This window comes from Balaenoptera acutorostrata, chromosome 8, assembly GCF_949987535.1.
Source record: "Balaenoptera acutorostrata chromosome 8, mBalAcu1.1, whole genome shotgun sequence".
NCBI classification, from domain to species: domain Eukaryota; kingdom Metazoa; phylum Chordata; class Mammalia; order Artiodactyla; family Balaenopteridae; genus Balaenoptera; species Balaenoptera acutorostrata.
In genome coordinates, this window is record NC_080071.1 from 54,284,911 (window position 1) to 54,356,999 (window position 72,089).

Sequence of the window (72,089 nt, forward strand, 5' to 3'; positions counted from 1 at the left end):
GTAGCCCCCAGCGGGGGGGGGGGGGGGCCGGCCCCTGCCCATCACAGAGCCCAGAGCCAGTGTTGCTTTTCTCTGCGGGCGACTTTGAACTGCCTGGATTTTTAACCCGATAAACTGATAAAGGACTAACATGTCTGGAGTCTTCCAAAGACAGAAAGAAAATCACTTTCTTGTCGCAACAGTAAGATTTTGTTACGAAATGCAAAAGTAAAGGGTAAAGCCTGGGAGATAACCGGTCGCATATGGGGGGAGGGGGGAGGAGGTGGTAAAAACTGTGGCTGTCGCGTCCCAACTATCTCGGTTCGAATCCCGGGTTTGCCATTTGAGAGCCTACTCTGTGCTAGGCGGTCGGAATACCGCGCTGAACAAGATTATCTAGGTTGTGGCTTTCTTGGGGGAACTATCATTAGCTCGGTTCCCTTGGTATGCTTCTAAACTCTGTTTCTTCACCTATAAGAATTGTTGTAAGGATCTGAGACATCCTGTATTAAGATGAGAACGATTAACGCGCCGTCTGACACACAGTAGGGGCTCAGTAAGCATTTGTACTTCTCTCAATTTGAGCTCACCTGGTGAGGGCAGCGCAGAGAGGAGACAGGTGCCACGGTTAAGAATGATTCTTTGAGCAGTTCTTTTAAACAAGCGCTGGACTCTAAGGATGCTTAGCTGCAGATAGGAGACCTGGTAGGTGCCCTGGAAGCTAGGGTTCATAAGCTAGAACATTACGGGAAAGTGAGCCCCGCACCAGTGGACGCCAGCAGAGAACTCAGGAGGGACTTCTAGCTAGGGTTTCCCGCTCCGGGTCTCAAGAAGGCGTGATTAGCATTCGCCCCGCCCCCCATAGCTTCCCGGCCGGCGATTGGCCCACGCTCCTCGGCTGCCAGCTCCAGGCGGGGCCGGAGGGCGCCTGGGGAGAGGCTGAGCCCGCGGGGCAGTGGGCGGGGACGCGCGGAGAGCGTGGCGGGGCGGCCCACCAACCGAGCCCCAGCGCGAAGGGGCGGGGCCGGGGCGGAGCCTCCCGGCGGGCATTAGAAGCAGGTGACCCAGGCTGGGCGGGAGAGGCCAGTCAGTCCGAGGCCGTGACTCCACTGCGGCCAGCGCCGCCGCCGCCGCCGCCGCCGCGCACAGTTCAATACCCGCCGGAGGTGAGCCAAAGGGTGCTAGAGCGCGGGGGAGGAGCGGAGCCCGGCGCATCCCGGGAGAACCGCCACCGCCCCCAGGAGTCCGCTGGAGCGCGGATCCCCCTGCAGGGGAGGAGAAGAGCGGCGGGCGGGACGCGGCGGCGGGCGCGCACCATGCAGTCCTGTGAACAAACACTGGCAGCGATGGGGGAAAATAAGTGTCCCTGGACTTTGGACTAGATTACAGCCAGATATTCCAAAAGCATCGAGACACTGCTCTCTGCGGCCTCTGAAAACAAATGAGACCCATAACACCCTTGCATAAGCTTTTAAAACATGGATCAGTGTAGCAAAAGGAAAGCTGTTCCCCCCACCCCTCACCTCAATATATTTTTCTCTTCCTCCTCTTCTAAGAAAGCCTATATAGTGATGAGCACACACTTTACTGTTAGAGAATTCTGTTTGCTTTTCTAATCTGTTGAACCATTCCCTCATTTATATATGAAAGCCTATGTATTGATGAATACACACGTACACACACCACGCATACATACTTTACTGTTAAAAATTCTGTTTGCTTTCCTAATCTATTTAACCATTCATTCAAGAAGAGTGTGAGGCCATTACTGGGGAAGGGGGTGACAGTGCATTGGCCAGCAGAATACCAGTGACCAGGACTGAGTGGGGACTAAATTTAAGAAGCTAAAATGGCAAAAACAATTAAAATTTGAGGATGTCTCCCTAGGAAAACAGCAAGTGTAGGGATTTGCGCTTCATTTATACCAAAGTTGGAAAAGTCAGATTTAAGCCCAGGTCAGTTTTTACATTATGGATATTAAGTAAACAAGTGTATAGTTTCCATAGTGTATTTAAGCACTTTGCTGGTGGAAAGAAGCCTGGTGTTATAGTTTTCATGGACTTTCAGAAGCTATTCACGTTTATAAAAATGCACTGGTCTTACACACTCATCCTCTGAATCAAAATTTCAGTATATTCGACAAAACCTTGTACACAGAGCTACAGAACTTTTTGCACATCTAATTCCTCTACTTGTTCAGAAGCTTCTTAGAACCTTGAAATAGATCCCCTGCCTGAGGGCCAGTTCCTCTCTTGTTTTTCAAATGAGGAACTTTTCTGATCACCTTGACCTCTTCCCTCAGTTAACATGTCTTCCCAGAAAGTACATAGATTATTCTGCTGCCTTAGGTCATTGTGCCTAATTTGGGTTTTTCCTCTTCCTTTTTTTTTTTTTTTTTTTTTTGTGGAGGAGTGTAAAGATGATGCAGAATGTATCTAAACGTTGTGGGATGATGTGGTTGAAGTGATTTAATTCTTCCTGTTAAAACAACTATTTTTCATTTTGGCAACATACCAAGCCTAAAAAGAACAACCAATTTACTTTAAAAAAAAAAAAAAAGACAGTTAAGACAAAGGATACTAAGCCAAGGAGAGGCAATACAGGTAATGCATTTGGAGGTCTAGGTCCAGGCCAACTCTCAGAGCTGCCTCTGTTTTCAGCCTCTGTTCTCACCGCTGCTCTCCCCCTCCCTTCCCTCAAAGATGAAGCCCACCTGCTTCCCTCAAGTCTTACCTCAGCCACCCCTCCCGCTACCCAGGGCAGAGAAGCCCATCTATTTATGGTCGCCCCCTATTTCCATCTCATATGCTGTTTTCTTCTGATTTTTATTTTTATTAGGCAAACAATCCACACTCATGAAAACAATTATAAAATGGAAGGTTGTGGGGTGGTTTAGCAGCTTCTTCACAGCCAGCTCTGTGATTTTAGTGAGGATTTAAGGCCCAGTTTAGTTTCACATGTACAGCTTTTGGGCTGTCCCTTTCATGGTTCAATTGTAAGCAACGTCTCCCATCACAGATTAGGGGGTAAAGATTTAGAAGGAACTAATATGTGACCTCTCAGTAAATCAGTTGATAAGACTTAGGAAGTCATTTTAATTTCTATAATTAACCTCACACTTTGATGTTGTCTAAATTGGCTGAAAATAAGTATTCTTGGTGCCTTATTGGTTTATCCTTGCAAACCTTTGTCTTGTTTTCTCGTAGTCGTTTCCAGTGATAAGCCTGTGTGTGTGTTGTGTGTAATTGTGAGCAATGTACAAGCTTAAATAACGTGCTGACACCACTGTTTCCAAGTTGGTATTCATTAGGCCGTTTCCTCCTGGGCTAGGGCTGCACTAATCCTGACACCGGCTGCCAGGAGAAAACCTCATGGATCCCACACCGCACCTTAATAACAGCATCCATGACCTGCAGTCTCAAGTACAGAATGGGAACCCCAGAGCTAGGAAATGTAGTTGTATATTTTAATGAACTGCTACCCCTGCTAAGGAGGCTTTTTTCACTTTTGTGCTCTACAGAAAGACCAAGGGGGGTAGGAGGGACAAAGCTTTGAATAACTGCTTTCTAACACCGAATGTGGCCAACAGGACAGAGAACATCATAAATCTAGGCAGGTGTGAGGTACAGTGGCTGAGGATTTCCTGCTCCCCCTGCATGCCCTTTCTTGCCTCCAAAGTCCAATCAAGTGATCCTGGGAAAGAAATACGCCTGGGTTGAGGAGGGTGGTTTTGAAAGAAAAAGCTACCAAGACATTAAAGCAGGGTGAATGAAGGGTAGGCAGGATGAAAGTAACTAAGTAACCTGGCTCAGAACTCTCAAAAGCTTCTAGCAGCTTGATGACAATTACAGGATTTATTTCAGTCTGTGGTACATCATTTGAAGACAATATTACTTCATGTTGTTACAAACTGTATGTATAGTGTGTATGTGTTGTGGGTGTGTATATAAATAATATATATTATATATATGAGAGATTTAGTGACTTTTGATACGGGTTTGGTGCAGGTGAATTTATTACTGAGCCAAGTGAGGCACATACTGAGTCAGTAGTTCGAGTCCAGGGCATTCAGTACTTTTTCTGATTTCCATGTGTGTATAGTGCCTGTCCCATGCGGTATTGTCAGTGTCATGTCAAATCCAGAACTCACAAAGCAGAGCCAGCGATATTTTCTTTGTAGACAATCAACTAGAATCTATAAAATTATTACTGGCAGATGATTATAATTCCAGATCCCTAACACTAGCAAAAGGAAACCCAGAGCATCTTGATAAGAAGTTTTCTGTTTTTGTTTTGTTCCTGGAAGTCAGTAGAACAGCAGTTATATGTGGTTATATTAGTGTCAAGATACTTAATTTGCTGACCTTATTATTTCAGAAAAAAAAAATTGTATGTATTATATTTGTGGGAAGTTAAAATAATGCTTTGAGATTTTTATCAAATATGGAGAGTAGTTATTTATGAAAAACAAAGAAATGTCTATTTTTGTTTCTTTGTTCCCAATTACTGTAGATAAATTTTAAAGTGCATTAAAGCAATGGTAAAGCAAATAAGATGCTGTACAAGTATTTTTCTCATGCTTTCATGGAGAGACACTGTTTTCTAAGAGTATCTGAAGGAGGTATGTGCATTCTAACTTCATGATCAGATTTCTCGGATGTACTTTGAATATAAGTGGCAACGTTTTTATTGATAATAAAATCAAAGAAATTCCAATCACCAGAAGGAGAACTAATGAAAACATGTTTTACCTGAATATACTTCATAGGTTTCTCCTGCTGATCCAGTGATTGTTTCATGATTCACTTGAAGAAATGAAGGAAAATACACATAAGAACAGAGACATTACCTGAGATTGTGTTCTATTTTATCAACCCTCCATCTATACTCTGTACTGAAGCAATTTGGATAGAAGTGCTGCTGTTGTTGTGTGTGTCTGGTTTGCAGTCAGAAACTCCCAAAACTTCATCATTCAGCAGTTAGATCCACAACTTTGTATTAAGGTCTAAATACAAGTCAGGGAACCCAGATAAGATAAGAGGATATATGGTTCTCCCTCTGTATTTGTGGATAATTGGTTCCAGTCGTCTCCCTCCCCCCCCCCCCCACCGTGCCACCCCATACCAAAATCCATGGATGCTCAAGTCCCTTATATAAAACGGTGCAGTATTTACATATAACCTACGCACAATCCTCCCATCTTCCCTCGCACCCTCCTTTATACTTTAAGTCATGTCTAGATTACTTATAACACCAAGTACAAATCCTAAGTAAGTAGTTGTAAATATAATGCAAATGGTTGGTGGTGTGCAGCAAATTCAAGTTTTGCTTTCTGTAACTTTCTGAAATTTTTTTCCCTAAATATTTTCAGTCCATGGTTGGTTGAATCCACTGATGCAGAACCTGTGGATACGGAGGGCCAACTGTAAATTGATTTAGAGTTGGCACTTCCCTGACAATCTGGACAGATGCTTAGTAAACCTGAGATAATTAATTTAGCATCAAAGTGAGTACTATGAGCATTATTAGATTGGTACATGTTAGGGCATTTGGGAGAACAGAAAATACAGCGGTTGAGCTGGATCCTGGTGCAAGAGCCGCTGTGCCTGACCCGTACAGGCCTCTAGTGGGCACGTCTTCCCAGTGCTTTCTCATTGTTCATTCCCCCCAGTGGAAAAGGGGGGCACTGTTGGACTTAGGAAGTTGGAGAAATAGGTAATAATGCTTCTTTTAGTGATTTAGTTACAGAGCTCTTACGTGCAACAGAATGAGAGGAAGTAGAATGGTTCTGTGCATAGATTTGGGAGCTAGACTGATTAGGGATTCAACTCCCAGCTCCATCATTCATGGGCTGTTGATCCTGAACAAATTACTTAAGCTCTTAGTACTTCATTTGTGTACTGCATCTTGGTACTTTCTCATCTGTGAAAGGGGGATAATGATAGTACTTATATTTTAGGGTTGAGAGGATCTAGAAGATTCAATCAGGTTAAGGTAAGTAAAACAAGGAGGAAGCAGCCATTCAGGCATGGAATGGAAAGGGAATTGAAAGACTAGTTTTCAAATTTGTGTCTGCATAAGAATCATTTGGGGTTCCTATTAGAAATGTAGATTCCCAGGCTTCAGCTCCAGGAATTGAGATTAATTTGGGATCCAAGAATTAGGTCTTTTTGTTCTGTTTTAGTAAACTTTTAGAATTATTTTAGGTTTACAGAAAAGTTGCAAAGATATATCCATTTTGCCCTAATATTAACATATTATCATAGCACATTTGTTAAACTAAGAAGTCAACATTAACGCACTACTGTTAACTCCAGACTTCATTTGGATTTCACCAGATTCTCCACTGATGTTCTTTATCTGTTCTAGGATTCCACATTGCATTTAGAGAAGCTTCATTTCTTACAGGGACTTTCAGCCCATGAGAGGCAGGTGGTCTGGAGACCACATCTTGAGAAACACTAGGACATGTCAAGGGCTGAGGAAGGTCAAATTGCCCCATCCTCACCACCATCCTGGTGGTGGGGGTGTTGGATATAGAAATTTGATTTGAAGAGTTGGGATGGAATCCTCTCCCTTAGATGAGAGGGGTTACCTTAAGAAGTGAGGCATCTATTCCTAATGCCAGATGAAATGAGTTTTGGAGTTTGGAAGGTGGGGTTGCTGCCTAGCCTGAGGAGATACATCTAGGGTTGTGGGCAGATCAGGGGAGTGAGTGCAGCAAATTGAGAACAACTACTTTGTGGGAACACAGGAGGGCTCAAGTAGTTGATTAAAGGGGATTACAAGGGGCCAGTTAGCCCGTGAGCCATATAAATCCTGTATTTCCTGGAACCTGGTGATAGTGTTTTAGAAATGGGTCACAGTAGTAACCAACATCAAGCACTGCCACATTGGACACGAGCAGAGAGTCAAAGGGTGAAGCTGAGATGACCTTGTTGAGAGAGGGCAGTGGGAGGTGGACAAAACACTGATGCCCTGCGTTTGGAAGAGTCGGTTCCCACAGTGAGGAGATCAAGGGCCACCATCTGGGGAGCTAGAAGTAAAGGTCAGTAGAATTGAGAACGGTAAGATGAAGGAATAGATGTTGTAAGAAAAAGCTAGCAGAGTAATTTGAGGTCTTGAAGTAGAGATCGACATATTCTTGAGGACCTTAGGTCCTGAGGCTGTCACTGACTTTCTCTAATCACATTCAAATTATTTAGCTGCCCTCACAGCAGTTAAGTAATCACCTAACCTGTTCCTTTTTTTTTTTTTTTTTAAGAACATTAACCTCTTCATTTGACTCTGGATTTCTCTTAATTTCTATACTACTTCACTTTCCTGGTTCTTTCTGCATGTTAGAGATCCTAAACCATAAACTGGTATTCATAACATTTCTTTCACATGAAGTACATGTTATCTCATCTGCCAAACCCATTTAAAATGGACTAGTGGAAATTGCCTCAGAAGCCAAACAGATTGCAGCTGTGTACAAGGGACCAGGTGTCTCTGAAGGGCTCCTAGATCTTTTGTATTCTTGCTGGCACGGTGTCAGGCTGGCCAGGCTGGTGAGTGGCTAACAGTTAAGATTTTAGGTGATCTAATCCTTAACTTGATAGATGCTGGGTGTAATCTACAGATTCTGCATAGAAATTAGCACTTACCCCTGTGAGAGCCCCTACCAGCTGTCAAGTGCTTTACCAAATAGCTCTATGCTCAAGAATGCGGCTTCTGGGTGAGGGAACAGTCGTAGTCATCTTACATGTGGTTAGAGAGAAGTCTTGGGTGATGAAAGATTTTAGCTAACCTACACGCTATAGGTAAACATTTCCAAAAACATTGCATAACCTGAATACAGAGTGAATTGTTTTCCAGTAAATACTGGCTTCAGCATTTTTCAAAAATCAAGGAATGGTATATTTTATAGAATGGGAAAACTAAGAAATGAAATTTGACCTGTTGTATAACTAGGATTTAGTGCTGTTGAATTTCAATAATGGGCATACAGGGTACATTAGGAGTAAATGTGAAAGAATAGGGTCATGATGGAATCTGATACAGGGTGGAAAAAGTTTCTCTTAACCAGAAACACTGGGCCCTAAGAAGTTGTCTTAGGGTCAACCACATGAATTTAACATACAAAAATGGCAATTTAATTTGGTTCAAACATACATTTCAAACTTTTGTCTTTTCCTTGTAAAGAATAAAGTTCAGTTCACGGTATACCAGAGTTAAAATTGCACAGATGTCAGTATTCCAATAGAGAAAAATCATTTTTTTTTAAAAAGCGAAAAAGTAAAATTTGAGTTCAGGTAGTCAGATATTCTTTTATAGTCTTACTACTTTAGGGAACAAACCCTTCCTCGGTATAAAAATCTGGAAAAAAATGCCATAGTTGCCACCCTCTTAATAACTAGTTTCCATGCCCCATATTTGTTGGAGAACCTACTTTGTGATGTTTAAATTTTTACCTTAAGTTGCCTCAATTTCCCATTTATTAAAATGGCTGTATTGCCTCTAGAATTAAAGCTGAAGGGGAAAAGCAATTTTTAGCGATTCCCCTTATTCTACCAACTTGTTCTTGAAGCTACAGTCATGCCCAATGTTCCTACCCCCAATTTTTTTTTTTTAAACCTTCGACCACTCGAGGTATGTCAGCATTTCTGCTTAGTAACTGGCATATTACTACGCGGTGCAAACTATTGATATAAACAGTGACTTGTGATAGATTTTTTTTCCCTTCTGTACTAAATCAGATCATTTCTCCTCATCAGCAACTTAACAAGAACAAAGTTAAAGATGTGACCTCAGGAAGGGAACTAAGGTGGATGAAATACTACGGCAATACTATCAGGACTGATGGAATATTGCTCAAGTGTGGTGGCTAGGGTCTAAAAGAAACTTCAGCGATCTGGTGTATTTCCAACTGCATGCGAAGTGAAGTAGCAGGTTAACGTCAAATTCCGGGGCTTGTGTAAAAGTCACCCTCTTAACAGCAACCACAATGCTACTGCTTCCTGTTCTTCCATTTTCTTTCCTGTTCAATTGCTTGAAACCCTCAAACAACAAGTTCTGATTCTACAGTATTCCTGTAATTCCTTTCTCTGTGTATTTACCTACTTTTATCTTTCAATGTGCATTTCCATCTTGGCACCATAACAAACAAGTCAAAAATGCCATCTAATGCATTATGCCACTGAGCACTGTAGCCAGTGATTTTAAGTGTACTAGATTATCTTCAGGTTGAAAAGAGTGTAAGCTGAAGAAATAAATGTCTACATCTTAACTAAAGGCAGGGGTCAAAACAACTTATGAATGGTTAGTTTGAAAATGCTTTAAGGCCCGACTATCAGAGCTGACTGAAAACATTTGAGTTAGGCAGAGTTGTAATGTTATGTGAATAGTGAGAAGTGTTACAAACACAGTAGCCATATATTTTAATTAATAGAGTTTATTAGCTTTTCTTTTAATATAAACATGAGGAAGAAAAACCACATAAGTTGTAGCATTCTTTTCAAAATAAAACTGCAATCAGTACTTGAATTTCCAAGCTCCAAACTCCATAAACAATATTTTTTGAGGTGGTAGATTGTAGTATTTTATATACCATAATTTATCATTTATGTCTCTGTCCCTTAAAAATGATGGAACCTGCAGCACTCAGTATAATGTGAAGCCTTGCTATAAAGAGAGAAAGTACTTCTGGCCCAGAAATGCTTTGTTTACAGGCAAAATTCCTAGGATTACATTTGAGAAGGTAGGAGGAGAAAGATTTCACATAGTTGAGAACACTTTTTTTTTTAAATATTTCAAGTTTAGGTGACATCGTTACCAATCTCCAAAAAGACTGATTACTGGACCTCCCTGCCTTTTAAAGCCTGAGGTAAGGGTTCCTAAGGTTTATATGTTTCCTCTTAAATAGAACTTGAAGTGAGACACCTACAGCCAGGTTAACACACAGGATAGAAAAGCTGTTTCGTATCACTTACTCTCCTGTCCCTACTATTAGGGTCCAGTTCCTTTCAATTTATTACATGTGAATTAACACTGTTGTTCATAATTCCTTTACCAAATCTAGAAAAAAGAAACTTAGGTGATCAAGCAGGTAAGCAGCCCAGCCTTGCAAAGGACTATTTTAAAAAGAGGAGGGGAGGTATCCCCTCAAGTCTTAGTGCAATTTTAAGCTTTGATACTTGTAGAAGTATAAATGCCACAAACTTACAAAACATCATTTGAAAGTTTAATCGAATTTCTTCTAAACTCATTTAGTTTTGTAAATTTTAAACGTTAAGCGTTTATTGTTTTATTTTTTATTTTTTAAAATTTATGTATTTATTTATTTATGGCTGTGTTGGGTCTTCGTTTCTGTGCGAGGGCTTTCTCTAGTTGTGGCAAGTGGGGGCCACTCTTCATCGCGGTGCGCGGGCCTCTCATTATCGCGGCCTCTCTTGTTGCAGAGCACAGGCTCCAGACGCGCAGGCTCAGTAATTGTGGCTCACGGGCCTTCCCAAGCCAGGGCTCGAACCTGTGTCCCCAACAAGAGAGCCTGCGACAGTGAGAGGCCCGCGCACCGCGATGAAGAGTGGCCCCCGCTTGCCACAACTAGAGAAAGCCCTCACACAGAAACGACCCAACACGCCATTAAATAAATTAATTAAAAAATAAAAAATAAAAAAATAAAAGCTTAATGTTTAAAATGTACAAAAGTAAATGAGTTTAGAAGAAATTCGATTAAAGTTTCAAGTGATGTTTTGCCAGTCTAGCATTTATACTTCTGCGACAGTGTTCTGGAGTATCCAAGCACACTATATTAAAGCTTAAAATTGTTGTAAGACTTTTGGGACACCTTCTATTTCATCACCGGCTTGTTAATTACTGGACCACCATGTTGGCTGGAATTATGAAAATATCCTTTAATACAAGTATATAACAAAGAGGAAAATCATCACAAAATCAGAAGCACCATTATAGTTAACAAGAAATGCAGCACAGACCCAATAGAAGGAAATAACCTACTTTCTCTGTTTATGATCGCAAACATGCTAATATGCTAATAAGTACTGCCTGCAAAGAATTTGGATGACATGTGTTATTCAGCAGCTTTTTGGTTTAAATTGATTGCCAATAATGACTAGCAGCTTCAATGATATAGTAGGGAGGAAGAACCCTGCAAAACCTAACGATGCTACAACAGTCTGTTCCGAAGTTTGGCTTTATGAGTTGTTAGGAGTCCCATGTTTTTTTTTGTTTGTTTTTGTTTTTTTTGTTTGTTTGTTTGTTTTGTTTTTCTTTTTTTCTTTTTTTTGTTTTTTTGTTTTTTCTTTTTTTTGTTTTTTCTTTTTTCTTTATTTGTTTTTTGTTTTCTTTTTTTTCTTTTTTTGTTTTTTTGTTTTCTTTTTTTTCTTTTTCCTTGTTTTTTTGTTTTTTTTTTTCTTTTTTTTGGTTTTTTGTTTTTTTTTTCTTTACTTTTGTTTTTTTGTTTTCTTTTTTTTCTTTTTTTTGTTTTTGTTTTTTTTTGTTTTTTTGTTTTTTTTTCTTTTTTTTGTTTTTTTTGTTTTTTTTGTTTTTTTTGTTTTTTTTGTTTTTTTTTGTTTTTTTGGTTTTTTTCTTTTTGTTTTTTTTTGTTTTTTTTGTTTTTTTTGTTTTTTTTTGTTTTTTTTTGTTTTTTTGTTTTTTCTTTTTTTGTTTTTTTTGTTTTTTTTGTTTTTTTTGTTTTTTTTGTTTTTTTTTGTTTTTTTTGTTTTTTTTGGTTTTTTTTGTTTTTTGTGTTTTTTTCTTTTTTTTGTTTTTTTGTTTTTTTTTGTTTTTTTTGTTTTTTTTTGTTTTTTTTGTTTTTTTTTGTTTTTTTTGTTTTTTTTTGTTTTTTTGGTTTTTTTTCTTTTTTTTTGTTTTTTTTGTTTTTTTTTGTTTTTTGTGTTTTTTTCTTTTTTTTGTTTTTTTGTTTTTTTTGTTTTTTTTTGTTTTTTTTTCTTTTTTTGTTTTTTTTTCTTTTTTTTTTTTTTTTGGAGTCCCATTTTTTGATGGTAATACTGCACTGATTCTAAAGGAATATGCAGCAGTATGGGACAGTGAGGCAAGAAAAACAGAAGTTATATAGTTAGTGTCTTTAAAGTCTAAAAATTTAAGCTATTAATTAAAAAACCTTACATAGTTCTCAGCTATAAGATAACTGTGCGTAGATTGGGAGCAGATATCTGTGCATGGATTGGGAGCTTTTAGCTTTGGAGTGGTTTTTGTAACTCTGTTTACAATAAAAAGGACAGAAGAGCGTGTTACATTGACGAGGTCCCGTTCTTTCCTATGAGCATAATCTTCGCTTGTCCATGAGTCTCTTGAATTCAATGTCTTTCTTTAAGGTGAAAATACTAACTTTGCTGGTTTCTGAGCAGGAGAGGTGATATTTCTCCAGTCTTTGTTTCGAGAGGTTTATGATGTTACAACCCCTCACTTCTCCCTTAAGAGAGGATGGCATTGGAGCGCTGAATACCAATGAAACTATCAGCGCTGAAAGACCTTCTCATAGCAGCTCTACACACGTCTTTGTATTCGTCGTCACACAATCTGGAAATGGCCTAGGAAAGTCAATCAGGTAGAACATAGGTATAATTAGGGGGAAAAAAAAATGTTCGGACCTTAAAAAAACAAAAAAAGCATCATTGATAAGCCACACATCTACATTCGTTTAGATAGTTCATAGTTACTGCTACTTTGGATAGCTGATATCTACACTAACTGACAATTCCCTAAGGTAATAACCTTTAAGGGCTATGATTAGATTGCTGGGGCAAGGGGTAACTTGCCCTAATAACTTAGAGTTACTTAAAAATTGGGTTCCTAATGATAGGCTCCTAATAGCAATATCATCTGTTACCTACACACGTGATCCTTAAACGTAATGGACATACACTTGGGCAAAATCAGTGTTTACTCAGCTATTCAACTTCTATTCAGTTTTCATTAGTTATTACATACTCTAAGAAAATTTTAATCAGGTAGGTATGTGCTGAAGGTAGGAGAGGTCTAATGACAAGCGCTGAAAGGTGCTATTTCACTTGCACATAAATTATGGTAGAAAAACATATTATTCTAAAGTACCACCAAGGTACCACAGAAAGTATCAATTTTAAATGTGTTCATTTCAGTTGTGAATTTTGCTGTATACCCACCAAAAATCATAAGCCATAAGTATTACTTTGTTCCATGTACGTTACCATTTATATTAAAAACTCATGTACTTTCTACAGCCAGTATCTGAATCCACATTATACCTTCCAAGTATAGGTCTCTCAGGTTAGCCACAGATGCTTTGTCTAATAAACTCATGGGACTGAACTGTGATACACATACACACACACACACACACGAACTGCAAGCTGAGTAAAAAACAGTTAAGAGGGAATTCCCTGGTGGCGCAGTGGTTAAGAATCCGCCTGCCAATGCAGGGGACACGGGTTTGAGCCCTGGTCCGGGAAGATCCCACATGCCGAGGAGCAACTAAGCCCGTGCGCCACAACTACTGACCCTGCGCTCTAGAGCCCGTGCTCTGCAACAAGGGCAGCCACTGCAATGAGAAGCCTGCGCACCGCAATGAAGAGCAGCCCCCGCCCGCCGCAGCTAGAGAAAGCCCGCGTGCAGCAGCGAAGACCCAATGCAGCCATAAATAAATAAATACATTTATTTATTTATTAAAAATATCAAGACAGTAGAAATAGTCCAAAACATCAATTATTAAAAAAAAAAAAAAAGACAGTTAAGAGTGGTAAGTAGATTATGTAGGTACATATGATTAGGGATACAATTTTAAGAAATTATTCATGTATGGTTATATGTAAGTGTAGAGGTTCAAATGGAAAACCATTAAGAACAGATTAAATATGATTTAAAGTATTCTGAATTATGGTTACAGAAGAGACAATTTTTTTTTTTATAATGTGGGATCCCTGTATAAACCATAAAAGACACAGGAAATACGAGGCCAACGGGTCAATAAGCTCTTCAAACTGTTAACAGCTTTCCATTTTCCTAATCACTGCTTAATATAATTTAGCTACAGATGTGGCTTCAGTGGCTGACAGAAAACCCCAGTTAGTGATTTCACAGCCTTACCTCTAAGTTCTGTGCTCTTTCTTTGCTAAGAGGAGGGAATACAACATTCAGGTTGTTGTCATCTGCTAAGGAGTGAAGGTCAAAGTAGTATTTGGCATACACACTGAAAGGAATATTCATATTAAATTGAAGTAGCTCCAGGACGTGCCTTTCCATCTCATTCCTGGGGGAGGAGGAGAAGACAAAAGCAACACAGGACAATTTTAGTCAACTGGGCTATCTTCAAAAATACCATTCTGAGCTACTAGGATGGCTCTAAATACTGTTTTGAAACAAATAATGGCTACCCAGCTGGATTAATACCCTAATGTTCAAACAAGGTACAGCTATTTGTGGTCCTTTCTGCGTCCCAGCACTTTGAGTCTGGGACAAGGGGGAAGAGGTTATGGCCCTCTTATGCACTCATGCTGCTGACTCAGGGGCTCATTCTTCAGAGTTCCATTAGTGCAGCTGTACGATTCATGCTCCACACTCACTCACAAGGCCCCGCTATAGTGATCAGATGAAAGGAATGATGGATGCTGTTTATTAGCTCTGAAGAACCTGCAGACATTTTCACCGGGCTGAGGACAGGAAGGGGCTCAATGAGGTGAAGACGAGCCAACACAAGGCGTGGGCACATCACCATGGCAACAAATGGGTCCCTCGAGAGCCACTGCTATTATCTCTGAGGGGGGAAAACTCTTGAGGCAACAAGGATTCATCTCAAGTAAATAAATAAATAAGCTACATTCGATGGGAAAGGGAATCCCCCCACCCCCACCCCGTGCATGGGGCTGTGTCAAAGGGCATAATGCAAGTTTCTGTTCACCTTAAAACCTTACTAGGGTGAGTTGTCGTCACCATGACAGGACAGGATGCACTTTTTAAGCTGAGGAAGGCAGTAAGATTATGTCTCAGCTAGACTAAACCCACTTTACGATACGACCTCTGATAGAGCAGTTGTTTCCCCCGGTGTTAGGAGAGCAGCCCAGAATGTTCAGACCTACCGCCCCTTGCCAGGACAGACTGCACACGCCCACAGAGGGCGAATTCAATGAAGTGGGAAAGTAGAGTGCTGGGAGCAGGCTTCTGCTATATGACCATATCCAGCCATTTGCTTGCCAAATGTTTAAGTAAATAAATATAAAATTAGAGTAAATCTTACCACTTTCCACAGCAATCACTTTAGAGAGTTGATTATATAAAAATGATAAATACCCAAACAAACATGCAAGTCGCTTATTTTACAATACATTTGGTTTCTTGGTTTTAAAGTGTTAATATTTTATCCATTGGATAAATCAACAAATGCTCCATGTTCTCCTGTATGGAGAGCAGAGTATGAGCAGAAATGAGGTTTCTCATTTGTTGAACTTTAAACCTAACTGAACCTACTTCCAAAATTAATTTCCTGTTCATACGGCCAGAAGTCTATAGAAATGTAAATCAGATAATGTTTTGATAATCAGCTAATCAGGACTTAATTTACTACAAGAATAAATGCACTTCACTATCTCTTTTATATTTTCTCCACTAATACATTTTAATTGTGTGGAAATACAGTACTTCATAGGATTAACATGTCTATTAATAGAGCTTTAATCACTGAAGAAAAGCATTATGCCTACAGAATATGCATCTTCTGTGTTTTTTGCTGTTTTTAAATGGCTAGGTGGCTGAAGAGCCTACCACTTACAGGCGCAGCAAACTGTCTGAACAGCAGCTGCTCAGTTTAACTTACTCTTTTGAAGGGAAATATATATTTAACAAGACACAGAGATGTTAGAAAGTTTTAAGGAAAAGCTGATAGACAGCAATTTTTCAATTCAGACTCAAAATGAGACCATTACAAATAGTAGTCAACAGCAGAGGGATGAAACAAATGTGTATTAAACACTTTGTTGTAATGCTTTCCAACTCCCAAAGATCATAAACAAAAGCAGCCTATTATAAACATAACTCCTGGTGATTCTCCGTTCTACACAGAAAAGCGTTGTTTAGAATTAGTTTCTTCATAGCTGGACAGTGCCGCCAATGCTCCTGGGCTCAATGTCTATGAACACCCACACGTTTCCCTGCATGTTCTCGGATGTTGTACCTGGAACCAGAGCCCCAGTCAGCTCAGTTGCAGATTCTGAGAAAATTTCAGCTGCCATCATGGCAGGGATGGTGTTCACGATTACAAATTTTCCTTCCTTCAAGGGACCAGTTTAAAGACTGATGATAGTGTTGGTCAACGGCACTTTAGTTTCTGCAACTTCCCAAAGTACTTCTATTCATTTCAAATTCATTATCTGCTGTTACACTGTTTGCTAAGATTGCTACCAGCAATATCACCATGACCACCTGGTTTACATGATCACCAAAGTGGGCATTTTCACCAAAAGCCACTTTGACAGCTACTGACAGTCACTGGTCCCTTCTCTTAGTCACAACTTTCCTCGCTTCAGCTGTAAATATGCACTTTGGTAATTGTGAATTATCTAGAGTAAGGGGCAAAGGTAACAAAAACAAACTCTTGCCCCTGCCTGCCATCTTGATCGGCCTCTGCTGTCCAATATAATCAAGAGGTGTCCTTTCCCATTTTCCTGAATGCCACCCACAAAGACAGGTTCACTGTCAAGCGGGCACTTCGAGAGTCTGCTGGAATTACCTCTCTGGCTCATCCTGCTTCCCACCCTTGGGGCCCTTCACCAGAGCCAGATTGGAAGCCTGGCGTTTCATGCCCATGTGAGCGTGCCATCCGTGAGGAGAACCTGCCTAGTTAACTCAAGGCCCCACAAAGTGCCGCTGTGTTTGCTGAGTGCCCTGGGTGAGGCCCCAGGGATGCTTCCCGGACTACCTGAGAGGTAGGTGTTTCCTAACTCAGCAGACTTTAGGGGAGGAGACAGGAACACAGGGATCTGAAACCTTTATATGTGGCTACCTGTACATCATAGTTTCTGTAACAACAGAACCTCAGATCAAAAGGAGAAAAAGACCAGCAAAAGCAAATACACAATGTGTGACTCAGGTTGAAATTATAACCTGTCAGTAGTCTAGAGGCCCTAAGACCTTAACAGTGGCCACTTGCTTCAAAGACCAGGCATGTGCCCCTTAAAAATGGACTGGACCTGGTAGACAGCTTTAAGAAAACTGTCAAGTTACTGACTGTACCATGTTGTTCTGGTAGTGAGCTTGTAAAATGTTTGGCAAAAACCACCAGAAAAATAATTTCAATTTATCAAGCAGAATATTACAACAATAACACATCAAGACCTACCAATTAATGAGGGGAAATACAAATTGTTATACTACAGCTAGATAGAAAGAAGTCTGTAATTTTATGTCTATTTCAGCTCTCTGCACAAGGTAACCTTTCTTAAAATGTAACATTTCTTAAAAATGTAAACTTTATGAGAGCAAATGAGGTATTGGAAAATGGTTAGAAAGTTCACGGTAACCTTACAAACTCACATGTCCTCAACTGTAATGTCCTTGAGGATCTGGCAGTAGTCCACATTCCATACAGCCTGATCGTCCCAAAACTTGGAGGCAAGAAGAATGGCTCCCAAAACAATTCTTTTCCAGTTAGTGGGGCAAATGTCGATCTCAGCATAAGTTAAAAGCCTTTCTAAGTAAACCTGCAAAAGTAGAGCACTGATCTTTGATTTTAGTTCAGTTTAAGTGCTGTGATAAGAATTGTTAGGAATGACAGATTTCATCTCTTTTTGACACCCCTTTTATTCCTAGGTTCTACAAAGACTTTGCTCAGCCAAGCCAAGGCCAGAGGCCAGGTCACAGTTGTAAGTCAGATATTTCTGTTAGTCTGATATTTCTACTCTGCCCGTGTGAATTTCCAACCCAATTTTGGTCACAGGAATGAAAGGACATCTCAGCAAAGGGCATTCTAAAGACACGCATTGTGTTATTACCTTCCCACTTGTCAAGGGCAGCACATACAGCCCAGTGTCGACTTCAACTGGTCAGTAAATGCTTGAGTGCCTATCACGTGCAATGTTAACTACAAGACTGGTGGTGGTTGCATGGCGATTTTACATAACGCTTGAGTGTGTAAAATTCTGGTAAGACTGAGCACATCTTTACCTTCTCTTCAGAGTCACCAGTCCTTTTGTGGCATGAACTTGAAGATAAAAACGGGTGGTCAAGAGAGCCTCCCAGTGGCTGCTGCGTGGCACAGCAGGACAGGCAGTCCAAAGGGGCTTTACAACTGTCAAGTATTCCCATATTTTAGTGCCTTTTTAAGGAACACACATGCATACAAAGGGTAGTCCTTTTCATATCCCCAATTTTTCACATCTCCATTATCATTTCATTATTCATTTCTGTCTTACATAATCTGCAGCTTAGTCAATTCTTTTGGTTTTAAGGTGGGAAGACCTGCCTGTGTCTGTATCCCTGGGGCTCCTCTAAACCTGCCGGTTTGTGAGATGATTTCATGGTTTCTTTCACATGTATCAAATGTCTACCCTACAAAGAACTGGATGGAGTTAACAGCTGAGCAAAGATTAGAGAGGTAAGCTGTGATTTGTTGTTACCTCTGTAGAAGAGTGTATATGCCATTTGACAAAAAGAAAAATGTCCAGTTTTAAAGAGTCTGTTTACTCTCTGAAGGGTTATCAGATTGACAGCTCAGATTCGCCCATGCCCTCCAAACTCTACTGTGTTTTCAAACACGGGTATTGAGATTATATGTTCTTAGTGAAATTCGGCTCCCATTCCCCAAAGAACTCAGCACTCTCTAGTACCCTAAGAACGACTCTCCCCGCAAGGTTCAACTCTCTACTTTATGGGACTAATCAGAGGCACTGAAACGACACTGGCAATCTCTCAACTTCCTCTCACCTTTGTACTGGCAAACTTGGTACACGTGCCGATATTCATTTATCCCACTTGCCCTCCTGTCTCGGAGGAAGCGAGATTTCTTTCTTTTCACTGAAGCTAACTCTCCTATGAATGAAGTTGATCCCACCTCACTTCTGCAGAGCACTGTGCCCACAGTTAGTCTCTTTTTGAACAACTTCTCCCTCTCTGTCAGAGGCTTCCTCCAGTGTGAATGCTTCCATGTCCCCAGCCTGTCCCCCACTGCCCCTCGACGGCGTCCTCAGGGCTGAGGCCAGCTCCTCATCTCCCATCCTCTCCTTAACCCACTTCAGTCAGCCTCCTGCTGCTACCACTCTACAGAGACTACTCTTGCCGTGGTCACCGGTGCCTTCACACAAACCACCCAGAGCTCTTTGTCCCAGAGCTCCACTCCCCAGGCCTTCCCTCATAAATGAAAGAGCACTGCCACACGCCCAGTCGCTGAGACCAAACACCTGCACTTGAGTGTATCCTGCTCCAATCTGTTAGAACTTCTTGTTATCTCTACCTTCACTGGTACCCTGACCGCTTTTCTGTCTGTCACTTCTGACTTGTATCGCTGCCACTGCCTAACTTCTCTGCCTCCCAACAGACTACAGTCTGTTCTCCCCAAAGCAGCCAGGAGAGCCTCTTAAATTAAGAGTACTTTATGCGCCTGCTCCAGATCTGCCAGAGGTTTCCCATCAAACAAATACCTTCTTCCCGTGGCCTGCAAGTTACGAGGCCCTGTCCGGTACGGCCTTGTCCTTCCGTGACCTCATCACCTATGCTCTTTCCCTCATTCCCCGCTCGGATCACAATGGCCACCTTGCTTTTCCTTGAACACACAGAACAAGTTCCTGTCTCAGAGCCTTGCACTTGTCCCCTCTGCCCGTAATGCCAGCGTACCTGATCTTCCTCAGTTCAGCCAGGTCCTGGGTTCAAACATTACCTCTTTAAAGAGGCTCTTCCTGAGCTTTCTAGTAAGCCCCTCTAATCACTTTATCCCTTTACCTTGCTTTCTCTTCATGGTTTTTACCACTACTTGAAATAGTCATCTTTTAAAAAACACTCATTAAAAAAAAACACTTATACTTTGCTATACACCTGAAACTAGCACAACACTGTAAATCAACTGTACTCCGATTAAAAAAAAAAAAAAAAAAAAAATTTACGTCTTCCACACTTGCTCCATAAAGGCAAGAACTTTATTTATCCAACTTGTTCTCTCCTCCACCCCCCACATGTAGAAAAGTGACACAGAGTAGGTATTCAGTGACATGGTATTTATGACATGAGCAACTTCTTGGTAGCATTTAGCGTTTGGACCATACTCTCCTTCTTGAACCTCTCCTGGTGTCTCTTAGGGTTCTCTGCTGGGTTTCCTACCACTGTAGCCACTCCTCTGGGGATCTGTCCCTTAAGTGCTGACAGTCCCTACAGATCTATCTTCTACCCACTTTTTATTTTACATACTTTCTCTGCATTTGAACAGCTACACTTAATTCCCTCCCTCTAGCTCAGATTCATGCTCCAATCCCATATATTCAAATGATTACTAGACACTGCCATTCTGCTGTCTCGCAGGTACATCAAGCTTAACTTGTCTACAAAGAAATGCCCCTCTTCCAACCCAAATACTCTCCTTCCTGCATTTCCTAGCTCTCCATATGCAAGCACCATTCCTGCCTCTCTCAAGCATGTGCTAAGCACTCCAAGTGGCCTGTAGCTCCAAGAAAAGGCCTGTGTCTGATCCAGTACCCACTGAGGGGTCTCTTTTCAAAAGGACAAGCCTCCTGTCCTAAATTCTGCCTTGATAGGAGCAGGCAGTGAGTGGCCTAAGTATTCCTTCCCTGCAGACCACGCAGCTGACTTTCCCCCCTACAGGTTTGCTATAGGGAGGAGTAAAACAATCCCAACTACCTCTCACTTGAATATGATTTATTATTCAAATGATAAAATCTTACCATAGGAATTAGGAATGGATGACAAAAAGGTCCTTACACAGCTGTAGCTTAGCAGGCTAACTAGAGTAAAGCCTTCTGAAGTCCTACTGGCACCCTAGTCCTGGGCAACTTCACATGCAGGCAATAAGAGGACAGCAGGGATGGTTAACACCATTATCCATTATCCAAGGAACAGAGAACTGAGGGCAGTAGTTCTCAATCAGGACACACATCAGAACTGCCTAGGCAGTACAGTCTGGGACTCAGCTTCAAACTACCCGGAACCTGTTTCTGCCTGTGGACCAGAGCGTTCAGTTATTGCCCCGCCCTACCACCACAACATGCGTCGTCTGTGTGTGCGCGTGTGCACTGTGCGTGCATGTGTCCCCTCAGGTGTGGAAGGAGAAACCAGAAATCTCTCCTGCTGCCTTTAATAGCAATTGTTTTGTGATGAGAAAAGCAATGGCAACATTTTAAATCATAATGATTATTAAAGCTCAAATGTGTATACTTTACTTTCTTTTGATAGGTTTCTCTTAATAAAGTTCTAATGATCATTTCAGGAACCTACTTTCATTTGGGAAAAACAGGACCATACCATGTGTACAAGACAGAAATTTCTACAGATGCTTTATGAAAGAAAAAATATCTTACCAAAGTTACTACTGCACTTTCAGCAGTTAGCTGTGCGGCACTACAAAGAGTATGAACAAATCTGTAAATGACTTTGTGTTCAGGATCATGCTCGAAGTATTCCTCTGGAATCTTTTCTCGCTGAAAGGAGAAAAAATGCAATCTATGTATCCATGGAAGAAAAATACTTAAAAGTACCCTTAAGATAGCAGTCTTCACACTTGGGCCCACGTGCCCCTTAAAATAATTTTGGTTGGGTGACATGTCTTGTAGTCTTTTAAATATAAACAATGGGATCCTAAAATACCACAGTGATCCAGTACTCACCACCATTCATTAAAGAAAAATACAGGCACAACCGCAGAAAATTTATGTATTTCCACGTTCCTCCCCACAGAATTCTAACCAAATGTAAACTATTGGGTTGGCCAAAAAGTTCATTTGGTTTTAAGTAAAAATAAAAGACACAGTTTTCATTTTCACCAAGCATTTTATTGAACAATATATTCACTAACCAAACAAACTTTTTGGCCAACCCAATATTTTTAGGCTCAGAAGTCTTGCTGATCACCATATGTCATACTTTTCTGTCATCAACTTTGAAAACACATTTCCAGTGTCCTGTAACCATAAGGCTCGAAGGATGTGCTGTCCTGTACAGCAGTCGCCAGCCACGTGTGGCTACAGAGCACCCGAAGAAGTGAATTTTAAAACTTTGTCATTTTAATTCGTTTAAAATTTAAACAGGTTTCTAATTTTCTTCTTAGAGGCCTTATCATATTAGGTTTATTTACAAATATTTATATTGTTTGATGCTATGGAAAATCATCCTTTAAAAAGATACATTTTCTGTTACTTGGGTATGTTTACTTACCTGCTCACTATTCATACAAAGTGCAACTCGGTTCATATCCATCAACCCCTTATACAACACGCCTTCGGGAAAATGACTAGACACAACATGGCGTGGGGAAGAAGACTTAAAGGAAGATGAATTTGACTTCGAGCTGGAGGAAGTAATTTTCTTCTAGTACTTAATTTCAAAGCAAATCAGCATGAAATAAACACAACTGTATAAGAGAAAAATACCACTTCAATAAAACTGACACTTACTGTGAGTGGATGTAATCTCTCATCAAAAATATCCAAGGATCTATCTGCATCTCTATAAAATAAGAATGTGCATTTAAAAAATTAATTCAGGAGTTACTATCTTAGTAAAATATCTGCTAGGAGTAGAGAGAGGGGTAGAGGAAGCTTAACCTTCAACAAAGCAAACAGTTTTATAAATTCTTCTCCTGGATTCCACCCTTAGAAAGGTTTCCTGACCTATTTTTACTCAGCACATCAAGTTCCGTGAACTCTTTTCTACAACAACCAGCCAGAGTTGCCTCTATAAGCACTGACCCTCCCTAACAGGCAATGCTAGTAAACCAATATATTTTCACTCCTCTAACCTCACACTGGAATATGCAAGAACATTTTATAAAGCAGTGGTGGTGGGCAATAAATTCTTCTAACTTCAATCAATGTGAATATGAGATTCATGGTTTTTTCCCGTTTTTTTCTCTTTAGTTCTTTATTTTCTTATTGTGTATTTCTTCTTGTCTCTTTTAAATAGTTTGAGTTAAAAATGTAATTGTCTTTTTATTTTAAAAGAAACCAGGCTTTTTAATTTAAAATTTCACCACACTAATACACTGCGCTCATTTGAACAGCGGTTCTCTAAATGTGGTCTGCAGGCCTCTGGGATTCTCCCCTATCCCCTCCTTCAGGAGGCCCAAGAGGTCAAAACTGCTTTTATAAGAATACTAAGACACTACCTGCCCTTCACATTGTGTGACATTTGCTATGGATGTATAAAAGCAAAAGTGGGTAAAACTGCTGGTTTCTGAGCATGAATCAAGGCAGTGGTACCAAACTGAATTAGAAGTCATTCAATTAGTCACTGCCACTTGCAGTTAAAAATCTGCTTTAAGAACATCCTTGATAAAAGAGTAAAAATTAATAGTGTTCTTAAACCTTGGTCCTTCTTTTTAATATTCTGAATAAGTGGAAAGTATGCATTAAGCACTTTTACATACTGAAATATGGCTGTGTTAAGGAAAAGTACTTGTGACTTGGCGGTAAGTCATTTTTTTCATAGAACATCATCTTTATTTGAAACACTTTTTTCATCGAACACCATCGTTATCTGAATGTACAACTGACACAGTCATTCTTTCAAAAATGAACAAAGTGAGCCTGTCACTTCAAGAAAAATAACTCTAAAGTTATTTGTTGCCAATGATAAAATTCAAGCCATCAAGCTAAAAATATCAGGATTTTTGGAAAACTTCTACCTTCTATTGTGAACTTGACAACTTCTCAACACTGAAAAGACTTTTCTGGTAAGACTGGTGGTGATACTAATAACAAAAGTGAGTTTTTGACACTGTCTAAAGAAATGTGAACCAATACTTTCCAAATGACCAACGTATAATATTATAAAGTCAGGTACAGGTAAAAAGATCTACTCAGTATGCATGACAGATCAATGGGTATTAATTTAACATAGTATTTATTACAAGTTCATTGATATGATTTAGAATTCCATTTTAACTAATTTAAGAAACTAGCACATGCAGACTTTTGGTACAGTATCAAAGAATATACCAAATTATCTGAAGGCTTTAAAAATACATCTTTTTCCAACTATATATCTGCAAGCGGCTGGATCTTCTTCATAGTGTTTCTTCAAAACAAATGACTGAAGACAGAATAGATATGAGAATCAGCTGCCTTCTATTAAGGAGATACTTTTCTCTCAATATTTTTTGTTGTGGAAAATAGTTATTATTCATTAAAAAAAAATGACTTATGTTAAACACTGGGGTTCCCAATCAGGGGTGATTTCGTCCCCCAGGGGACTTCTGGCCATGGCTGGAGACAGTTTTGGTTGTCGTAATGTGGAGGGAAGAAGGTGCTACTGGCATCTAGTGAGTAGAGGCCAAGGGTGCTGCTATATATCCTATAACACACAGGACAACACCCCACAACAAAGCATTATCTAGCTCAAAATTTCAATAGTGCTAAGGCAAACCCTGTTTTAACATACAATGGATTTAATTTTTTAAATTCTCAATTTCAATTTCTAATACAGTAAATTATCAATATAACCCATATAAACAAATACTCTTTGGGATGCTCAGTAACCTAAGAATTAAGGGTCCTAAGATAAAAATAAATGATTCACTTCTATATTGTAATAAAAGCACTCTAATAATAAAAGCTTATGCCAGTAACATCTATAGTTATTACCTAACACTAAACTTGATACCTTGTAAATTAATTAGCTGGAATAACAAGATAGGTTTTAAAAGAGCTCACCTGTTCTTTATGTGGTAATATATTGCTAAGGTCATACTGTGGAGGAAAAAAAATACATTGTAATAACTGATTTTTATCATATCAGGCCTGAAGACATTTTTAAAAAGGGGTTAGCAAGGAGGGAAGACCTTCCAGAGGCCCAGTGGCCCCGAAATCCTCTAATTCAGAACAGTACCACATGGGTGCTTTCCCCCTTGTTTTAGGTTCTTCAGCTTTTAGCAAAATTAGGAGACCCAAAATGCTAGATATGCTGTTAGAAGGCATGTTTTGGTTGATTATTATAATATATAAATTATTACATATTTCCCCTGTCATTTGTCCTTCTACCCACAAAACCTTCTGTCCTGTACAAGTTATATCTATCTATACACATGCTTAAATTTAAGCCATATAGTAGTTGTTTGTGTGTGGGGGGGTGTGTGTGTGTGTGTGTGGTTTTTTTGTTAGCCCCTGCATTTCAGTTGATTTAGTTCGCTATCCACCTACCCATCCGTTTTCCATTATTTCCCTAAAAGTAAATAATAAAAGTGCTCTATACCAAATTGATTTAAAATCACTTTTACATAATTATTAGAAAATTTAATAGCAAAATTTTATAGCCACAAAACTGATAGGTCTAGCTATCCTGAAATAAGCAGTGCTAATAATACAGCATAATACTACACAGTATACTATTAATGACAGGTATTTCCAAATTATTTTAAATAAAGTATTAACGAACAGATAGATACAAGTCCTTAGGTAGTCTTTTTTAAGTTACTATAGTCCTAAGTTATTCACAGCTGTTGTATATTAGGCAACAAAGGGGTTCTCTGGTTAAGTTATATGCTCCCCTTTGTTCTCAGTGTCTAAAATGAAACTCAAAATAATTGAGGGAAGGCAAATCTGAATTTTATATTAGGTCTATAGAATCTTAGCACTTGTATAAAGGCCTGTAACACCGTTAGCATCAAAGATGGATACTTCTATAGTGCTTCAAAGTTTCATCTTCAAATTGATTTTAAAATCACAGCATTAGAAGTTTTATGATGGAAAGGACCACTGAACCGTAGATGACATTTAATTAAACAACCCATTTTACAGATAAGGGAACCAAGGCTTAAAACTGACTTACCTAAGGTCCCACTAATTATCAGAAGCAGTTCTCTTTCTCCTGCCCTCTAACCAAATAGTGGCTCCCAAGCTCAGCTGCACACTGGGATCATCTGAGAAGCTTTAAAAACTGCCTGGCTTCTGCTTCAAGATGTTCTGATTTAACCGGCACTGGGTATGACTTGGGCATCAGGACTGTTTTTAAAGATCCCCAGATGACTGCAGCGTGCAGCAAAGTTTAGGGATGAATGAGTTAGGGTTAAGATCGGAGAATCACTCGGGATGCTTTTGTCCATATAATCATGCTTCACATCATTCCCCATCTTGTCAAAAGGTGTGTGTGCGTGGGTGAGAGAGAGACAGACAGACAGACACACAGACACTGTGTCTTGGAGGCGGGGGCAGGCGGGTGGACTTTGTGCATCCAGAAACATATATCTTGAAAAGTTGCATAAGTGATTCTAATAAGGCTCACCTACCCCACTGAGAACAACTACCCCACTGAAAACTAACCCCATGATAAACATTTTCAAAATCATTCCTAAAAGCCAATTGGCCCTATTAATTTTCTCAGTAAACCTTTATTTCACCAATAATGAATGTGATGAATGATCATTTTTAAAACTTCATGAGAGCAAATTAAAATTTACTGTACTTCCAAAAATTAGACTAGGTCGGGAAAAAAAAGGATGAAACCTACTTGTCTGAGCAAGGTTAATCTTTTTTTTTTTTTAAATTTTATTTAATTTTACTTATTTTTGGCTGCATGGGGTCTTTGTTACTGCGCGCGGGCTTTCTCTAGTTGCCAAGAGCGGGGGCTGCTCTTTGTCGTGGTGCGCGGCCTTCTCACTGTGGTGGCTTCTCTTGTTGCACAGCACGGGCTCTAGGTGCGTGGGCTTCAGTAGTTGTGGCACACGGGCTCAGTAGCTGTGGCTTGTGGGCTCTACGGCACAGGCTCAGTAGTTGGGGCGCACGGGTTTAATTGCTCTGCGGCATGTGGGATCTTCCCAGACCAGGGCTCGAACCTGTGTCCCCTGCGTTGGCAGGCAGATTCTTAACCACTACACCACCAAGGAAGTCCCTGAGCAAGGTTAACCTTCAAAGTACTTTTGAATTATATACTGGACATCAGACTCTTTTGAATTCAAAAGAAGCTGCGACTCTAGCCAAAGTAGAGTGGTTTTTGTACCCACAGATTCAGTGTCTTGGCTGAATAAAAACATTCAGTGATGATGTGATAAGTGCCCAAACTCAGGACTTTAGAGATGGGGCTCAGTTTTTGCTGTAACATGATTTGACTGCAACTATTATTGTAAGCAAGAGAGGAAAGTTACATTACTATGACTGTGAACTTGCTGTCTTTAATTAAAGTAGAAGTTACTGATCATTTAAATAGCTAAAAAAAAAGCTGGCACATTAAAAACCAATTAAAAATATAATTAGCTTATAAAATTAAGACAACAAATAAAATTAAGGATAAGGACATTAATATTTTCAAATAGCATTTCCCAAACTGTGTTCTGGAAAATCAACATTCATATCCTAAGGAGATGTTAATGTTTCGTGGACAACCGCGAGGGAGGAGGCAAGAAGCTCTGCATCCCATTTGGTTTTTTTCTCTTAAATAAGCTTGAAAGGTTCATCATTAGGGTGTTTTGAAAGTGCATCTCCAATTGTGGACTATGAGGTGCTCCCAGAAATTAAAGAATAGTTTCCATCATCATGACACTGTTCGTGTCTCCTTAAGTATAAGCCTGACCACAGCCATGTTTCCGAAACCTCACCTCTTTTATTGTTCTCTGCTGTGATTGATACAGTGTGTTGGAGATATATTTATATATATAAACAAAAATTAAATGTGTCTATTAAGTTAAAACCTCAGTTGAACAAATTTCATCTACAAAGAAATTAAGCTTGAGTGTGTATTTCTTAAGACTGGTTTGATATATTCTCCCCCTCTTTGGGGGACAGGAAGGAGAAGTAAAATTTCATACAGAAATAGTGCAGGAAAAAAAAAAAAGCACAGTGGGATAAATCTGACAAAATCCAATTAAATTTAAATGCAGATTCGCTTTGGTGCCAGTAGGGGACAAGCTGTTCCTTCTTCTAAGAGTAGCTTCCAAAGTAGGATACATTGTTTGAGGACTACAACTCATAAAGAAATAATTTTTTCTAGAAATAGCCAATAAAAAGTACCTCTCTTTCTCATTATGTTCAACAATGGCTTAACAACAGAAATGCGTCAAATAAAGATTTATACTTTTTCTGGGATTTCTTATTTGCTAACTGGCTTTCCCTTCTATCATGTGCTCTAAGATTAAAATGGAAACTGAAAATTCATATTTAGGTCCTTGAAATCAATCTATAGTTGACACCAGTTTTTTAACCTGATCACTGAAAAGGACAATTCAAATGAATGAAATTATGTATGGCTAGGATGCTTTTAGCGATAAGGGGGTCTGTCACTCAGCCCTTGGCAACCTAGTTGTACTCACCGGTTTACTGTGGTTCTAAGATTAGGCTGGCTGACTGTGCTGTCATATAGAAATATTGTTGAGCATGAGTTATACTTTTTAGTAAGCTGCCCTGGAGATACCTGAAGGGGAAGGGAAATAGAAGAAAATGTCACAGTAAGTTAAACCTATAAAGTGTGTTTTTTTCCCTTGGTTAAAATGTCAAACGATAAAGCATTAAGATTTTTCTTACACTCCATGAACTGCCTGAGTGTGATATCATGTGCAGCTCTATGGGAAACCTCTATACTCTGACTTCCACAGACGAGCTTTGAGAAATAGGTTATAAAATGCTGCCTTGATATAGTACCTATAATCAAACCTGGCAAGCGCCTATTATAAATTACCTTTATAATAATGTAAAAAGTTTAGAATAAGATTTCAGGGTTTTTTCCTTAAGCAATGAAATGCAGCTGAGATTTCCTATTTCTATTCATTTACTACAATAAAACGTAATGCTTTATGTGATACCGATGTAGGAGCATTTCACTGCAGTAAATGAACACCAAGAATAAATGTATTAGTTCAGGAGACAGTGTGACGAAACAAACGTTTTCGAATCAGAGGCTGGGCATGCCAGGGCTGCTCTATCACTAAAAAGCTGGGGGCCATAAGTCTCTCTGGGCCTCAACTTCCTTATCTGGAGGACAAAAAGGTACTGCTTAAAGATTCTCTCGCATCCAAAAAAAACGGATAAAACAACTCTGAGAATTTAACTTCTCACTTCATGTTTAAGTAAGACTGCCATTACATTACTCAAGTGAGAACCTCAGAGAATACTTGCCATTCATTTCAAAATTGTACTAATTCTGTTCTACGTGTTATTTGACCTCCTGCCTCACCCATGCTGCTCTCTGCCTGCAGTGCCTTTTTCTTCCTCCTGTCCCAGCAAGCTTGACCCCATCTTCCTCTAGGATCCCTCTGCCAGCAGGCACACCACAACACTTCTCACTTTCTGCACACTCACACATCTAATTTACCGACCGTTCCATGGTCTCAGCTGCTTGCATAGTACCACCCTCTTTAGTAAACAAGCTTCTCCAGGTTAGGAAGATTCTTCTCCTACCTCCAGCTACTGAGCACAGAATCTGGGACAAATTAGGATTCAACAAGTGTTTGAGAAATTATTTAAGATCAGTTACAACTGGAGGTAAATCTTACTAAAGATACAAATTCGTGAGAATTTATCTACAGTGGTGTTGGATAGGTGACAAAGAACTTTTTGAGACCCTCTAGAGAATGAACTATCTTTAAAACACTTTAGAAGTATCCATTTATTTGTGAAGAGCCCATGAACACGGCAATAGTCAAATACTAAAATGGCCTAAACTATGTTAGGACAACTCTCTTCCTTAAAGTAAGGCCAATAACCAAATCCCAATCACTGAAAGCCACTGGAAGGAAGAGTAGCATTCTTTAATACCACAGAATACAAACAATTTTAAAGCTGGGTTTTGTTTTTGGTTTTTGTTTGTTTACTAATTCAGATGAGCCTTCCTTCCTCCTATTAATATAAAATAGTTTTCACCATGCTGTCACACTCTCCCATCAATGTCCTCCACAAATACATGAAAGGTGAGGCAGGGAGAAAATCTAGTTGATGCTTTTTAAAATACAGAGCATTTAAATAAAAATTGCCAGTATCCAATAATCAGAAATATCCAAATGGCATATATAAAACACCATTTTGCTTGTTTCAGATGCTTTATGCAAAGCCACTTATTCCTTATTAACAAAAAGTTCTAGATGTAACATATTTGAAAAGTATCACTATTTGGAAGACTAATTTCTCCTTCAAGCTAGAAATGTTTTAAACTAAAACTCTGATATGGTCCTTAAGCTATTTGGTTAATGTGTAATTTTAGAATCTCAAAAAACAGATACAGCATGAAAAATGAAAATTCACTCATTCAAATACTTTGATTCTAAACGAAGCAGGTTATCTTTTAAGGTCACTACTATTAGGGTATAATATGACATACACTACACGTAATAAAAGTCAATTCTGACCAAAAATCTATATATATGAGGGGAATAAAAATAGTAAGGAAATGTACCAAAATATAGACTAGTTGGTAGAGCTTTGGGTGCGATTTATCCTGTTTTCCTCTATTAAAAACTTTTTTTTCTATTATGAATGTATATTGATTTGTCTTTGGAAATATTACTGCTAAAACATTTAAAATTTTTAATTAGATGTGGTCTATAGTCCTACGGGGGCTCATTTAATGTATCAGCAACTTACAGTCTACTGGCTCGATCCTACAAAAGAAACACTTCCACAGGCCTACTCCTGAAACTATTCAAACTTTCCAGCATCTAGTGTTCACTAAAGGATGGCAGAATTGAAGCCTCTGAGCAAAGCCTAGATATGTTAGCTGCCAGCAGATTACTTTCCTCTCATCTTGCTTGAAAATTTAAGATAACTGTCCTTGATGATTAAAGCCTTACCATTGCTGGCTCACAACCTCAATAAACTGCACTGACACACATAAGGGTATAAAATGCAAATACAAAAAAAAAAAACAAGTAGCAAAAAACACTACTGACAGTTTAATGTTCATAGGTATTATTTCAATTGGTCACTGAAGAAGAGTATTTATCTTCATTCAGCACTAAGGACAAAATACATGGACTTTTACAATCTTTATAAGGGGAAAGGTTGCTTAGTAGACTTCAGGTTTAATGGTGAAGACTAGAAAATAATCATACCTAGGAGGCTAGTAAGTAACAACCCTCAAAGCTTATCATTAAAGGTCAAGTACCTGTTGAAATCCTGCCCCCACCCAATGACTCTTCCCACTGTGCCTACTGCCTCTGATTTTAACCCATTAAAAGAATAAAGCTGGAGAGAGCGAGAGTACGAAGTGCGGCAACCCGAGTCATGGCAGGACAGGCATTTAGAAAGTTTCTTCCCCTCTTTGACCGCGTATTAGTTGAAAGAAGTGCACCCGAAGTTGTAACCAAAGGAGGCATTATGCTTCCAGAAAAATCGCAAGGAAAAGTATTGCAAGCAATGGTAGTAGCTGTTGGATCAGGCTCTAAAGGAAAGGGTGGAGAGATTCAACCAGTTAGTGTGAAAGTTGGAGATAAAGTTCTTCTCCCAGAATATGGAGGCACCAAAGTAGTTCTAGATGACAAGGATTATTTCTTATTTAGAGATGGTGACATTCTTGGAAACTATGTCGACTAAAATAAGTCACTATTGAAATGGCATCACGTGAAGCTGCCTGTTCCCCCAATGGCATCACGTGAAGCTGCCACTGAAGTTCTGAAATCTTTCATCCTGTAAATAATTTCCGTGTTTCTTTTATAATAAAGTAATGATATCCAAACTAATGATATTCAGTGTCTCTGAAATTTAGTTTTCTCTGTATTGATTTAAACATTCCCAAATAAAAGTATATAAATGAAAAAAAAAAAGAGAATAAAGCTGAAGTTCACTTTTTTCTTCCCCCTTTTCACAAGTTTTGGATACGTTTATTAAGAATCAATGACTTTAACTGAAAAGTCCGTAATACTCCATCTATGTTGCACATTAATGGACAATATGGTAGGGTGAGTGGTTTGAATAGAATTCATACTCCAGGCCTTAGTAGAAAAGTATAATATTCTAATTATAGGTATAATCAAAAATATTGTCTGAATTAATATCGTTAATTATATTGAATTAAACTTCAAACTCAGAACCTATATTCAAAGAATAAATCTAAGTTTGAGTAGACTGACCACAAATCTATTTCCTCTCCCCCTTCTTTCAGATATCATCTCAGTAGAATTAAAGGCATTTTTTAAAAAAGCTATACATAAGACAGGATAAACAGCAGATGATTTTTAATGTTTGAAAGGTGAAAAGACTAGATAAAGGAGTGGTAACTGACATGGCAGAACAGAGGAAGCACAACCTTGGTACCTACAGAGAGTGACTAGGACAGGAACAAGAAAACCAGTTTGTCTTACAGAACCCAAGGCAGGCTCAGAGTTCAGAGGCGTGGTCCCCAAATCCTTGCAGTGAGGCCCATCAGTTAACGAGTTGTCCAAGTGATGCTTCCAATTAGATCTTAACAGACAGCCAAGGACCATCACACGTTTGAGGGAAGCCCCCAACAAGTAAGAGATCAAAACAGGAAGAAGGAATGGGACTTCCCTGGTGGCGCAGTGGTTAAGAATCCGCCTGCCAATGCAGGGGACATGGGTTTGAGCCCTGGCCCAGAAAGATCCCACATACCACAGAGCAACTGAGCCCATGCGCCACAACTACTGAGCCTGCGCTCTAGAGCCCATGAGCCACAACTACTGAAGCCCACACGCCCTAGAGCCTGTGCTCCGCAACAAGAGAAGCCACTGCAATGAGAAGCCCACGCACCCAACAAAGAGTAGGCCCAGCTCACCGCAACCAGAGAAAGCCCACGTGCAGAAACCAAGACCCAATGCAGCCAAAAAATAGATAAATAAAATAAAATATAAGGATGCTTTAAAAAAAAAACAAAACAAAACAGGAAGAAGGAATTGATGGGAGTGATAAAAACTCAGGAGCAAATGAAAACTTGAAATTGCATCAGTGAAAAAAAGAATGACAGGATATAAGAGAACTCCATAAATTGAAAATAAGGTAGACAAAACAATATATTCAATAGAAGGATTAGAGCACAGTCAAGGAAATCTCCAGGAAGCAGGACAAAAAGACAAAATGCAAAGCAGGAGGGGAAAAAAGTTAGCGATCTGGTAAGTCTAAGACTTCCAACATCCGAATAATAGGAACCTGGAAGAAAAAACCAGAATATCAAAGAAACACACAAAAAAGGTCTATACCAAACCAAATTATGAAATTTCAAAATCCCAGGGAGAGGGAAGGTACTAAAAGGTTCCCGAGAAGGAAGGGATGGGGGGAAATGACTAAAATCGGTAATGTACAATGTACCATACAATGTCAACAGGTTTAAGAGCAACAGTGTAAATGAGAAGATGAGAGGGAAGTGTCTTTAGAACTGCAAAAATTAGTTTCAACTGAGAAGTCTATACTTTATCAAATAGAAGGAGTTTCAGAGAGGCTAGATCTCTATAAACTTTCTGCCCATGTGCCCTTTTCCCACGAAAATGTGCTCCAGTAAAACAAGGAAGTATAACAAGACAAGAGGGAAACAGAATCTAGGACATAGGGGATCCAACATAAGAGAGCAGAGTTATGTGAGATCCCAGATGACTTCACACAGATATCCCAGGAAAAGAGGCATAGAGCAGGCCTAGGGGAACACTAGTCTATATGGGAGTAGGAAGACAAAAGATTGGGGAAAAGTGTCTCCAAGAAAAAAATGGAACAGATGTGGCTTAGTAGACGGAAAATATTTTTGATAGGCATGTGACAAATGTTAAAACATTTGGGGAAAAAAATAGCTGTTAGAAAACAGGCAAGTGAATATAGTCAGGAAATTAATTCCACAGAAAAAATGAAGAATGTGAAAGCAGGGAGACCGGGCAGGGAGCTACTTACTGCATTTGGCTGTGTGAGATCACCTTGGCTAGGAAAAGGGGGGTTGGGTTATCCTAGAGAAGTGCAGAAGGGCTCCAATTTCATTAATATTGAAGAAGAAGAATGAAGGGTGTACAAGGAGGAGGCACAGTCAGAGAACTATATGGCTCAGCAATGCACAATATTTGCAGAGTCCTAGTAATGTAAACATTGATTCTGATTTAATAAAAACTGATACATGTTGAGGGAACACAGGGAGGGAAATAACGTCATGGTGGACCGAAGAAGCTAAGCTTTCACCTGCTATGACAAGAAGTCAATGGACAGTACTAAAAATTAACTTACCTGTTATACTTTTATTACTTTGGTTAAAAAATAAGATCAAAAAAATAAGGCAAAAGAATTTAAGGCAGATCTTTATACTACAACCATATTAGTGAAATTTAACTTAAATGTCAGAACCCTTAAAAAATGGGCACTACTAAGTCAAAGACTTTCCTGAATACATTTGATAATTAGGAAAATAGAGATTTAGAAAATCTACCAAAAAGAGGTCCATGCTAACAGTATTGGATCCATCATATTTTTAGGAATCATGGCAGACATATTTTTAATTCAAACTATTAATCTCTTAACTTTTCAACTGTTTACTTACATGGTTTAAATGGTCGCTCTTCCTCTCTTTCCGCACTAAGAATAAAAAAAATTAACTGATGAATTCTGATACAAATGCCATAGAAAAATAAAAGTAGTCACTAATTATTTGATGGATTACCAATAACACAATGAGATAAAATTCCATTCTATTTTTTAAAATAATTTCCAACAAAATATATAATTTAAATCACCCAGCAAGATGAGTCCTATAAATAAAATCTAAAAACTTAGTTTCACTTTTTTGACCTAATAGATATTCTGTATTAGGTACAAATGAAAGACTCCCCATTTACAAAAGAAAAGGACAAAGCAAATTAGGCCAGGTGAGAAACTTAGCTAATAAAAAAATTTACCTGCTGCATAGCTGAACTACTAGCCAGGAGTATTTTCTAATTCTTCATTTACACACAGCTTACTTTAATTACCACAATCTACAGATGACAACTCTAAGAACCAGTTTCTGGCCAGGCACTCATCTCCGAACGCACCAGTATCTCTGGAAGTATCCTGAACCACTTAATGGTAACCTACTCAAATACCTTACTGAAAAAATACACAACTGGAAAGTAACCTATGTTAAACGTAAATTTTAAAATGAGTGTGCTGACCTAAATGAACATATCTACAGCACACAAAACTGTTTTGCTCCAACAAAGGCCAGAAGAATAAAAGCCTGAAGAGGGTCTTAGGCCACACTCTTGCTCACATTGCCTCCTTTAACTCCAGACAGGCATCACAGGCACGGATTCCTTAAGGCTGAAGAGAGAGACAGGCATGGGACAGCTTTTCTTTTACTGTCTCCAGAGCCCCTCTACATGTGAGCAGCTCATGGCTCTGGAAGAAACTGAGAAATAGAGCAATCCTAACCAGAAATGAGTGGCTCAAGTACACACACTAGAAAAATGCAAGTTAGAAACCCCAGGAGCTTCCAGGTTGGTGAACACGTAGTACCCTTGCAGAGGGCATCAAAGCTCTGTGACCTGTCCCCATGCCTGGCCCTATGCATCTCTTCCATTTGGCTGTTCCTGAGTTATATCCTTTTATAAAAACCAGTGATCTAACGGAAAAAAAACAAAAAGCAAAACAACAACAACAAAAAACCCAACCTCCGTTTTTTATTGTGCTGCTTCACTTTAAATATTATGGAATGTTCACTTCTTGTATTCCTGCTCTCGTAATCAACTGAAAAACTTGGTCACGTATGGCTTTTTAGCAAATAAACTAGGATTTAACATAACATTAAGGAAGACAAGCAGGCAAGCAGGAGTGCAAAAAATTCTACGGTTCTGATTCTCATCTTAAAACAAGGAGGACACAGGAAATTTATATGAGTTTCACATGCTGAGGATAATCTTCTGGAAAACCCCATATGGCATGTTGCTCTTATTACCCTGGCACAGCACTACATTAGGATGAGAAAGTTTTGAATAGCTTAAAAGTTCTGAGTAGCATAAATCTGGATGTGAGATAGGCTCGTCTGGTTGAACACTGTGTAAAACAGGGCCAAAATCACAAGGCTCAATTCCCATATATAACAACTGATTTTTCTGATTTGATCAAATGAAAACCTAACTGTGACCTAAACCCTATCATTTGTCTTTAACATATGTGCTCTTCGGAGCAAGGGGAAAAGGACAAAGTAGCATGGAGAAATAGACCACATCTAAATCATGTGGCCAGTTGACTATGTTGATAAAGAGGTGGCAAAATGTATAAACAGATAGTCTAAGTGTTCTCCTCCCTAAAACACTGACAACTAAAGGAAACTGTATCATCAACATATTAAAATAAGACAAGCGAATACATAAAAAAGTGAAACATTTAAACCACTGTAAGAGTTTTTCTAAATACCTCCTATAATACACAAAACAAAAACAGTTTTCACTCTTTTTCTCAGGGAAAAAAAAGCATTGTCTTACTAGCTGTTTGAAATTTGCTCAGGAAGATTGTGCTTGCTCTTGGGTGGTCAGAAGGGTTTGGTTCCAAAGCTAAGTCTGTATAGGAAGAAGAGAAAAAGGTGTGGTGATTTAGTTGAGTAGAAAAATACATGATTTTAAAGATAGCTACACATTGATTGAAACCACTTTTAATAGTCTTGAGAAGAGCTTTTAGTAATGACAAAAAGGCAATTTTAGTAAAGGCACAATATAAAAATTCTATTGGGAAACAGCAAAATTGTAGAAACTCTCCATACATGTGGAATAAAACCATGGCTATGTCTTAGACTTCTTTAACTTGCACCTAAATAATCTATGCCATTTTTAGATGAATCATATATGTGACTCCCCTCCTATTTATCAATTAAAAATTCAGTCACCCTCTTTTAAAGCTGATATTACTAGCACATTCCAGGAACAGTCTCAAGAAGCAAGTTATGCTGTGGCCAACTACTGTCAGATACCAGCTCAATATATCAAATATGCCAAAACGAAGTGAGTTGCTTTTGGCAAATGTTCTTCAGACAATCAAATGGCTAATTCTAACTCCATTCAACAAATGAACTCATTTAATTGGCTGTGGTTTATCTGGGGGCTATTCATCATGGCAGATTTAAGAGGACTACATAAAAGTTCAATGTTCTAATCTATAGGAACACTTCCATGATAGTGATTTTTAACTTTGCCCTCTATTTCCAAAGCTAAACTCACTTCTTCATTCCACGCTGCGTGATTAATTTGGGGCTTCAATAAGAGTACTTTCTGGAGCAGATCATAGGGCTACTAGAAAAAAATTTTGGCCATACCTACACGAAAAGGTGGGTCTGCCTGTAGCCCACCTTGCACCAAGGTGGGATAGCGTCTTCTATTTAGGCAGAAATACAAAACAAGCACAAGCTACCACACAGATAGTAAGGTTGTTGTTTAAAACAAACAAACAAACATAAAAGCCCTATGACACTTCCTCAGCAAAGTCCATCTCAAACCATTTAACCAATCTTTTAAGAAACTGGACCAAGATTCAGATAAAGAGTAATGGTTAAGGCAATTATTTCCCAAACCACATAATAACTGATCTGTTTTTGAAAGATGGCTTTGATGGTCAAAGTGAAATACAAATATATCCCTGCCTCTTAGAGAATCCAAAGAATACACACATTGATATATTAAAAACTAATTAGTCTAGTAGTGAATTCTGTCTAACCCAGCATTCCACAAATGTATCTACCTAGAATCCCCTTTTCCCACCCAGAAAGAATTTTGCACGAACAGTAATTTTGGACTTCCCGTTTTAACAGGAATCTGAGCCATCCATTTTAATGTCATTGCCAGCACTAGTAATTTACAGAGCTAAACCAACTGCTTTGTTCTTCATGAAAATTCCTTCACTGAATTTGAAGTTTATCAAGCTGCTTTTGGAGAAAATATTCTATTCAACATTTTTATGTAAAAGACCCATATAATTATTTTAAAGTTTTTTTCTCCTACATATTTGAAAAACTAAGACAATGGGAAAATAAATTATTTCAGCTATACACAAAATGGCAGGCAGAGACTTTCACAGCTGCCTCTAACCTATAGCTTCCGAAAGAATTCATGACTACTTACCTATACCAAAAAGAAAGTAAATAGACTACATTTGAATCTAAAAAATAAGCAGAAATGTTTGCAAAGTAGCTGTATTATTTATCAGTGTCTATGGCATGGTAAAACTTAACCATTTTCAATGGAAGTCCAGGAAAATTAAGTGCCAGAATCAAAGAGAAGCAAGCTTTAACACACACACACACACACACACACCCGCCAAACCAAGATGTGCTACTACAGATCTAAATACAAAAATCAAGAAGGCTGGGATAAAAGAAATGACAACATGCAAAAAAAAAAGTAAACTTAGCCCAAGTGACCAGAAAAAAGCTGGCACTCTCCCTACTCTATCCTAGGGGGTTCAAAGGTAGGCACAGGACCCAGGACCGGCCAATCAATCACAGCTGTCCTGGGACTTCCCAAGAAAAGAGAAAGGCAGAACTGTACTCTAGGATCCTTAGCTAGTCTTGAGCTGCTGGACACTCCCCTTGCTATCATGAGGGGAAAGGCTTTTCAGGAGACATCAACAGAGGAGAGCAGAACTGAGGAGATCATTTAACTCCTGGGTCAAGTAGTGCTTAACTCTGTGATGTTCTTTTAACTTGCAACTGAAGGAGACCTGGTTAATCAGCAGTACTGATGATCACACTAAAGGTGGGGAAAGGTAAAAGTCACTTGCTCATTCCTTTAACAAATATCATGAACAAAAATCTGCATGAGACAAAACGATGCTCTGTTTAAAAATTACACACAACCATTCACAATCATTAACACACAATGATTCACAACCGTTACTTTTAGTTGCTTTTCTTATACGTTAAAAAAAGCTCTAATTAGTGTACAATTTATGTCTTCTTGTTACTAACAAGCGCTCTCCACCCCACTGTTGCATATTTATTGTCTAATGAATACACACTGGCCCATCAAGTGTTATTCCTATACTGGACTTAGCCAATCCCCTATTGCTGGGGATTGGTGCTTACAAAGTTCTATTCTTAAAATATTATGAGGAAAATCTTCATGTACATAGTTTTTTAAAATAATGGTTTTATCTCCTTAGCAAAGATCTTCGGAAGTGGAATGACTAAGCCAAAAGGTTAGATCACTTTCACGGCTCCATGTACAATGCTAAATTGCTTCCTAAAGAAGGTGGGGGGCACATTAGGGTATAATGCTACCAATCATGACATTTTGAGTTCCTACCCTTGCTTTGGATACTTGAAAAAAAAAAAAAATTCCTACTGATATGAATGAGGAACCTCACTGTAGATCTAATTTGTATTTCTTTTGATTACACAGTTTGACCATTTTCCCACAGTTATCAGTGTTATTTCCACTTTGGTGAGTTGGCCTATCATTTGAATGTACTGTAAACACCAGGGCCCTACTGCTGTCAGTTTGCATGAGGTTTTCAGAAAATATTAATCTTTTGTTTATAGCCTATATAACTAACAATTTTCTATATAACTTGCACTTTTTGCTAATGAAAAATACCACATCACTATCTTATAGAATGGACATGTGAGCCATTAGACAGTAAACTCATACATACACACAATGTTTCTGCACTTCCCATTAACTATCTTCCCAAGAGCCTAAGGAGACTATGATAAAACCTACCACACTCTTCACTATCACAAAGGTAAGACTGCCGACTATTAAGCAAAGCTTTACCACCCACCATCCCTCTCATCCCTCTCCCCACCACATGCACACACAGTAATTTAGAGACTTCAGGAAATTACTGTGCATTCAGGAAATTCCATGGATTCTTCCGAAAGTTATTTCTTCAGAAACCTCTAAGAATGTTTTACCCAGGAGAAATATTCTTGAGCTCATGATTAGGGGTTATGATTAAAACTGTATTTTAAGACCCATCATTTTTGTATTATCAATTTAAATTGCAACTTATTTGACAGCATGATAGGTCGATGTAGAAAAAGTATGATTAAAAAAAAATTAAACTCAGTCTTAATGTAAACATTCCTCAGAGGAAACCTGTAAAACACCACCGACACTGAATACTGTTTTTCCTCCAATCTAAGATTCTACCAGTTGTTAAGATCCATCTCAATTGCAGTTGTTAAAAGTGTGAAAACATAGGCAACTTAGAACAAATGAAATGCATTACTGAAGGCTAAAAGTGTTAAAACTATGCTATCAAACTGTCGATAAATGATTTTTCCTTGTTAAAATATTAGAGGGAGAGGGAAGTGACCAAGAAAGCAGCTGACAGAAGCAGCATATTTCAGAAAGCGATTAATATCAACATATTGATTTCAATATATTCCAAATAAACAGGAGACGTCAGCAGTTTCTGGGCCAACTGCTGAGCACCAGTTTACTTAACGGTAAGCACTGCATTTACTGAACTGCCCTAGCATCCCTATACTGTACAGTGTATTAGTTTTATGGCTCATAATACAAACATTACAATCTTTACAATTACCATGTAAACTGATGATTTCATCTCTTTGAGTCCACACTTTCCACCGCAGTCAGGGAGTTCCTGCCAGCCAGCCCTGAGCTGGGCTGCCTCACCAGCGGGTACACAGCAGGCTCCTGCACCTGCCAGGCTACTGCTCACCCAAGCCTTGATCCTGCTTTCCTAGCTTCTGACAATCCTGGCTTCCAAACTTCCCAGCTCTGGTTTCCAACTGCTTCTGTACTTGCCTCTACCCTGGTTCTCAGTTTTGCCTTATTTTAATCCTCAATCAGTGTTACAGTGATCATGACTGAGAGGTGACACATAGGTAAGTACACCTGGCTTTATATATTTCTAAAGAGTACTTTACTCAGTTTCTTGGACTTTTAAGAACCTTTCTGGGTTGCAAGTTACCTTCATTTCATTTCACATTACACAGTGTTACTGTTTTAACTCTTAAGTTTTATTACTTTCATACACTAAACCAACAACAACAAAAAAGGGTGAGAAAAAAGGTAGTATTCCAAAGAAGCTCACATAATGTCAACAATAACTTCTGTTCCTATATGCCATGCATTTGGAATTTACAGTCCTACTCTCTATCAATACTCATTTTTAAAACCTTGGACAACTCAATTTATACCTAAGAGAAGAATTCCTACACTACCTAACTCAGAACATGGTGAGAATCAAATGAAATGCAAGAGCAATCTATATACTACAGCCTATTTTAGACCCTTATTAATATCGCTTTTTTGTTCAAGCCACTGCTGGCTCTCACCTGAGCTACCGCACCAGCCTCCTAACTGGTCTCCCTCTCTGCTTCCTTCCACCCTTACAGTCTATTCTCACACAGTAGCTGGTCTGATCTCCCTCCACCCTCTCTACCCCCCTTCCCTTTTTCTAAGAATTAACATCATTCCCCTGCATATAATCCTTCAATGGTTTCCCATTACAATTAGACTAAAATTCATATTTTTTTGTCAAGGCCCACTAGGCATACAAGGTCTTAATCCCCCATATTCCTCCTGGCATTCATTCACTCAGCTGCAGCCACCCATCTTTCTGTCCTTGGCACGCATCAAGCATATTCCCTTCTTAGGAACTGCACAGAAGCCTCTTCTCCCACAGCCTCACATGGCTCTCTTAGGACTGCTCATGGGTCGCTTAAGGAGAGAAGCTGTCTTTAACCACCCCTTGTAAAACTGTCCTCCTCCCCAGCCCATTACCTTCATTTTCTTTCTTAGTGTTCTCACTACCTGATGTTATTCTTGTGTCGTCAGCCCCCAGGCACCTCTAGAAAGTAAGGACCTGAGTTAGGATACGGGTTTTGTCTTGTCTAACCACTGTTTGTCCTGCCTCTGGAATGGTGCCTAATAATCATGTTTCAGTGTACCCAAAACCAGTTAAGTTTCTCCCAATTTTCCCACATCATCTAAGATTTCTTCTAATGCTGTCTTTTGATGTGTCTGTCACCTAAGACCAGAGTTAATTTCAGATCTCTTAGAGTAGTAGTTTAGTTACTCAGAATCAAAGACACAAGACAGGTTACCAAGAACCACGAAAACCTAAAAGAGGAAATCTAATGTTCAGTGAAAAATCAATGGTAACTTTAATTTGGGAAAAGAACATTTAATGTTAAAATACCTTTACTACAAAATGACTCACCCTATGAATTTAATGAAGTCGTAAGACAAAGTGTACAATCAGAATGCTATAGGGAAGTATCAATACAATGCATCAGTTTTTATCTGTGTCCCCTGAATAAAGCATTATAATGGGATTATAAAAGATGCTCAACCATAAAGGCTGGGTAAATGAATTATGCTCCAACCATTCGATGGCACAGTAAACAGTTGGTAAAAGGCAGGCTGTAGAGCTATGAGCAGTTGCATGGAAATACATCACCCTGGAGCACTCTCTAGGTGTCAGCACAGTTCCAGGAGCTTCATGTCGTTACTTTTCTTTATAACAAAAAGCTACAAAGTGGCACATAAAGAACAATCCCACCTTTGTAAAATAAACACAATGTTATGTTTCTATGCATACAAAAGGTTCAGGAAGAATCAACACCAAAATATTAATAAAAATTCTGGATATTCTGAGTGTGAGTGAAGGACTTTTCTGTGTTTTCTAAATCTTTTACATCAAATGTTTATTAATACTGTCACCAAAAAAAGGAAAGATCTGTTGCTCAGAGGTTTTTCCACATCATATTGCCAATTCCTTCCCTACCCACTCTTCAGGGGGATGGGAGGTAGGGGTCACTTGAGAGAGCACCTTTCACCAGAAAATTAGCAAAGCTCCTAAGATCAGAACATAAAGGCTGTATGAAAAGTTGATGAATAAAAATAAAATCAGATAATAGGACCGTAGCATCTTATTTTCTATTATGACACTACCATCAGTTATATTAGATATACTGTTAAAGACAAAGTAGTAAAAAATTCTTTTGAGTCTATCTGAAATCTATACTACGTTCTTAGGAGTTACTTTTTTGAGATGGCTTGAAGAAATCATGTTCTTCTCCAATGTTTCTGAAGAACAAGACAGAGCATCATTTATGTACGATTTTCTCTAAGTAACCAAATAATTCTTCACTGTAGAAAAGCCAAAATGTTTTATATCTGAGTAGGTATTTCTCAGTTTCCAGGGAAACTGATACAAAATTGTCTGAAATAAAAGACATTAAGAGCAAACTTCCAATGTGCCTGTGCTTTATATTTGGTGTTCTGACCTTGTTTCTATGGAAACTTAATTAATAGGCAAATGCTGCAATTGAGGTTTCTCTTATCACTTTATTGAATGCCCCCCCAAAAAAGACAAATTGAAATGAAATTTTAACAATCATGTTAAACATAAAAAGGTAAATTCTGTACTCATGAACTCTATTTTTCCAGTTCCTGATTTAGCACTCCTTCCTTATCATACATAGTCGTATGCTAAATGCTTAGTACCTTACCTGCCCGCTTACCAGCTTCCCCTAATGTCCCTCTGTCCAGGGCATTCTCGGCTTCAATTGGATTTCACCAGAACAAACTCTTTAAATTATATCAACGTGTTTACCTGACTGATAAATTTAGGCTATTTCATGACTTCTACTTTTATTCATATCCATTGCAATGTATGTACAGACAGAGAATGGAGAGGTAAATGTTGCTTCTGAGTTGTGTACAATAAACTGGAATGGCAATAATCAAAACTGGAGTATGCTGAGATAGGCCTAACTTATGGATAAATTATAAAATATAAGGTGCACTCTAAACAGTTTCTTAAGCATCCCAAGAACTGAATTTGGCATATCTACCACCTCCCAAGTCTGTCTCTTCTGTTCAGTAGCTGTGTTACACAGTCATTTCAGATCTCCAAGTCTTGGCTTCTTCATCGGCAACAGAGGGAGAATATATACGGGCCTTATTTGTAGATGGAAGGGCCAAGTGAAATACACAAGAAAATGCATTGTAAATCTTAAAAGAATTCTATAAAGGTCCAATTTTCATCTCTCATCCTACACTAGCCAACTACTAACTGTTTTTAAAAATCATTTAGAGGCTTACCTTATAGCAACAAGCAGAGCAGTTTTCACAAGTACTTACATGCTTTGTGTTTAAAGCTACAATTAATTCACATAATTTGTTCATTCTTTCACAATATCTAACTATTCTGAAAAGGGAGTACTTTCCACTTACAAAGCCACGTCCATCATAAGGGTGAATCCACAGGCTTAATTATTCTAACTTTTAAAGAAATTAAATAAACCCAACTAAAATTTAAATAGAAGAGCTGTAAGACATATCGTCTATGAAATAATGAAATAATCTCTGGCATTTCAATGAAACAAATGGGCCAGTGGGGCTTTAACATCTTTATGATACAATGTTTTATACTTCAAAGAACAGTCTTTATTAAAGTGCCACTATGCTACCCAGAATTTTTTTTTTTTAACCTAGAGCCATCCCTTTCCAAAATTCTAGAGGCAAAAATCAAACATTTCCTCTCTTCTCTCTCTCCTCTCCTCCCCGACAACACCCACCCCCAGCCACTTAGCCTTCAGAACTTTTACCTGAACATTCTTAAAGTTAAATAGTATTCTACTGGGGGGGGGGGGGCGGAGGAGGGAGCCATGGAGACATTTTTCTGCAGGATGGATGTGGTATGTTAACTCCCAAACCTTTATATCACAAATGACAATCCGAATTTGTTTTTCCTCCTTTGAAACTTCTGTCCAGCAGTCTCAGGAACCACCTCACCCCTCCCTTAGAACAGGCAACGTGCAAAAGAAGTCGGTTAAGGCTGTGCAGCTGAAGACATACTTGTGTCAAAGTGGGAATTTAAAAGTAATCAGAACTCCATGGGGTCTCCTTTGGTAAAGAAAAAAAACCCAACAACTATTCTCTGCAGCCGTGGCAGTAACGTTTCACACCGTTCACAGTTATTTTAAGCCCCTCTCCCACCATTTTCTTTCCTATCGTGTTCAAATTATAGTTAGAAGGGATAAAGTAGCTTCTATCAGGGCGACTGAAAACATTAAAATCCAAAGAATTTTAGTTAAGAACACCACACTGACTCTGTCCATCTCTATTTTGAATTTAAATGACAAATCCTCTAAGGTTTGTCTTAATTGTCTCGAGTATCAACTACCTTAACGAATAGAAGTCTATCATCAGGCCCTTACCTAGTTCCTTCGCTTAGGTACCATCTGGATAGGGAGACGGGATGGATACGCCGAAGTTAGAGTATTTAAGTTTTCATTAAGAAAAGAGAGAATACACCAGAAAGTCTCTGCTAAGTCCCACGAGATGTTAAATAGAACCACGAACAGGAAGGGCCGCGGATTGGAGGGTCTCAGGCCGGGCTGGGAAATGGGAACGGGGGAAAGAATTGGGCATTCGGGTAGGGAAGAGGGAAGGAGACTGGCCGGACGCGACTGGTAAAGAATAAGGGGTGGGGACGCCAAGCAGAGCCAGCCTTCGTCCCCGGTGCCCAGCCCTGGGAGAGCCAACTCTGGGCAAGAAGGAGCCCTAGGCGGCGTCTCCCTCCCGGGGGACCCTGGGGGCGGCGGAGGCCAGAGGTAAGCCCGAGAGCAGACGGCGCCTACCCCGCGAGGGGCGAGGCGCGCCAGCCGCTTCTTACCTTCGGGCATCTCCCGGTCGCTGATGTGCTGCAGGTGGTGGCCTTCGCCACCTGCGAAATCCAACTCGGCGGGTTCCACGGTAGCCGCCGCCGGAGCTACTGCCACCGCGTTCCCGGCCGCCGCCTTGTAGACCTCAGACTCACAGTCCGGCTCCGCTGACCCCCTGCGCCGGCCCAACTTGGGGCTGGCATTGCGGCACAGGCAACAAGACAGCGAGTTCCCCATCGGGCGCCTTCACTCCTCGCCGCCGCCGCCTCCGCTCGTCCCCCGACTCCGCCGAGCTCAGAAGCCGCCCCCTCCTCCAACAATGGCGTGGCGGGCACTGGCAGCCCTGGGCTATGCCGGGGCTCTGCCGCACATGCAGACGCGAGCGACTTCGCCCGCCGCTCTCCTGCTGTCCGCCCAGCCGCCGGGCCCCGGGCAGGGGCCCGGCCTCGGCCGCACCCCCGCCGCCGCCGCCTCCCCGGAGCCTACTAGTCTGTGAGGGCAGTGACCAGACCCGCTTATTTAAAAGGGGTGGGAACCAGACAAGCGCTGAGACGCGCAGCCAATGCAGGGAGAGAGCACAGCCGAAACTCCTCCTCCTTCCGCCGCCGCCTCCCGACTGAAAGTAGCTAGCCCAGCCGGCCCTTGCCTACCGGAATGTGTCCTTCGGTCACCTGGTTACGACGGACCAATCACGACCAGAGTTCCCTCCACGCGCCCTCCTCAGAGCGCAGGCATGTGAATCACAATGCCCCGCCCCCGCCCGCGGCTGCCCCGCCCCCCGACTCTGGTTTCCATTCATCTCTCGCGCTCCGAGCTTTCCGGTCCTGCGGGAAGCGCCGCGGGAGTTTGTTAATCGAAGCCGTCCTGAGTCAGTGGGCTCTGTAGAAAGCCCCTGTTCGTAAAATGCCAGTTCAGTTAGCAACTCGGTTTCACCGGGTCGACAGTTGACTCATTTGATGTATTGCTCAACGAACTTAGTTTCACCCCAAGTTTTGACCGTTGTTTATAACTGAATGCTCCTCCTGTCTTGCCTTCCAAAGAGTGTTAGTTTCCGCCTACAGTTTAACCATAGCAACCCCCGGGGCCCTGGTCCTACTCTCAATAAAGAGCTGTGGCTGTGTCTTGAATGAGACTCAAGGACACATCACCCCTCCACTTCCTCATCAGTAAATTAGGTACCGAACTCCTCCCTCCCACCTCTGAGGCGCTGGGATTCAGCAACTCGCTTTTCTCGCCTGTTTCTCTCTTCCACGGCAGGAGTTTCCAGGTTTCCCTACTTTAGCCAACAACAACGCATAAAGCACGATTTTCTCATACAAACTTGAGAGTCACAAAGTGAAGTACCACGGTCTTGATTTGATGAAGATGATAACGATAGTTAACATTTGGCAAACACTATGCGCCCGCCCCCGTTCCAAGTGAGGTACTCATTTAACCCTCGGGAACAAAATCCTCAGAAACCTTCATTTTACAGATTTTACAGAAGCTAAGTAACGTTCCCAAGGTCACATGATTGCTCAGGGGTGTGGCCAGGATTTGATCCCTGATTGTGTGGATCCCCAAAGGCACCTTATTGTGATCATCAGAAAATAAAGGTAGAAGTCAAATTTGGTTGGAAGTGGCATAGTGTATCAGGATTTTCTTTTTTTAAGGAGAAACAATTTTTTGATGTGGATTTTAAAATACTTTCCCTTCATTCAACATTGATTAGTCCCTCCTACATGCCAGGCACCCGTGTGTGAAAAATAGTCCTGCCCTCAGTGACCTCAGGCACGGTGAGAAAACAAAGGCTTAGAAAGCCCAATAGTCTGAGGTCACACTGCTGCAAAGTACTTAAACCTGAAATTCAAACCTAGATCTATTAACCCCAAGTAGATGCTGGGGTAAAGAGCTTGGTTTTCTTCCCAGAAACATGAGAGCCATTGAATGTTGTGAAGTTAAGGAGTCACTATCAGGTGGTTTGTAGTGAGGTCACGCTCGAGAATAAGTAGGACTGATGGAAGCAACAAAACCCATTCAGAGACTTTATATTCATCTAAGAGAGGAGTGAGGGTTCAAACTAAAGGCAGTGGCAGAGATTGGAGTGGAGGGAAAGGATCTGAGGTCATTTGGGAGGTAGAATAGAAGTGCTCAGTGACTAGATATGGAGCGGGAAGGGGAAAAGAGAAGCAAAAATGGCTGCTAGGGTTCTGGCTTAGGGAACTATGTAGAGTGTGGTTACTTTTTCTTAGATAGTGCAGGAAAAGGAAGAGGTTTGGGAAGGAAGATCATTTTGGGTTCTGTTAAGCGGAACATGGAAATGGAGCTCTCTGGTTGAAAGTAAGCCTCTGCAGGCTAAGTCCATTTTGTGATATCCCAACTTATGTTTTCAAAAATAACACATTAAATCAATTTAAAAATGTGATTGGGGAAATTCCCTAATGTTGACAGCTAAGAATATCACATTTTTCATGGAGCAACTTGGAATCTATGGTTTTAGTAAATGAGGCATCCTATGTAAAATAAAACTGGTAAATGAGAGCTCTACCCACCACCAGAGCCTCCCATCAAGCCTCTTAGATAGCCTCAACCACCAGAGGGCAGACAGCAGAAGCAAGAAAAACTACAATCCTGCAGCCTGTGGACCAAGAAACACAGTTAGAGAAAGATAGACAAGATGAAAAGGCAGAGGGCTATGTACCAGATGAAGGAACAAGAAAAAACCCCAGAAAAACAACTAAATGAAGTGGAGATAGGCAACCTTCCAGAGAAAGAATTCAGAATAATGATAGTGAAGATGATCCAGGACCTCGGAATAAGAATGGAGGCAAAGATGGAGAAGATGCAAGAAATGATTAACAAAGACCTAGAAGAATTAAAGAACAAACAAACAGAGATGACCAATACAATAACTGAAATGAAAACTACACTAGAAGGAATCAATAGCAGAATAACTGAGGCAGAAGAACAGATAAGTGACCTGGAAGACAGAATGGTGGAATTCACTGCTGTGGAACACACTAAAGAAAAAAGAATGAAAAGAAATGAAGACAGCCTAAGAGACCTCTGGGACAACATTAAATGCAACAACATTCGCATTATAGGGGTCCCAGAAGGAGAAGAGAGAGAGAAAGGACCAGAGAAAATATTTGAAGAGATTATAGTCGAAAACTTCCCTAACACGGGAAAGGAAATAGCCACCCAAGTCCAGGAAGCGCAGAGAGTCCCATACAGGATAAACCCAAGGAGAAACACGCCGAGACACATAGTAATCAAAGTGGCAAAAATTAAAGACAAAGAAAAATTATTGAAAGCAGCATGGGAAAAACGACACATAACATACAAGGGAACTCCCATAAGGTTAACAGCTGATTTCTCAGCAGAAACTCTGCAAGCCAGAAGGGAGTGGCATGATATACTTAAAGTGATGAAAGGGAAGAACCTACAACCAAGATTACTCTACCCGGCAAGGATCTCACTTAGATTTGATGGAGAAATCAAAAGCTTTAGAGACAAGCAAAAGCTAAGAGAATTCAGCACCACCAAACCAGCTCTAAAACAAATGCTAAAGGAACTTCTCTAAGTGGGAAACACAAGAGAAGAAAAAGACCTACAAAAACAAACCCAAAACAATTAAGAAAATGGTCATAGGAACATCCATATCGATAATTACCTTAAACGTGAATGGATTAAATGCCCCAACCAAAAGACATAGACTGGCTGAATGGATACAAAAACAAGACCCATATATATGCTGTCTATAAGAGACCCACTTTAGACCTAGGGACACATACAGACTGAAAGTGAGGGGATGGAAAAAGATATTGCATGCAAATGGAAATCAAAAGAAAGCTGGAGTAGCTATACTCATATCAGATAAAATACACTTTAAAATAAAGAATGTTACAAGAGACAAGGAAGGACACTACATAATGATCAAGGGATCAATCCAAGAAGAAGCTATAACAATTATAAATATATATGCACCCAACACAGGAGCACCTCAATACATAAGGCAACTGCTAACAGCTATAAAAGAGGAAATTGACAGTAACACAATCATAGTGGGGGACTTTAACACCTCACTTACGCCAATGGACAAATCATCCAAAATGAAAATAAATAAGGAAACAGAAGCTTTAAATGACACAATAGACCAGATAGATTTAATTGATATATATAGGACATTCCATCCAAAAACAGCAGATTACACGTTCTTCTCAAGTGCGCACGGAACATTCTCCAGGATAGATCACAATTTGGGTCACAAATCAAGCCTCAGTAAATTTAAAAAAATTGAAATCATGTCAAGCATCTTTTCTGACCACAACGCTATGAGATTAGAAATGAATTACAGGGAAAAAAACGTAAAAAAGACAAACACATGGAGGCTAAACAATACGTTACTAAATAACCAAGAGATCACTGAAGAAATCAAAGAGGAAATAAAAAAATACCTAGAGACAAATGACAATAAAAACACGACGACCCAAAGCCTATGGGATGCAGCGAAAGCAGTTCTAAGAGGGAAGTTTATAGCTATACAAGCCTACCTAAAGAAACAAGAAAAATCTCAAGTAAACAATCTAACCTTACACCTAAAGAAACTAGAGAAAGAAGAACAAACAAAACCCAAAGTTAGCAGAAGGAAAGAAATCATAAAGATCAGAGCAGAAATAAATGAAATAGAAACAAAGAAAACAATAGCAAAGATCATTAAAACTAAAAGCTGGTTCTTTGAGAAGATAAACAAAATTGATAAGCCATTAGCCAGACTCATCGAGAAAAATAGGGAGAGAACTCAAATCAATAAAATCAGAAATGAAAAAGGAGAAGTTACAACAGACACCGCAGAAATACAAAGCATCCTAAGAGACTACTACAAGCAACTTTATGCCAATAAAATGGACAACCTGGAAGAAATGGACAAATTCTTAGAAAGGTATAACCTTCCAAGACTGAATCAGGAAGAAACAGAAAATATGAACAGACCAATCACAAGTAATGAAATTGAAACTGTGATTAAAAATCTTCCAACAAACAAAATTCCAGGACCAGATGGCTTCACAGGTGAATTCTATCAAACATTTAGAGAAGAGCTAACACCTATCCTTCTCAAACTCTTCCAAAAAATGGCAGAGGAAGGAACACTCCCAAACTCACTCTATGAGGCCACCATCACCCTGATACCAAAACCAGACAAAGATACTACAAAAAAAGAAAATTACAGACCAATATCACTGATGAATATAGATGCAAAAATCCTCAAGAAAATACTAGCAAACAGAATCCAACAACACAATAAAAGGATCATACACCATGATCAAGTGGGATTTATCCCAGGGATGCAAGGATTCTTCAATATATGCAAATCAAACAATGTGATACACCAGATTAACAAATTGAAGAATAAAAACCATATGATCAGTCTCAACAGATGCAGAAAAAGCTTTTGACAAAATTCAACACCAATTTATGATAAAAACTCGCCAGAAAGTGGGCACAGAGGGAACCAACCTCAACATAATAAAGGCCATATAAAACAAACCCACAGGGGCAGGGAGAAGATGGCGGAAGAGTAAGACGCGGAGATCACCTTCCTTCCCACAGATACAGTAGAAATACATCTACACGTGGAACTGCTCCTACAGAACACCCACTGAACGCTGGCAGAAAACATCCGACCTCCAAAAAGGCAAGAAACTCCCCCCGTACTTGGGTAGGGCAAAAGAAAAAAGAAATAACAGAGACAAAAGAATAGGGACGGCACCTGCACCAGCGGGAGGGAGCCGTGAAGGAGTAAAGGTTTCCACGCACTAGGAAGCCCCTTCGCGGGCAGAGACTTCAGGTGGCAGAGGGGGGAAGCTTCAGAGCCACGGAGGAGAGCGCAGCCACAGAGGTGCGGAGGGCAAAGCAGACAGATTCCCGCACAGAGGCTCGGCGCCGAGCAGCACTCACCAGCCCGAGAGGCTTGTCTGCTTAGCCGCTGGGGCGGGCGGGGCTGGGAGCTGAGGCTCGGGCTTCGGTTGGATCGCAGGGAGAGGACTGGGGCTGGCGGCGTGAACACAGCCTGAAGGGGTTAGCGCACCACAGCTAGCCAGGAGGGAGTCCAGGGAAAAAGTCTGCAGATGCCGAAGAGGCAAGAGACTTTTTCTTCCCTCTGTGTTTCCTGGCGCGCAAGGAGAGGGGATTCAGAGCGCCGCCTAAATGAACTGCAGAGAAGGGCGCAAGCCACGGCGATCAGCGCGGACCCCAGACACGGGCGTGAGACGCTGGGGCTGCTGCTGCCGCCTCCAAAAAGCCTGTGTGTGAGCACAGGTCACTCTCCACACCGCCCCTCCCGGGAGCCTGTGCAGCCCGCCACTACCAGGGTCCTGGGATCCGGGGACAACATCCCCGGGAGAACGCACTGCGCGCCTCGGGCTGGTGCAACGTCACGCCGGCCTCAGCCGCCGCAGGCTCGCCCCGCCTCCTCTGTACCCCTCCCTCCCCGCGGCCTGAGTGAGCCAGAGCCCCCGAAGCAGCTGCTCCTTTAACCCCGTCCTGTCTGGGCGGGGAACAGACGCCCTCAGGCGACCTACACGCAGAGGCGGGTCCAAATCCAAAGCTGAACCCCAGGAGCTGTGCGAACAGGGAAGAGAAGGGGAAATCTCTCCCAGCAGCCTCAGGAGCAGCGGATTAAAGCTCCACAAACAACTTGATGTGCCTGCATCTGCTGAACACCTGAATAGACAATGAATCATCCCAAATTCAGGAGGGGGACTCTGGGAGCAGGAGATATTAATTTTTCCCCTTTTCCTTTTTTTTGTGAGTGTATATGTATATGCTTCTGGGTGAGATTTTGTCTGTATAGCTTTGCTTTACAATAGCTTTATTTTACTTCACTATATTATAGCCTCTTTCTTTCTTTCTTTCTATTTTTTCTCCCTTTTACGCTGAGCTGTGTGGACGAAAGGCTCTTGGTGCTCCAGCCAGGCATCAGGGCCGTGCCTCTGAGGTGGGAGAGCCAACTTCAGAACACTGGTCCACAAGAGACCTCCCAGCACCACGTAATACCAAATGGCAAAAATCTCCCAGAGATCTCCATCTCAACATCAAGACCCAGCTTCACTCAACGACCAGCAAGCTACAGTGCTGGACACCCTATGCCAAACAACTAGCTAGACAGGAACACAACCCCATCCATTAGCAGAGAGGCTGCCTAAAATCATAATAAGGCCACAGACACCCCAAAATACACCACCAGACGTGGACGTGCCCACCAGAAAGACAAGATCCAGCCTCATCCACCAGAACTCAGGCAATAGTTCCCTCCACCAGGAAGCCTGCACAACCCACTGAACCAACCTTAGCCACTGGGGACAGATACCAAAAACAACGGGAACTACGAACCTGCAGCCTGTGAAAAGGAGACCCCAAACACAGTAAGATAGGCAAAATGAGACGACAGAAAAACACACAGCAGATGAAGGAGCAGGCTCAAAACACACTGGACTTAACAAATGAAGAGGAAATAGGTAGTCTACCTGAAAAAGAATTTAGAATAATGATAGTAAGGATGATCCAAAATCTTGGAAATAGAATAGACAAAATGCAAGAAACATTTAACAAGGATGTAGAAGAACTAAAGAGGAACCAAGCAATGATGAAAAACACAATAAATGAAATTAAAAATACTCTAGATGGGATCAATAGTAGAATAACTGAGGCAGAAGAAAGGATAAGTGACCTGGAAGATAAAATGGTGGAAATAACTACTACAGAGCAGGAGAAAGAAAAAAGAATGAAAAGAACTGAGGACAGTCTCAGGGACCTCTGGGACAACATTAAACGTGCCAACATTCGAATTATAGGGGTACCAGAAGAAGAAGAGAAAAAGAAAGGGACTGAGAAAATTTTTGAAGAGATTATAGTTGAAAACTTCCCTAATATGGGAAAGGAAATAGTTAATCAAGTCCTGGAAGCACAGAGAGTCCCATACAGGATAAACCCAAGGAGGAACACGCCAAGACACATATTAATCAAACTGTCAAAAATTAAATATAAGGAAAACATATTAAAGGCAGCAAGGGAAAAAAAACAAATAACACACAAGGGAATCCCCATAAGGTTAACACCTGATCTCTCAGCAGAAACTCTGCAAGCCAGAAGGGAGTGGCAGGATATACTTAAAGTGATGAAGGAGAAAAACCTACAACCAAGATTACTCTACCCAGCAAGGATCTCATTCAGATTCGATGGAGAAATTAAAACCTTTACAGACAAGCAAAAGCTGAGAGAGTTCAGCACCACCAAACCAGCTTTACAACAAAAGCTAAAGGAAATTCTCTAGGCAAGAAACACAAGAGAAGGAAAACACCTACAATAACAAACCCAATACATTTAAGAAAATGGGAATAGGAACATACATATCGATAATTACCTTGAATGTAAATGGATTAAATGCTCCCACCAAAAGACACAGGCTGGCTGAATGGATACAAAAACAAGACCCATATATATGCTGTCTACAAGAGACCCACTTCAGACCTAGGGACACATACAGACTGAAAGTGAGGGGATGGAAAAAGATATTCCATGCAAATGGAAATCAAAAGAAAGCTGGAGTAGCAATTCTCATATCAGACAAAATAGACTTTAAAATAAAGACTATTACAAGAGACAAAGAAGGACACTATATAATGATCAAGGGATCGATCCAAGAGGAAGGTATAACAATTGTAAATATTTATGCACCCAACATAGGAGCACCTCAATACATAAGGCAAATACTAACAGCCATAAAAGGGGAAATCGACAGCAACACAATCATAGTAGGGGACTTTAACACCCCACTTTCACCAATGGACAGATCATCCAAAATGAAAATAAATAAGGAAACACAAGCTTTAAATGATACATTAAACAATATGGACTTAATTGATATTTATAGGACATTCCACTCAAAAACAACAGAATACACATTTTTCTCAAGTGCTCATGGAACATTCTCCAGGATAGATCATATCTTGGGTCACAAATCAAGCCTTGGTAAATTTAAGAAAATTGAAATCGTATCAAGTATCTTTTCCGACCACAACGCTATGAGACTAGATATCAATTACAGGAAAAGATCTGTAAAAAATACAAACACATGGAGGCTACACAATACATTACTTAATAACGAAGTAATTACTGAAGAAATCAAAGGGGAAATCAAAAAATACCTAGAAACAAATGACAATGGAGACACGACGACCCAAAACCTATGGGACGCAGCAAAAGCAGTGCTAAGAGGGAAGTTTATAGCAATACAAGCCTACCTCAAGAAACAGGAAACATCTCGAATAAACAACCTAACCTTGCACCTAAAGCAATTAGAGAAAGAAGAACAAAAAAACCCCAAAGCCAGCAGAAGGAAAGAAATTATAAAGATCAGGTCAGAAATAAATGAAAAAGAAATGAAGGAAACAATAGCAAAAATCAATGAAACTAAAAGCTGGTTCTTTGAGAAGATAAACAAAATTGATAAACCATTAGCCAGACTCATCAAGAGAAAAAGGGAGAAGACTCAGATCAATAGAATTAGAAATGAAAAAGGAGAAGTAACCACTGACACTGCAGAAATACAAAAGATCATGAGAGATTACTACAAGCAACTATATGCCAATAAAATGGACAACCTGGAAGAAATGGACAGATTCTTAGAAATGCACAAACTGCCGAGACTGAACCAGGAAGAAATAGAAAATGTGAACAGACCAATCACAAGCACTGAAATTGAAACTGTGATTAAAAACCTTCCAACAAACAAAAGCCCAGGACCAGATGGCTTCACAGGCGAATTCTATCAAACATTTAGAGAAGAGCTAACACCTATCCTTCTCAAACTCTTCCAAAATATTGCAGAGGGAGGAACACTCCCAAACTCATTCTACGAGGCCACCATCACCCTGATACCAAAACCAGACAAAGATGTCACAAAGAAAGAAAACTACAGGCCAATATCACTGATGAACATAGATGCAAAAATCCTCAACAAAATACTAGCAAACAGAATCCAACAGCACATTAAAAGGATCATACACCATGATCAAGTGGGGTTTATTCCAGGAATGCAAGGATTCTTCAATATACGCAAATCAATCAATGTGATACACCATATTAACAAATTGAAGGAGAAAAACCATACGATCATCTCAATAGATGCAGAGAAAGCTTTTGACAAAATTCAACACCCATTTATGATAAAAGCCCTGCAGAAAGTAGGCATAGAGGGAACTTTCCTCAACATAATAAAGGCCATATATGACAAACCCACAGCCAACATTGTCCTCAATGGTGAAAAACTGAAACCATTTCCACTAAGATCAGGAACAAGACAAGGTTGCCCACTCTCACCACTATTATTCAACATAGTTTTGGAAGTGTTAGCCACAGCAATCAGAGAAGACAAAGAAATAAAAGGAATCCAAATCGGAAAAGAAGAAGTAAAGCTGTCACTATTTGCAGATGACATGATACTATACATAGAGAATCCTAAAGATGCTACCAGAAAACTCCTAGAGCTAATCAATGAATTTGGTAAAGTAGCAGGATACAAAATTAATGCACAGAAATCTCTTGCATTTCTATACACTGATGACGAAAAATCTGAAAGTGAAATTAAGAAAACACTCCCATTTACCATTGCAACAAAAAGAATAAAATATCTAGGAATAAACCTACCTAAGGAGACAAAAGACCTGTATGCAGAAAATTATAAGACACTGATGAAAGAAATTAAAGATGATACAAATAGATGGAGAGATATACCATGTTCCTGGATTGGAAGAATCAACATTGTGAAAATGACTCTACTACCCAAAGCAATCTACAGATTCAATGCAATCCCTATCAAACTACCACTGGCATTTTTCACAGAACTAGAACAAAAAATTTCACTATTTGTATGGAAACACAAAAGACCCCGAATAGCCAAAGCAATCTTGAGAACGAAAAATGGAGCTGGGGGAATCAGGCTCCCTGACTTCAGACTATATTACAAAGCTTCAGTAATCAAGACAGTTGGGTATTGGCACAAAAACAGAAATATAGATCAATGGAACAGGATAGAAAGCCCAGAGATAAACCCACACACATATGGTCAACTTATCTTTGATAAAGGAGGCAAGCATATACAGTGGAGAAAAGACAGCCTCTTCAATAAGTGGTGCTGGGAAAATTGGACAGGAACATGTAAAAGTATGAAATTAGAACACTCCCTGACACCATGCACAAAAATAAACTCAAAATGGATTAAAGACCTAAGTGTAAGGGCAGACACTATCAAACTCTTAGAGGAAAACATAGGCAGAACACTCTATGACATACATCACAGCAAGATTCTTTTTGACCCAGCTCCCAGAGAAATGGAAATAAGAACACAAATAAACAAATGGGACCTAATGAAACTTAAAAGCTTTTGCACAGCAAAGGAAACCATAAACAAGACCAAAAGACAACCCTCAGAATGGGAGAAAATATTTGCAAATGAAGCAACTGACAAAGGATTAATCTCCAAGATTTACAAGCAGCTCATGCAGCTCAATAACAAAAAAACAAACAACCCAATCCAAAAATGGGCAGAAGACCTAAATAGACATTTCTCCAAAGAAGATATACAGATGGCCTACAGACACATGAAAGAATGCTCAACATCATTAATCATTAGAGAAATGCAAATCAAAACTACAATGAGATATCATCTCACACCGGTCAGAATGGCCATCATCAAAAAATCTAGAAACAATAAATGCTGGAGAGGGTGTGGAGGAAAGGGAACACTCTTGCACTGTTGGTGGGAATGTAAATTGATACAGCCACTATGGAGAACAGTATGGAGGTTCCTTAAAAAACTACAAATAGAACTACCATACGACCCAGCAATCCCACTACTGGGCATATACCCTGAGAAAACCATAGGTCAAAAAGAGTCATGTACCAAAATGTTCATTGCAGCTCTATTTACAATAGCCAGGACATGGAAGCAACCTAAATGTCCATCGACAGATGAATGGATAAAGAAGATGTGGCACATATATACAATGGAATATTACTCAGCCATAAAAAGAAATGAAATGGAGGTATTTGTAATGAGGTGGATGGAGTTAGAGTCTGTCATACAGAGTGAAGTAAGTCAGAAAGAGAAAAACAAATACAGTATGCTAACAGATATATATGGAATCTAAGGGAAAAAAAAAAAAGGCCATGAAGAACCTAGTGGCAAGACGGGAATAAAGACACAGACCTACTAGAGAGTGGACTTGAGGATATGGGGAGGGGGTGGGGTGAGATGTGACAGGGTAAGAGAGTGTCATGGACATATATACACTACCAAATGTAAAATGGATGGCTGGTGGGGGGCAGCCGCATGGCACGGGGAGATCAGCTCGGTGCTTTGTGGCCGCCTAGGGGGGTGGGATGGGGAGGGTGGGAGGGGGGGAGATGCAAGAGGGAAGAGAGATGGGAACGTATTGTATATGTGTAGCTGATTCACTTTGTTGTAGAGCGGAAGCTAACACACTATTGTGGGGCAATTATACTTCAATAAAGATGTTTGAAAAAAAACAAAAAAACAAAAAAAAAACAAACCCACAGCAAACATCATTCTCAATGGTGAAAAACTGAAAGCTTTTCCTCTAAGATCAGGAACAAGACAAGGATGTCCACTCTCGCCACTATCATTCAATGTAATTTTGGAAGTCCTAGCCATGGCATTCAGAGAAGAAAAAGAAATAAAAGGAATACAAATTGGAAAAGAAAAAGTAAAACTGTCACTGTTTGCAGATGACATGATACTATACATAGAGAATCCTAAAGATGCCACCAGAAAACTACTAGAGCTAATCAATGAATTTGGTAAAGTTGCAGGATACAAAATTAATGCACAGAAATCCCTTGCATTCCTATACACTAATGATATAAAACCTGAAAGAGAAATTAAGGAAACACTCCCATTACCATTGCAACAAAAAGAATAAAACACCTAGGAGTAACCTATCTCAGGAGACAAAAGACCTGTATGCAGAAAAGTATAAGACACTGATGAAAGAAATTAAAGATGATACAAACAGATAGAGAGATATACCATGTTCTTGGACCGGAAGAATCAATATTGTGAAAATGACTATAGTACCCAAAGCAACCTACAGATTCAATGAAATCCCTATCAAATTACCAACGGCATTTTTTTACAGAACTAGAACAAAAAATCTTAAAATTTGTATGGAGACACAAAAGACCCCAAACAGCCAAAGCAGTCTTGAGGGAAAAAAGACAGAGCTGGAGGAATCAGACTCCCTGACTTCAGACTATACTACAAAGCTATAGTAATCAAGACAATATGGTACTGGCACAAAAACAGAAATATAGATCAATGGGACAGGATAGAAAGCCCAGAGATAAACCCATGCACTTATGGACAACTAATCTATCACAAAGGAGGCAAGGATATACAATGGAGAAAAGACAGTCTCTTCAATAAGTTGTGCTGGAAAAACTGGACAGCTACATGTAAAAGAATGAAATTAGAACACTCCCTAACACCATTCACAAAAATAAACTCAAAATGCATTAGAAACCTAAATGTAAGATTGGACACTATAAAACTCTCAGAGGAAAACACAGGATGAACACTCTTTGACATAAATCACAGCAAGATCTTTTATGATCCACCTCCTAGAGTAATGGAAATAAAAACAAAAATAAACAAATGGGACCTAATGAAACTTAAAAGCTTTGGCAAGGCAAAGGAAACTACAAACAAGATGAAAAGACAACCCTCAGAATGGGAGAAAATATTTGCAAACGAATCATCGGACAAAGGATTAATCTCCAAAATATATAAATAGCACATGCAGCTCAATATTAAAAAAACAAACAACCCAATCAAAAAATGGGCAGAAGAACTAAATAGACATTTCTCCAAAGAAGACATACAGATGGTCAAGAAGCACATGAAAACCTGCTCAACTTCAGTAATTATTAGAGAAATGCAAATCAAAACTACAATGAGGTATCATCTCACACCAGTTAGAATGGGCATCATCAAAAAATCTACAAACAACAAATGCTGGAGAGGGTGTGGAGAAAAGGGAACCCTCTTGCACTGTTGGTGGGAATGTAAATTGATACAGCCACTATGGAGAACAGTATGGAGGTTCCTTAAAAAACCAAAAATACAATTACCATATGACCCAGCAATCCCACTACTGGGCATATACCCAGAGAAAACCATAATTCAAAAAGACACATGCACCCCAGTGTTCACTGCAGCACTATTTACAGTAGCCAGGTCATTGAAACAACCTAAATGCCCATCGACAGACAAATGGATAAAGAAGATGTGGTACATATACACAATGGAATATTACTCAGCCATAAAAAGGAACGAAACTGGGTCATTTGTAGAGACGTGGATGGATCTAGAGATGGTCATACAGAGTGAAGTAAGTCAGAAAGAGAAAACAAATATCGTATATTAACACATATACGTGGAACCTAGAAAAATGGTACAGATGAACCAGTTTGAAGGGCAGAAGTAGAGACGCAGATGTAGAGAACAAACGTATGGACACCAAGGGGGGAAGTGGTGGGGGGGTGGTGGTGGTGGTGTGACAAATTGGGAGATTGGGATTGACATATATATACACTAATATGTATAAAATGGATAACTAATGAGAACGTGTTGTATAAAAAAATAAAATAAATTTTTTAAAAAAATGATTACATGGAGACTAAACAACATGCTACTAAAAAACCAACATGTCAATGGTGAAATCAAAGAGGCAGTTACAAAAATATCTTGAGACAAATGACAATGAAAACACAACAGTACAAAATCTAGGGAATGCAGCAAAAGAAACCCTTTTAAAAAAGAATATATAAAGAGAAGATCAGTGGGCTAAGAACTAAATCTTGATTAATGCTCACATTTTAAGAATGAGAAGAGGGGCTTCCTTGGTGGCGCAGTGGCTAAGAATCCGCCTGCCAATGCAGGGCACGCGGGTTCGAGTCCTGGTCCGGGAAGATCCCACATGCCGCGGAGCAACTAAGCCCGTGCGCCACAACTACTGAGCCTGTGCTCTAGAGCCCGCGAGCCACAACTACTGAGCCCACGTGCCACAACTACTGAAGCCCACGCGCCTAGAGCCGGTGCTCCGCAACAAGAGAAGCCACTGTGTCAGAGTCCAGCTCCAACAGGATCCAGGATACCCCAAAAGGATGGACAGCGTCGGCAATGAACAACAGGAAGGAGACTGAGACTCGTGGACTCAGCCAAGTAAAAATAGCACCATCTCGTGCTTTCTTTATTTCATATACTCATATATAGATTACAGTAGAATTACATAAATCATTAACATACATTGTAATATTATTGTTTTGAGTCGAAAGAATGAATCATTTTGAACCCACAAAGATTTCCTTAAAAGATTACGTAAACCATACCTTTTAGTTTCTAGATTTTCTCATAAGATAAATTCCAAGGTTACCATTATGTACAGCACATGTTCTAAGAATTATTCTTGGTGGTTAACCAACCTTAACACCTAAGTCTAAATATATCCTTATATTCTATATATCCTTAGCCCCCACATAGCTTTTCCTACATGGACATTCCTTTTTTATAATGCCATAAAAATATCTAAAATATATTTTACAATTTCTATTTTGAATATTGCTACTCAAAGGCAATTTAATATAGCAACAAACAATATTAGGATCCCAATAATCTATTAAAGAATAACTTTCCAAATCATTTCTATTTGTCCTTAATCTAGAACATATCTGTTCACCAGTTAATTGATCAAATATCATTAAACTACCATTAATATTGAACCACAAATTATTATTACCATCATAAACACCCTCATATGGCCATATCTCTAGGGAGGATGGTATTTTCCAAAGAAACATTTCCCTATGTCCAGATTTAGTCACTGTTTCCCAATGTCCCTCTTTAGGCACCGGGCCTTGCCAAACAGTACTCAAAGGGGAAGTCAGGAAATCTAAGATTTTTCCTTGGGGCAAATCCTGCCACACTTAAATTTATATATATAGAAATTATAAGTATTGCTTTTACGAGGAGTGTAGTCCACCTTCCACGTGTGGTTCCGCCTTGCAGTTCCGCACTGGAGCGCCCCATGACCTTGTCATGGTGTTGCAGCGTCTGGATGGCTTCCAACACCACTGCAGTGAGAAGCCCACGCACCGCAACGAAGAGTAGCCCCCGCTCGCCGCAACTAGAGAAAGCCCGCGCACAGCAACAAAGACCCAGTGCAGCCAAAAATAAATAAATTAAATAAATAAATAAATAAATAAATAAATAAATAAATAAATAAAAGAAGGAGAAGAGTAAGAAAGTCCAACATATATTCATCTTTTTGATTACGTGTGTGTGTGTGTGTTTAGAAAGGTGGGTGAAGCAAAGGATTGTTAGCATGTTCAACAGCATCATGTTTCAAAGAAGTCACATCAGATATGGACGGAAAGAAAAAAATTAAATGTGATGATAGTTCATTTTTGAAAACAGAGAGACTTCACTGGAGTAACTGGAAAGAGAAACAAAGCTTCCAGAAGATACAGAGTGAGTGGATGGCCAATAATTATGGCATAGCGTATCAACTTATCTTTTGAGGAATATTGCAATGAAAGGTCAGAAGTCATTTTTAATTTAGCCTACTAGTATTTTCTGTTGCTTTTAATATCCACCAAATGCTAAATCTATCCTTCCAAATCATATTTCCTCTTTCTCACTATTTATTGAAAAACTAATTCTTCTAAAACATCTATGGAATTAAGAATGACAATTTTTCAACAAGCCAAAACAGGTCCCTTGACTCCTATTAAGTCACACTGGGCCTATTTTTAGGCTTTCACTTCTTGAAAGCACAGAGGAGTTTCACAGATCTTTTAACTTAACCCAACTGTAGTCAAGCTTCAAGTCAAGCTTCAATTGAAGAGATTCAGAATCCTTTTTCCCTTGAGAATCTTTTTTTCAGTTGCAAGGGAGAGGAACATAGTTACTTTAGCTGATAATTTAAAACTCAAATTAACTATAGCTAATTCTTATTTCAATCTTAGTCAGAAAACATTTTTTTTTATTTTGAGTGACAAACAAAATCTAGACTAGAGAATTGATATAGTTTAGGGTGCCAGGATTAAACATGGGAACTATGAAAATCAAAGCAATGGACTGAGAAGGTAGTTTGGAGCCAGTGAAAAGAAATGGAAAGCTATAGATTGCTGGAGAAGAGGAGGATAGTTATGGATAGCTATGGATTGCCCAAGCCAGAGAGGAGGATAGTCAGTTAACATTATAACAGTAGGAAGAGGAAAGAATGTGGCAGTGCTGATAGTCATTACGAAGTAGAAGCATTAGGGCTCAGCAATAAACTGGATAATGAGACAAAAGTAATCCGAGAAGTAGGATTATAAGATATATATGACGGTATTTTGACATAATTGGCTGCCAATACAAAGAACCAACTTTATGATCAATCTGATGCTTTAATTAAAACATTGTTTGAAAATCAATAATCAGTGAAAGAAATAAAGTATTATACTTCTATACCAATTCTACCCTCAGAGTTTTTTTTTAACTGAAATATAGTTAACTTACAATACTATATTAGTATCAGGTGTACTACATAATGATTAGACCATATATTATGAAACAGTCACAGTAATAAGTCTCGTAACTGTCACCAAATAAAGTTATTACACTATTATGGACCATATTCCTTATGCTGTACATTATACCCCATGACCTACTTATTATATAAATGGAGGTATATACCTCTTAATTCCCTTCACCTATTCCATGGGCCCCCACACTAACCTTCTGGCAACCACCCATTTGTTCTCTATGAGTCTGTTTTTGTTTTATTTGTTGTTTGTTTTGTTTTAGACTCCACATATAAGTGAGCTCATACAGTACTAGTCTTTCTCTTGCCTGTCATTCTCTGAGACTTATTTCACAACATAATACCCTCTAGGTCCATCCATGTTGTCTCAATGGCAAGATTTTGGTTTTTTAAGGCTGATTAATATACCATTATATGTGTATATCACATCTCCTATATCCATTCATCTGTTATTGATGGACTCGTACGTTGCTTCCATATCTTAGCTATTGTAAATAATGTTGCAATGACCATTGAGGTACATATATCTTTTTGAATTAGTCTTTTTCTTTTCTTCAGAAAAATACCCAGAAATGCAATTGCTGGATCATATGGCAGTTCTATTTTTAATTTTCTGAGGAACTTCCATACTGTTTTCCATACTGTGTGTACCAATTTACATTCCCATCAACAGTGCACAAGAGTTCCCTTTTCTCTACATCCTTGCCAACACTTGTTATTTGTCTTTTTGATGATAGCCATTCTGATAGGTGTGAGGTGGTATCTCATTGTGGATTTGATATGCATTTCCCTGATGATTAGTGATGTTGAACAACTTTTATTATGCCTGTTGTTCATCTGTGTATCTTCTTCAGAAATATGTCTATTCAGGCCTTCTGCCCATTTTTTAATCAGGTTGTTTGTTTTTCGATGTTGAGTTGTATGAGTTCTTTGTATATTTTGGATATTAACCCCTTATTGGATATATCATTTGCAAATATCTTCTTCCGTTCAATAGCCTGCTTTTTCATTTTGTTGATAGTTTCCTTTGCTGTGCAAAAGCTTTTTAGTTTGATGTAGTTCCACTTGTTTATTTTTGCTTTTGTTTCTCTTGCCTGAGACATAACCAAAAAGAAAAAAAAAAAAGTTGCTAAGATTGATGTTAAAGAGCATACTGCCTATATTTCCTTCTAGAATTTTTATGATTTCAGAATTTATTTTAAGTCTTTAACCCATTTGGAGATTATTTTTGTATATGGTGTGAGAAAGTAATCCAGTTCAATTCTTTTCCATGTAGCTGTCCAGTTTTGCCAACACCATTTATTGAAGAGGTTGTCTTTTCCCCATTGTACATTCTTGCCTCCTTTGTCTTAATTGACCAGGTAAGTGTGGGTTTATTTCTGGGCTCTCTATTCTGTTCCACTGATATATGTATCTTTTTTTGTGCCAGTACCATACTATTTTGATGACTGTAACTTTGTAGTATAGTTTGAAATCAGGGAGCATAATACCTTCAGCTTTGTTGTTCTTTCTCAAGACTGCTTTGGCTATTTGGGGCCATTTATGTTTCCATAAAATTTTAGAGTAATTTGTTCTAGTTCTGGGGAAAATGCCAATGGTATTTAATAGGGATTGCATTGAACCTTTAGATTGCCTTGGGTAGTATGGTGAATTGATGACTAGCTTCAGTGTTATGTTTGGATTCCGTTCCCTTTTTTTGTGTTTATATAAGTTTTTTTTATCTGTGGTTACCATGATTTTAATATGTAACAACATATGTATTTATATATACATATGTGTATATATATATATACACACACACGTATATACTTATTTTAAATTGATGACCTCTTATGTTCTAATGCATTCTAAGAACCCTGCATATTTACTCCCCCCAACTCCACATTAAATGTTTTACATCTTTTTGTTTTGTGTATTCCTTAATTACTTATTGTGTATATCAATAATTTCTCTCCTTCTGTCTTTTAACCCTCCTACTAGCTTTATAGTCCCTTTAATATTTCTTGTAAAGTCAGTTTAGTGGTATTGAACTCTTAGCTTTTGCTTTCCTGTAAAACTCTTTATCTCTCCTTTAAATCTAAATGATAGTCTTGCCAGCTAGAATATTCTTGGCTGTAGATTTTTTCCTTTCATCATTTTCAATATATTGTGCCACTCCCTTCTAGTCTGCAGTTTTTCTGCTGATGGTCTTATGGAGGTTGCCTTATACATAACTAGTTGCTTTTCTCTTGCTTCTTTTCAAATTCCCTCTTTATCTTTAATTTTTGCCATTTAATTATAACATATCTTGGTGCAGATCTCTTTGGGTTCATCTTGTTTGGGATTCTCTGTGCTTCATGGACCTGAAAATCAATTTCCTTTTCCAAGTTGGGAAGCTTTCAGATATTATTTCTTCAAATAAGTCTCCTGCCTCTCTCTCTCTCTCCTCCTTCCTCTCTCTCTCTCTCCTCCTTCTGGAACCCCTACAGTGAGAATGTTAGGACACTTGATGTTATCCGAAAGGTCTCTTAATCTGCCCTCATTCTTTAAAATTTTTTTTTTCTTTTTTCTCTTCAGTTTGGGTGGCTTCCAATATTCTTTATTCCTGTTCACTGATCTGTTCCTTGTATCATCTAATCTACTATTAATTTCTTCTAGTTTTTAATTTTTATTTCAGTTATTGTATTCTTTAGCTGTGTATGGTTTCTTTATATTTTCTAACTCTTTGTTAAAATTCTCACTGTATTAATCCATTCTTCTCTTGAGATCGCTGAACATTTTTTTAATTACCTTGAACTCTTTACTTTGTAGATTGCTCATCTCCACTTCACTTAGTTCTTCTTCTGGGATTTTTGTCTTGTTCCTTCATTTGGACCATACTGCTCTGACTTCTCATTTTGCCTAATTCTCTGTCTCTATTTCTATGCATCAGGTAGTTATGTTTCTGACCTTGGAGAAGCTGCCTTATGCAGGAGACATCCTATGGGCCCTACCAGCACACTCCCCTCTGGTCACCAGAACTATATGCTCTAAGGGTGCCCTCTTATGGGTTGTGTGGGCCCTTCTGTTGTGGTGTGGCTGTCTATTGTGGGCACACTGGTAGGCAGGGCTGGTTTCTGGCCTTGTTGGCTGTCAGGTCCTGTCTCATGTGGTGGCTGCCACCTTACTGGTTGGCGGGGCTGGGTCCTGGCATGGCTGGCTGTGAGGCCAAGGGGATCTGGGGCTGATGTAGGCTTGCAGGTGGGCGGGGATTTGGGTCTGGAGTTGGTTGGCTGTGGGGCTCAGAGAGGCCCAGGGCTAGTCCCGGCCTGCTGGTGGGTGGGGCCTGGTAATGGGTGGCTGGTTGCACGGCTAGGGGGAGCTGCTCTTAGACAGTTTGTATATTTCTGCATTTGATTTCAGGGAATTGGGGGCCTTTTGTATATTAATGTATGTATATGTATATACATATATATATATAACATACACACACACAAAATATAATTTTGTATATACACATATATAAATGTATATACATATATATTTAGATGTGTATTTTTGTATATACAAATATTTACACATATGTACATTTATATATGTATTATATTTCACAAATAATATCTCCTTGGCCAAATGAGAATAAAAAACAACATTTTTCTTGAGTTTCAAATTCCATTAACTGATCACAAATAATGAATTACATTAGTTGAAGATATATACATGATTTCTATATTAGCAATACGATGGTCCAAATATCTTCCCTGACACATAACTTTAGAAGCCTTGTACTAAGATGGTGGTGCCACAAGATAGAAGGAACCTGTATCTGTTAGTCATCAGGTATAGAAGAGCCCCCAAACTGACTCACATTGGATTTGACATAAGCGATCAATAAAATTTGTTGTACTAAGTCAATGAGATTTCAAGGTATGTTACCATAGAAAAGCCTAGCCTAATCCAACTAAAAAAAAAAATGGATGGGGCTCTGGATAAGCAAAAAGGAAGCATGTATCCTGAAAATTCTCAACCACAGGATTATCCTCATAAGGGCTTAGGAATCAAATTTATGTTATCAGCATTCAGAGAACAATGCTGAGAAATTACCACAGAGTGGTCCCTAGCTGATAGCACTTCATGGGTATATCATCAAAATAGGACTAACAAGGTAAATACTGAAAAAACACCCCAAACATGTGCCCTCAAGTCAAAATTACACAACTACAATATATGAGGAAACAAGCCACTATGAAAAAAAGGCCATCTGATAAAAGAGCAAATTACATTCCCAATGCCTTCAGATACTGGAATTATAAAACCTAGAACATAACATAAATACGTTTTGTATTTCTGAAAGAATAAAAGATTCAATCTAAAAATTCAGAAAATAATACAGTCTGAAAGAAGCCAACAAATTTTAAAGTGAAACAAATAATATAAAAATTGAAATAAAAATGCTATGAATATGGAGAAATAGCAAGTTAAAGACATCTGAAAGATTACTCATAAAAAGAAAAATAGGTGTAAATTTGAGTACATTCAAAATAGAAATGTCTGTTCATCAAAAGATACAATTAAAAATGAAAAGACACCTCAGAATGGGAGAAAATACTTGAAAAGCATTTTTAAATGGCATAAGATTAGAATCTATCATATATAAAGAATATTACTAAATCAATAAAAGACCAACAACCCATGAGAGGAATGGACAAAATATGTAAACAAATAATTAAAGGAAAAAAATGACAAATAAACATAGGGAAAAATGTTCAACCTTAGAGAAATGTAAATTAAAATCACAGTAAAACACCACTCATATTAAGAATTAAGGAATTAAGAAGTCTGACAATACCTAGAGGAACAATAAGAATTTTCATGCAATTCTTTTTGTGAGTGTAAGTTGATACAACTACACTGGAAAGCAAGTTGGCAATATTTTATAAAGTTAAAAATGCACAAATTCTACGGATCAATAAATCCACTTCTTGGTAACTTCTCTGAGAATCTCTAGCACATATGTAAAAAATTCAGACCAGCATTTGCACTAAGTCCTTACAAAAATATTTAGAGCAGCATTTTTTTTAAACAACCCATTCCAAGAAGAATGAATAAATTGTGACTTATCTACATGATAAATACAGCAGTGAAAACTATTTCACTAGACCTACACAAATACCATCGATGGACCTCAGAAACAAAATTCTGGCTGAAAATTGTACATTCAAGAATATTACTTACATTAATGATCGTATTTAAATTAGTTAGAATCAGGAGACATAGAGAATTTAACAAAATGAATTGTTAACAGCAACAACCTTATCGCTAGTTAATGAAGTTATTAGAAAGCAAAAAGGGGACTGCTGGAATCACAGAGTAGTAAGTGTAGGAAGTAGCTACGTTCCCTAGGGCTGTAGGAACAAAACTGAAACTCAGACCTTGGAGAAGGGGGCCTAATTAATTGATGCTATTGTTTGCAAATCAAGAAGGACCCCATGAAGCTGGGATCCAAACCCTTACGGTGAGGGGCATCTATGGCTGGTGCCTAGCCTTTGAGGCGGCAGCAACAAAGCTGTTTCTGGGAGTGTCAAAACTGCAAACTGGATTCAGATGCTGCCTATGGAAGGAATTGCTGCTATGGCATGAAAAGCAGTTGTCAATCTAAGGGTCACAGGAACAGGGAGCAAACAAGAAGAAGCAAATCTCTATTTTCTCCAACCTTCCAGTCTCCCTCTAGTACCTCTATCGGCACAGCCCAACAGGGAACCAGATGGTGAAGCAGAAATGTGGTCTGCACAGTCCCGGTCCCCGCATCATACAGCAGAGTGTTAAAAGGATGGGCATGAAGCTGAGAGACAATCATTGAATAACTGATACACTATTTAATGTTTAAAACCTGCCAAACAATATTTATATTTAATATATATGTAGTAAATGTATAAAGAAATGCATGGGAACAAAATACACAAAATTCAAAATAGAGACTACCTCTGATGGATATAGACAGAAATGGGATCTGAAAGGGGTATACAGAGTTCTTCTGTTCTTTTCAAGTTTTATTTTCAAGCTGGATGGTGCATTCCGAAGTATTGATTATCTTATTCTTTAGGCATATTGGATATCTGAAATATTTCATTAAAAAACCAACCTTTTGTGGAAAGGAAGAAAATGAGAGAAGTATACATACTTAAATCCAAAGTACTGTGAGGCCACCATCTTGTCTCATGGTTAGTGTTTTGTTTACATGGTAAACTCAAGATAAAAATTCCTACATTTTGATAACCACTGGAACAAAGATGCAGATTTAAGTGAGTGTTTGACCTCGTACTAAATGGCAGGTTTTCAAATCTCCTCTATAATGACACTTGCTCCTGGGAAGAAGGGCAAATCGTCCATGAAGTCCCCATCTGCTTGTCTGAGGAACATCTGTTGTGATGTGGACTCTCCTAATTTAGGTGGCAGTAATGCACCTACTAGTGAAATTATCCCTCCTTAGTAATAACATCTACTGGCAAGAGAAAGCTTTGAAAAGACATTTGTTTCAGGTTGTTTAAAAATGGAACCTTAAAACACAAATTTAATTTTTTTATTCAATGTTTGTAACTTTTATCTGACATTATACAGATTTATTTTGACAACCTATTTAGTCGTTGACAAGTCTATTTTGCTTTCTTGTTAGTATATTTTAAAGATTTATGTTGAACATATTTTGTATAAATCTCAATGATGCAAAAACAAACATCAGGAAAGCTGAATGCATCTTCAAAATATGTTCACTTTCATAAGGCTGCTTGGAACATGAGCAGTAATAAAATTTTAAAAAATGCTTTTATTAGAAATCAATTCAGACTTGTGGAACAAAAATTGCTTGAGCAACTGTATTCAATATATTCAACTTACTGACCAAGCCATGGGAGAGAGATACCTCCCAACATCCATCAATTACCAAAAAAGGGTACTTCCCAAATAACTCAGTTCCATCCACTTCTTTCCATTCTCACTGCCAATAACTTAATAAAATCTCTCCATCTTCTCTGTCTTTGACTACCACCCCAGCCTCACCACCAACAGTGTCTGATACATAATGGATTCCTTAAAATACTAGTTTGAATAAATGAATGAATAAATTCTGAATGTCTCAAATTGTTAATGTCAAAAGTGTTGAGGTACAGGACCAAGATGGAAAAGTGGGTAGAGGTGCATGGGAAAAGCAGGAAAGGAGTATGAGGTATATGAAATGGTGATGGGAATGTTCTCATGTTATATTATTTTTAGAAAGTCTTCTATATTTTTACAGTGCAGAAATAAGGGTTTCTTTTTTTAATATACCCCAAAATTAAGTTTTCAAAAAGTATTTTCAAATTGTAAAAGTGGCTGAGATGTCCCAAATCATAAGTGGAACTTTGTAGGAAAGTAGTAGAAAATATAAATACGCTTTTCAATTTACCTAATCAATTACCAAACCAAACCTCTTATGGGAAATTTTTTCTGACATTTTATTCCTATTTACTTTATTTATTCATTTTTGGCTTTCTGTTTATGTAATATCATGTCAGTCAAATAGCAGATATTTAATAAATGTTGCAATTCAAATGTCATTTGCTAACATTTACTCAAGATACTGATCAGATGTTTTTGTTCAAGAAAATTTTTGTCACTTTTCACCATGACAGCCTTCCTTCAACTAAACAGTATTTGATTCAGCAATCTTGCTTGCATTCTAAGTATTTAGTGGAATACAATGATTTAAGAATTTGATAATTGATATAAGTATTGATTGTTCATCACCAGCAAATCTGCATTATAAAAACCTTTTTTTGGTGACATTTGATAATGGTTTTACATCTATTACTTCATCTCTAATCAAGACTAGAGACCACCTACTCATCATAAAACTTAGACTGAGGTTAACACTTATTCAATATTTTTTCTTAAAATTATTTAACTAAGGTACACCTATGGATTTTTGTTAGATTAACACAGTATTTTGTCACACAACCCAATTACTGATTACATATTATCGATTTTCTAAACAGTTCCAGGACAGTTTTTTAGACTTGTAGAATACACTTAGCAAAAATGTATTGTCATTCTTCATTAGACTCTCCTATATCTTGAAAGTACTATTGCTAGTGGATCTTTCAACAATGGAAGGAGACAACAATAAAATCACAATCTATGATATGAAATTATTACTGGGTCCACTGTAGACACTCACTTGAATCCTAGATCTGCCACTTAGTAGCTATGAAAACCTGAATAAAGCACTTAACTTGGCTTTTCTCCATGAAAATAACAACATCTGGTCTACTTATCTTAGAAGTATAAATAAGATGATTTACATGAAATCTGAGCAAAATGTAATGCACTGTTTGAATTTAATTAACGTTTGGTATCTTACGTAAAGATTTTTTTTAAAGGATTAAACCAACAAAGTAGAAAGGTACTTTGTACTGGACATCATTAGTAGTTCCAAAATGGATCTCCCCGGCTCCTAGCCCAATATTCAGCGTATGTTCAATGAATATCTGTGTAACTAATTAGTTAATTAACTGAACAGAAGAATTTAAAGTGATTATATATTAGTAACAACGAAAAATCTAAGACTGGAACATCACTGGGAGAGAAGAAGGCACCTTGTGGAGTATGCTCAGGTTCCAGGAAACCCTTCTTTAACTATATCAATGACTATAGAATAGCAAAGCATGGAAAGTGTGAAAGCACTCATAATGAGATGTAGTATGTGCTACCACTACTCCTCACTATGGGTGAGGAGTTCAGGACTGAAGTATTCCAGGTTCTTTAACAAGAGCAGAACGTCCTATAAGAGAGTGTATTTGGCATTCAGGC

The 72,089-nt window shown here is 39.0% G+C and overlaps 2 protein-coding genes across 2 annotated transcripts; one reads left to right on the forward strand and one right to left on the reverse strand.

Annotated features, from left to right (window-relative positions):
- Positions 1–12,416: 12,416 nt before the first annotated feature.
- On the reverse strand, positions 12,417–45,879 carry LOC130708697 (cyclin-Y-like protein 1). The gene is made up of 10 exons (XM_057551347.1): positions 45,654–45,879; positions 36,491–36,565; positions 34,570–34,604; positions 28,427–28,527; positions 24,840–24,875; positions 22,584–22,635; positions 21,492–21,611; positions 17,506–17,672; positions 14,068–14,230; positions 12,417–12,533 (listed from the first exon to the last, which is right to left on the reverse strand). Exons 1-10 carry the CDS (start codon positions 45,877–45,879, stop codon positions 12,417–12,419), a joined length of 1,092 nt encoding a protein of 363 aa, XP_057407330.1.
- On the forward strand, positions 30,972–31,858 carry LOC130708677 (10 kDa heat shock protein, mitochondrial-like). The gene has a single exon (XM_057550914.1). It carries the CDS (start codon positions 31,329–31,331, stop codon positions 31,635–31,637), a length of 309 nt encoding a protein of 102 aa, XP_057406897.1. The 5' UTR covers positions 30,972–31,328; the 3' UTR covers positions 31,638–31,858.
- Positions 45,880–72,089: the final 26,210 nt, after the last annotated feature.

Bases quoted from the DNA above. Each gene is read 5' to 3' on its own strand.
- LOC130708677 (XM_057550914.1), top strand. From the start codon at position 31,329: ATGGCAGGACAGGCATTTAGAAAGTTTCTTCCCCTCTTTGACCGCGTA.
- LOC130708697 (XM_057551347.1), bottom strand. From the start codon at position 45,879: ATGGGGAACTCGCTGTCTTGTTGCCTGTGCCGCAATGCCAGCCCCAAG. The intron at 34,605-36,490 runs GTAAGACAATGC...TTTTATTCTTAG, and splicing joins GAGCAAATTTCAAACAGCTA to TGCGGAAAGAGAGGAAGAGC. The intron at 14,231-17,505 runs GTGAGTTTGTAA...CTCCTCCCCCAG, and splicing joins GACATTACAGTTGAGGACAT to GAATGAGATGGAAAGGCACG.